Consider the following 72,089-nt stretch of genomic DNA (forward strand, 5'->3'; position numbering starts at 1 on the left):
TCATTGTCATTATAGTCGGGTTCATCGTCATCGGAGGTTCCGTAGTCATTAAGCCACTTGGCTCTGGCATCGAGCATTCTTTTCTCCAGGTAACTCAACGTGAGATACCACTTCCCTTTCCATGTGTATCGCTCATAGTTTGGCCTTCCATTTTTCTGAATATCCGAGTATTCATTCTTGAGTCCGACATAAGGGTCATCATTGGGAAGAGTGTAAATTAAAACATCAGCGTGTTTAGGTGGCGTGAGGTAATCTGAATACGTGTGACCTTCATTAAGGTGGTAACACTTCATGGTCAATCGTAACCTATAGATGTAAGCTGAAATAAACTCTCCTACCCTCATCCTTAGAAAATAAGGTCCTTGACATGGGGTTCTGGTGCATTTCCTGACGGTCATACGTGTCCTGGCCATCTAATAAAATATAAACAATTAATAAGTACCTTTAACGAGTACTTTCATACATGCAACATACCCATTCATACCCATACTACATCCTTAAATCATATTTTAATCCTAATTTCATTTCTCCTAAATATTTTATTCACTTGACTTCCTAAACAAATTTTAAGTTTAATCCTATTTGATTCACTTTCCATAATTAGTATATTTTAACTCTTTTAATCTTTCCATAGTTAATCTAACTCCGCTCTCATACCATTCTGTAACACCCCCGCTGACGCTAACCCTTCTTTATTCGATAAACCTCGGATTTTGGGGGAGGAAAATCCACGAGGGTTCGACTCGACGCTTGGCGCTACCGCCACACTTATCTCCTTGGAAATAAATGTAAGGCTAAATTAAAAACAAACTAAACTCAAATTCATTAATCCTTACAACCAAGTAAATCGTTCATTAAACATTACTAATTACTTGTTTGTTTCAGAGTTCCAGCGGAAGCTAATCATATGCTAAGTGGATGACAACTCTAAATGATCTCCCTGTTGTTCTCCCGATCAATCACCCACCTGCACAAGTACATTAAAAAGAGACAAGAGAGACAAGCTCCCAAAAATCAGAAAAACTGAGTAATTCCAACTCCATCCCGTAATATACTTAAGTTGAAAATACTTTGTAAAATAGTAGATTAATAGTTTTTTAAGTCATAGCACATATACACATATATATACGCTGAAGAATTATATCATTAATTCAATTAATCCAATTATTCAAGGAGAGGAAAGAGAACGCCAGTAAGCCGGGGTCAATCCCTATAACCACTTACTTCAACATTGTAGACCGGGGTCAATCCCTTGTGACCACCTACGGATATCATAATGGCTATAATAACAGAGTCCCTAGTGTGCACACCTCTTCTACTTGGATCGCAACAAGATAGAAGAAAGACAGTAACAGAATAATCAGCTTAGTAACCAGAGAACCTGTAGGGGCCGCTGAACCACTCATACAGGGCAACTTGTTCATCATTTCCCTCCGATATTTCACTTCACGTGATCAACATCTTTTAATTCAAGTCAATTCATCACATAAATTACGTACATAATTTACGTCATCTTGTTCAATCTAGTGTTGAACATATTCAATCCATCATAATTTCAATCCATTCATAGCGATTTCAATAACTCATTTCATATTCACAAGCATCACTTGAGTTCATTTTTCCCTTCAGATTCATAATCATTTCATTATCACAAGTTCTTACTAATTCCAACTTTCATAAAAATCTCAATATTAATAACAATAATAATATCATGATAATCATAATGATATATAGTAATAATAATAACAACAACAATAATAATAATAATCATAATACTATACTAATAATAATCATAAAATTATTAAAGGACATTAACCGATTTTAATAATGTTATAATAAACATCTTTGTCATATTGTACATCGTCTATGGTCATGATTCATAATCGAAATCCATAGTCGTTATCCATTTTGTCATTCGTATTCATAATCCGCATTAAGTCGATGCTTCATAATTATAGTCCATACTTATAAAATTTTATAAGCACATAATCACGTAATCAATTCATTTTACGCTAACGGGATCTATGCTTAGATGGACATCAGAGATTACCTCGTGATGCGTGCCCAATAAGTTATCATGAACGGATTATCACTCTTGATATTCCTCGTCTACGAAATCGGAGTCTACAATAAATGTTAACAAGATCTAAGTTAGTTCCTAAATAACCCCGTTTTTATGTATAAAACAATTTCAATAATTCAAAAAACTTAAAGAAATTCTTAATTAATTTAAGAGAGTTTATAAATCAAAGGTTATAGTTTTCAAATCGTTTATGAAATTATTAAGTACTCAAAGGTACTTCAACTTTATTTTATTAACTTGAGCAATTATTTTAAATATAGAAACTAACATTATTATACTCATTTTATTGAAGAAAAATTTTCAAGTAATAAAAGATTAAAGTGAAACTAAAACAATAAACATACTAACTTAAAAAGATAGGCTAATTTAGGAAAGTCAAAGGTTTTGGTTTTAAAAAGTAAACAAATAAAACTCAATAAACAAAAGAAACAGAAGAAAAAGGAGTTTTAAAAACTTTGATTGTCTCAAATTGAGAAACAGATGGGGAACGAAAGAGGAGGAGGGAGAAAAGAGAGGAGGCACGAAGCAGATGAGGTGAAGGCGAAAGGTGGTGCTGGTTTTTCGGTGGTTCGCCGGCGAAGCTCAGGCGCCGCAAAGGGCTCGGTTCGAGGTGGCTGGCGCTGGTGGCTGGGCTCGCTGCAGGGGACGCAGCAGAGGCGCCAAGAAGGGGAAGGAAAGGCCGGTAGTTGCAGGGTTGCGAATTGGTGGTTCGATTGTCTCCGGTGGTGTGGTGGTTCGAATGTGGGTTGGAGATCAGGTGGTGTGCGGTGGTTTCCGGTGGTAAAATAGAAACAGAGGAATTGTGTTTGGTTTCAATTTCATTTTTAATTTGCAAAACAAAAATCAGAATTTCAGGAAGGAGATAAAGGATTGAAGCAAACCTTTTTGAATTGTTTGCTTGAGTAATTTGATGAGTAAAACTCAGTATTTATAGGGAATATTTGGCCAGAAATGTAATGTGGTTGTGAGTTTAGCTTTTGAAAAATTTGCCCCTAATTCAATTATTTGCTGACAAAGTTGGGCTTTTTTTTGTGTTGCAATTCTTGGTTTATGTGTTGTGAATCAGAGGAAGAAGAAGGAGGAAGATGAAGGAAGAAAATCAGTTTTCTTCTTCTTTTTGTTTTGTTTTCATTTTTTTTTTTTTTTTTTGTGGCTAAAAGACATATGGGTTTGGACTTGGTATTTGGGCTTTGAATTGTTAAAAATGGATGGTCATCATGAATGGACAATTAGTATAAGGATACCCATAACAAATGTAAAAAGTTTAATTAATTTAGAAATAATGAAATGAATAATAATACAACAAAATGATTTATTTAAAACTTGTTAAATAAATCAAAACTAAATGAAATCATTATTTTAATAAACATAGTTATTAAATAAAATCGCATTATCATAAAATAAGTTTTGAGTGGAAATAATCTTAAACCTTAATAAATAATAGATTAACTTCTGAAAATTCGGGGTATTACAGGTGTAGGCGTCCAATCCATGGCAGACACTCTACCACAAGAAAAGGCGGCTTCCATGGACTCCGCACCACCAGCGTAGGCATCCATGGCATGCTCCTCTTCCTATGGTGGAGTGCCTGCCATTGACACCTACGCCGTGGTGGGGTGCCGACAGACACCTCTCTCTCTTTTTTTTTATATAAAAAAACCATATTACAGGTGGAAGATGGTGGTGGTGATGGGACGTGAAGATGCTGGTGGTGATGGGATGAAGAAATAAAAACTAACATTAATTTCAGTTTCACTCAAAGTTTTATGTTGAAATTTGATAGCCATTGTTGAAAGAGTTATGCTTGCTTGTGTTCTTATTGCCGCTCTCGGTCGTATTATGTTTGATTTTATTGTATGTTTTTTTACTCTATTTTTATGATTTTTTTTTGGTTTGTTGTTGATTTTCTTAAGCTTAGCTTGGTATTCATCTTCAACTCAATCAGCAATTACTGATGAACTAAGCCATTCTGTTGCCGATATGTTGATTACTTAGTAACACATGGTTTGGATGGGGTGTAATTAGGGTTGGCAAAAACTGACCCAACCTGATAACCCGACCTGAAACTGACCTGAAAATTCCGGGTTTGGGTTGAGATTTTCGACCTAGAAAAAAAAAAGGATCGACCCAACCTGACCTGAAAATATAATGGGTTGGGTTGAGGCTGATCTTTTGAACCTGAAAATAACCCGAAAGGACCTGATTTAAAAACAACTTATATTATGTTAGGTTAGCCCTTAATCAGTTAGGTTATAATATTGGGCCCCCCAACTCACTTCAACCTGAAAATTTCAGCTTTGAATGTTGAAACTTAAACATGTTACATGTACATTACCTTTCTGAATTAAGTTGGCAGTTTTTTGTTCATTGAATATTTAGATTTTTATTTTAGGTCATTTTGAGTTGGTTTCGGGTCAACACGAAAAATATAAGGTTGGGTTTGGATTGAGGTTTTCAACCTGAAATATAAATCAGGTCGGGTTTGGGTCAGGGGTAAGTGACCTGAAACTGACCAACCCGACTTGATTGCCAGCCCTAGGTGTAATGGTGGTGGGAGGGTGATGGCGGGAGTGGTGCAGCGGCGACGTCGGTAATGGTGTGGCGGTGGTGGTACGGAAGAAGAAGGAGAAGGAGAAATGTAATAGTCCATAATTTTCAGCAGTTTTAATTAAGGGTTAATTATATTTTATTCATTTTGATTATATCGTAACGTTGGTGTGATATTATTTTGGAAATTATTAAACACAATCATGTTAGTGTGGCTTTTATGAAATAGGGTATTGAGTAAATTATTTTAAGCTTAAAAAAAAAAAAAAAAAAAAAAAAAAGAGAACAATCTCTCAATCTCTCTTCGTGTCAAATTTCAAAGGATCCAAAACATCATCCTTCTCTCCGTGTCTTCATAATCAAAAGCCAAAACAAATTTCACACCAGATTTGCCAATTGTGATTTCAGTTTAATTGCCCCAAATTGAGATGAGATTAGAGAAACCCAAAGATAACCCCAATTTCCTTCTCACTCTCGCGTCCCTCGTATCTCACTCGACTTTCATTCCCTTCAGGTCTGCTTTGTGGAGGTCGGGCTTGATGATGCGGCTCTCCGTCGACAGTACTTTCGGTGGCGTTTTGCCGCCCTCCCGGCGCCACTGACGCTGCAAGTTGCGCGCGTTGCCGCATTCGTTCAGTCTCTCAGTTTTGTCTATAGTCTGCTTCAGTGCTTCGTGGTTGTTGCTGCCAGCCTGCCACAAGCTTATGTTCATGTTGTCACAGCTTCATCTGAGTTGTTGTGCGTATTGATGTTGTCGGTGTCGTGCTGGCATTCTGGTGGAGCTGTTCGCCACCGCTACCATTCCTCCTTGTTCGCTGTCGCTGCTGCAACTCTTCATCTCTCCTATGTTTTTGATAGCGTGTTGGTGCCATTATTATGGAGGTATAGTCAAAATTCTTAATTTGTTTCTATAGTTTTCAAGAATTGAAATTCGAAATATGGTTTCAGATTATTGTAAAATTAGTTTGTGAATCAATGTATCATGCTTTCACAATTGTTCTCTACTTTAATTTGAAGCATTTTTTAAAAAAAACCATAAATCAGAAACTTGTATTTTCGTTTTCAAGCTTTACAAAGTAGTCATGTAATTAATTATACAATTTCTTCATGACAAATTTTTTTATTCACAATATATCCTCATTTTTTTTAAAATTTACCATATATCCTGACTTTCGCGAAAATAAATCAGAATCCTCTTAATCACTAATAAACCCCAATTTTTTAAATTTCTAATACTAACCCTAATCTTAACCTCTAACCCTAACCTCTTAACAACCACTTAACCACTAGCAACTCCCCCACCCTCTCCTTTCACCCCAACAACTCCCCCACCCAAACCCAACCACCCCCTTGCTCGCAACCACCCCACCACCAGCAACCCCCCTCCCCTTCAAATCTCGTATTCCCCCCTCCACCTGATAAGTGCGTTTCTAATGCACTTTATATACTCCTTTTAGCTCATTTTGATCCTCTATCTTCTCTTTCTTCTTTCTTTCTTCTCTATTTTTCCTTCCATCTCATTCACTTGATCATAGTAATATTATGTTAAATTTTCATTCATTTATTATCGAATTTCTAGTACATTCACTTTCACCCTATTTTGCCATATTCTTAATATAGGTGAAACTACCTAAGAGGGCTATGAGTTGTAGAGTTGGCAAAAGAAAGCCATGAATATAGAGTACGCATTGAGAAATGGTGTGCTTGCACCATGTCCCATGTTCGTTCGTACAAAGGAGCACATAGTGCCATAAAATCTTGTATGGAGAACTTCAAATGGACCTAACTTTGAAACCACAAATCAGATGAAGGTAATTCTAATTGGAGGGGAAAACTCGTTTCAATATATTTCCAACAACTGGTCATAAGCTTAATTTGGATATAAAATGAAGAAGTTATGCTCGTTTTAAGTTAAATATCTGACCACATCAGAAAAAATGGTGCCCTCGCACCTGTTACTATGGTGCGCCCGCACCACTTAATTCCGTTAGAAAAGTTTGTAAGAATCGTGCCCATTAAAACAAGAGAATGTATTTTTATCGACTTACGCTTTATTCAATACACTAGAGAGTATTATTAGATGATAAAGGCCTCCCCATTGATGATTCATTTCCTGACGATCAATTGTTTGCTCTTTCTGTTAAATAGTTTCCTTGGTATGTTGATATGGCCAATTATTTGGCAAGTGGTACTGTTCCTCATGGTTATTCATCACAACAGAAGAAGATATTCTTTTATGAGATGAAGAAGTACTTTTGGGACGAACCTTTTCTTTACAAGGGATGTGCGGATGACGTCATTAGAAGGTGCATTCCAGAACCTGAGGTAGGCCTTATAATTTCTCATTGTCATGATTCTCCATGTGGAGGACATGCTAAAACTGCTAAAACTGCTGCAAAGATTCTTCAGTGTGGTTTTTATTGGCCAGCTCTATTCAAGGATGTTCATACCTATGTCTAGTCATGTGATCATTGTCAAAGGACTGGAATATCTCTAGGAGGAATGAAATGCCATTAAATAACATTTTCAGGTTGAATTGTTTGATGTATGGGGAGTTGATTCCATGGGTCCTTTCCCTTCATCTTATAGGAATCGGTACATTCTAGTTGCTGTGGATTATGTCTCAAAGTGGGTTGAGGCTATTGCTACTCTTACTAATGATGTTCGTGTGGTTCAAAAGCTCTTTAAGAAGACGATTTTCCCTTGATTTGGAGCGCCACGAGTACTGATTAGCGAGTGAAGGTACGCATTTTGTCGAAAAGAAGTTTGAAGCTATCTTGAAGAAATATGAAGTACATCATCGAGTGAGGCTCTCATAGCACCCACAAACTAGTGGCCAAGTGGAGATTTCTAATCGCGAGATCAAAATTATTTTAGAGAAGACGGTTGTGAGATCAAGGAATGATTAGTCTACAAAATTTGATGATACACTTTGGGCGTACAGAAGTGCATTCAAAACGCCCATCGGCAGAACTCCGTATAGGCTTGTATACAGAAAAGCATGCCATTTCCCCGTTGAATTAGAGCATCGTGTATTTTGGGAGATTAAGAATCTAAATTTTGATTTGCAAGCGGCAAGAGAGAAGAGATTATTACAACTAAATGAGTTAGAAGAACTTTGCCTCGAAGCTTATAAAAACTCATGGTTGTACAAAGAACGCACGAAAAGGTGGCATGACAAGCATATCATGAGGCGAGAATTTCATGAAGGAGAGTTGGCTTCATTCTTCAACTCTTGATTGAAGCTATTTCCTGACAAACTTCACTCAAGGTGGTCTGGTCCATTCAAAATCCTTAAGGTTTTTCCGTATGGTTCGGTTAAGATTTGGAGTGAAGCAACTTGCTCTTTTAAGATAACTGAACAACGTCTTAAGAACTACCGAGAAGGTGAACCCATTAAAGGAAAAGCGGTTTACATCCTTTCCGACCCTTATTCTGAGTGACGTGAAAAGGTGGTCAAGTTAGATGACCATAAACTAGCGCTTCTTGTGAGGCAACACAATCTTTTTCTTTCACTTTTCTTATTATTTATCCTTTTAACAAAAAAAAAAAAAAAAAAAAATAAAATAAATAACAAAGACCCAAAAATACATGTTCTTATACTATGTAGATATAGGACCTTAGTTTATATATTATTTTGTTCATTTAGTGGTTCATTAGGTTATATTCTTAGTTAGTTAGTTTAATATTGAGTACTTTTTCTTTTAGAGTCTAATCTCTTTAGTTTTGGTGTGTGTTTGTACAAGTGGAATTTGGCATTATATGACGCTATTCACGTAAAATCTATGGATTGGAGTTAGTCAACTATTCAACATTTCAAGTGTAATCCTCCAATCTGCAGGCAAGTGATAATTCTGGTGCGAACTGCCAACCCATTGCAGCAACTACCCGCCCACCTTGACCAACTGGCAATCAGCAAAACAATGAAAAGGAATAGCAGCCCACAAGGTCAGTGGGTACTGCCAACCCATCGCTCTTCGTTCCCGACTACCACACACCCATCTCGGTTCGGCCTGTAATCAATCAGACCCAACGAAGAAACGAAGGAGAATAAATGAACACAACCCTTTGCACTCTGCAATTCGTCCCTACCAGCAAAAAAAAAAGAGAGAACAAGAGATCAAAACGAAAACTTATTGAGATTGGAACTCCATTATTTTTGCCTATTGATGCTTGAATCTGGTATTTCATAGCTAACTCTATTCATCTCTCTCTCTCCTTCATGTTTTTTTTTTTTTTTTTTTTTTTTTTTTGTCATTGGACCTCAATTGTTGCTACTTCCTTCAATAATACCCACATAATTCCCATGTTCTTGGTTGTAAATTCGACTACTGAGTTCGAATTTTCACCAATAGTTGGTGTTCCTTGCGGTAATTCTTGCCTACATTCGTTGTTATTGACTATATTCTTGAATTAGACGAATTGCTGCGAATTTCATCAATCTTGACTCGACTCTTAACGATTTTCGTGAATAACTTGCTGCGAATTTAATGGTTTGTGGGTTTTGTGCTTGAATCCATTGTTGTCAACCCCTCTTCTTGCTTGCACTGTAGTTCGAACCCTCCATTTAGATTATTTTGCGGAAATTTTATTGCTGGACTATTTGGCTACAAAAAAATTGCGTGATTTCAGACTCTTCAGAGAGTATATGTGATTGGGTTGCCGACATTGGTTAGAATGCACTATTCTTGATTGGATGAATATTGCTAGCAGTTTTCTGGTTTGAATTGCTCGAGTAAACGAGTGCATAGGTTTTAATTGACAATATTGTGTGTGGGTCTGTTTTATTCATTGATCTACGCGACACTGGGACTCGGTCGTGCCTTAGTTATATTCTAATGGCGGGCACTCTAAATGCTCGACAAAAGAACGTGCCTACAAGTTCTTCTAAGGCCAAATCCATTCCTATGAAAAAGGGTCCTACCTCTCTAAGAGTAAGTCGTCTGCTTCGAAAGGTCGAAAGACAATTTCGTCCGCTACTAGGACAAAGAGAAAAGACGTCGAGATTAACTATTATGACATTGATTTTCATGGTGACGTGCAATTCAAAGCGAAATATGAAAAGTTGTTCAAAAGAGGGGTTCTCGCTACTAAATTTTGTGACATTGATGCCTTGACAGCTTTACATATAGAAGATGATGTCCGTTGGCTTTTCAACAATATCGGTTTGGGGAATTTTTATATGATAAAAACTCCGGTATGCACACGAGCGACACTCGAATTCCTTAGCTCCTTGAAAGTTCACATGTTTCCACATCCATCTAGTGGAATATCTTCAATTACTTTTCGGTTATTCAATAATGACCATACTTCGACTTTGGAGATGCTTAATAATGCGCTTGCTTTGCGAAGTGGCGGGGAAAGAGTTACTCCTCAACAATGGTCTGCAACAATGCTTTGGCGAATTATTAGTGGAGAGTCTAACTATGGCTCGAGTTGGAGCTCTATCAAGTCCACTCGCCACCCCGCTTTGCGCTATACTCTTAAGGTGCTTTCCAACAATATTTTTGGTCGTCAAGAAGAGAGTGAGGTTTGGCAAGATGAGCACTTCATGCTTCATCAGATGCTTTATGCTATACTATTGGCACGGGCGCCTTTCTTATCAACCAGCTACAACGTGTGGCCAACAATGTCAACACTGGAGGTAAAATTGTGCAAGGAGGGTTTATCACTTTCATAGCCGCTTATTTGGGCTATGTTGAACAACTTAAGCGCGATGGTTTTGTTGATGGGACTGATGTTGTTGAAGTCCCTTTTGGTTGGTTTAAGTAGAAGGATGGTACTACTCTTTGTTGTGTCCAGAATGATGAGGATGAATTTCCTCCTCTCGAGCAAATGACCTTGACGAATAAGCAAAATTGGTCCTTTGATTGTTCTTCGAGGAGGATTTCCGTACCATTGCCTATTGATCCGCTAATTGAACAATCTATTCCATCTAGCACATCTGAAGGTGCTAACCTTTCTTCTACACCGATTGAGCAAGCACTTGACAAACTTGAGCCACTTCAAACATCAGTGGATCAAATCATAAACGAGCAGAAGGACACAAAGCAACAATTGTCATCTATGTATGTGCTCTTGGAGAGTTTTAACACTTGGATGCAATCTGGAGGGTTCCCCAATCCTCCATCTTTCCCTCCTCAGTGAGATCTTGTGAGTACCTCTCCCTTTTCTTGTTGTGCCTTACTATTACACTGCGGACATTGCAACATTTAAGTGTGGGGGAGAGATTTATTGTACATAGTCATTTTGTTTATCTTTGTTCATTTTTTGGTAGTTTTTTTTTTAGTTTGATATTTTCAAGTCGAATGGCAATTCAAGTGAGAATTTCGAAAACTATTGTTTTAAATGTTTTGTTATGAATCAACTTGCACTGAATTGATGATATATTGCATGAAAGATAACATAAATCCCTCTTTGATTTGGGTTGTGGCTAGAATGGTCTCCTTTGATATTGACTCGACCGACAATAATAGCTTGAGCACCTTGGTAGGAATTTGAGCCATATTCGACTGTTGCACGTTATCTCAATCGTGTTCTTTTCATGTGTATTAGTTATCCTTCATGTAATTTGAATCTTGGATTTGCTCTTCAACTATTTGAGACTTTGTAATGCAATATGGACGAATGATTGATGTTCTTTATAGATGTTTAGAGATTCAACATCTTAGGGCCATAATAATTTTTTTCCTTTTTTACATTTACCCATAGAAGGAACCAATTTGAGCCTCATGATTCCCTTTTTGATAGCCTTACATTATATGCCCTAGAGCCTTTTTTTAGGCTTTGTCTTGAAGGTGGATTAATTTGTATGCTCTATGAGTGATTCGAAACAGAAAAGAGATATCGATTTCCTGAAAACAAAAGGAATTCGAAGAAAAAAAAAGGTGAATTTGAGGAAAAAAAAACAAAATGGGGAAGAATGAAAAAAAATATTAATATAATCCTCAAGTATGTGCATTATCTCCTCAATGTAAGTTTCAATGTTCATACAAGTTCCTTAGTTTATGTTTAAAAGAAATTGATTGTGAGAGAAGAAAAGGGCAAGCTTACATGGAATTGGCGGATATAAGGTTGGATTGAACCCGACATTTGGAATTTATTGTGCGATCAAGTTTTCTTTTCCATTTGAGCACCACATTCCCAAGTAACGTCATCTAACCCCATTTAACCAAGCCTACCCTTTTGTAAAACCCATGACTTTCGTGTTGCATCCTAACATTATAAGTGGAGAAAGTCAATTTGCAAATCTAAAGAAGACGATTACGTGAAGTTGATGTGCTTTATTGCATTTAGGATGAGTGATTCTTATTCTAACCTCATAAACATATGAGTGACTTATTTGTTTCGTTTTACACAACTAAAGTGAGAAGTTGTTATTGTACAACTGAGTCAAGTTTGAGGGAGATGTGTGGTAAGACTGGTTGATCGCTGAGTGTGCTAAGTCTTGTTTGCATGGTAAATTAGGTCGTGCTTGTTGGTTTGTAACGCATAAATGATTTCGAAAGAAAATGAATTTTGTTTTTCATGACCATCTTGTTTTGCTATTTGGTTTGGGAGTTCATCATTTGGCTTTGTAGGTATGCCTTCTGAAAACCTTCACTAGACCTTACTCGCCCACTAAGGTAGCCTAGAGGATTAAAGGGCTTGTTGCACGTGCTAAGTGCAATCGTGATTCCTCTAAACCCTTATCAGGATTGTACGAGACCTTACTTGTAGGAATCACGATTGCACTTAGCATGTGCAACAATCCCTTTACACCCCTAGGCTACCCTAGTGGACAAATAAGGTCTCGTGAAGGTTTTCCGGAGGCATACTTACAAAGTCAAATGATGATCTCCCAAACCAAATAATAAGACAAGGTAGTCATGAAAAACCAAATTCATTTTCTTTCGAAATCATTTATACGTTACAAACCAACAAGCACGACTTAATTTTCCATGCAAACAAGACTTAGCACCCTCAGCGATCAACCAATCTTACCACACATCTCCTCCAAACTTGACTCACTTGTACAATAACAACTTCTCACTTTAGTTGTGTAAAACCAAAGAAATAAGTCACTCATGTGTTTCTGAGGTTAGAATAAGAATCACTCATCCTAAATGCAATAAAGCACACCAACTTCATGTAACCGTCTTCTTCAGCTTTGCAAATTTACTTTCTCCACTTATAATGTTAGGGTGCAACACATAAGTCATGAATTCTATAAAAGTGTAGGATTGGTTAAATGGGGTTAGATGACGTTATTTGGGAATGTGGTGCTCAAAAATAAACGAAAACTTAATCCCACTATAGATTTCGAATGTCGGGTTTAATCCAACCTTATATCCGCCAAACTTCATATAAGCTTGCCCTTTTCTTATCTCACAATCAATTTATTTTAAACGTAAACTAAGGAACTTGTATGAACATGAAACTTACAGTGAGGAGATAATGCACATATTTGGGGGATTATATTTGTATTTGTTTTTTTTCATTCTTCCCCATTTTGTTTCTTTATCTCAAATTCATCTTTTTTTTTTCTTCCAATTCCTTTTGTTTTCAAGAAATTGATGTATCTTTTTTCTTTTCTGTTTCGAATCACTCATAGGGCATACAAATTAATCCACCTTCAAGACAAAGCCTAAAAAAAGGCTCTAGGGCATATAATGTAAGGCTATCAAAAAGGGAATCATGAGGCTCAAATTGGTTCCTTCTATGGGTAAATGTAAAAAAGGAAAAAAATTATTATGGCCCTAAGATGTTGAATCTCTAAACATCTATAAAGAACATCAATCGTTCGTCCATATTGCATTACAAAGTCTCAAATAGTCGCACAACAAATCCAAGATTCAAATTACATGAAGGATAACTAATACACATGAAAAGAACACGATTGAGATAACGTGCAACAGTCGAATATAGCTCAAATTCCATACCAAGGTACTCAAGCTATTATTGTCGGTCAACTCAATATCAAAGGAGACCATTCTAGCCACAAACCAAATCAAAGAGGGATTTATGCTATATTTCATGAAATATATCATCAATATAGTGCAAGTCGATTCATAACAAAACATTCAAAACAATAGTATTCAAAACTCTCACTTGAATTGCCATTCAACTTGGAAATATCAAACTAACCTAAAAAAAAGAATACCAAAAAGAAACAAAAAATGAACAAAAATAAACAAAAATAAACAAAATGACTATATACAATAAATCCCTCCCCCACACTTAAATGTTGCAATGTCCACAGTGTAATAGTAAGGCACAACAAGAAAGGGGAGAGGTACTCACAAGATCTCACTGAGAAGGGAAAGATGGAGGATTGGGGAACCCTCCAGATTGCATCCAAGTGTTAAAACTCTCCAAGAGCGCAGACATAGATGACAATTGCTACTTTGTGTGCTGCTCGTTTATGATTCCATCCACCGATGTTTGAAGTGGCTCAATTTTATCAAGTGCTTGCTCAATCGGTGTAGAAAAAAGGCTAGCACCTACAAATGTGCTAGATGGAATAGATTGTTCAATTAGCGGATCAATAGGCAATTGTACGAAAATCCTCCTCGAAGAACAATCAAAGGACCAATTTTGGGTATTCGTCAAGGTCATTTGCTTGGGAGGAGGAAATTCATCCTCATCATTATGGACACAACAAAGAGTAGTACCATCTTTCAACTTAAACCAACCAAAAGGGACTTCAACAACATTAGTCCCATAAACAAAACCATCGCGCTTAAGTTGTTCAACATAGCCCAAATAAGCGGCTATGAAAGTGATAAACCCTCCTTGCACATTTTTTTCTCCAGTGTTAACATTGTTGGCCACGCGTTGTAGTTGGCTGATAAGAAAGGCGCTAGTGTCAATAGTGTAGCATAAAGCATGTGATGAAGCATGAAGTGCTCATATTGCCAAACCTTACTCCCTTCTTGACGACCAAAAATAGTGTTGGAAAGCACCTTAAGAGTATAGCGCAAAGCGGGGTGGCGAGTGGACTTGATAGAGCTCGAACTCGAGTCATGGTTAGACTCTACACTAATAATTCGCCAAAGCGTTGTTGCAGACCATTGTTGAGGAGTAACTCTTTCCCGCCACTTCGCAAAGCAAGCGTATTGTTAAGCATCTCCAAAATCCAAAAATAGTCATTATTGAATAACCGAAAAGTGATTGAAGATATTCCACTAGATGGATGTGGAAACATGTGAACTTTCAAGGAGCTAAGGAATTCGAGTGTCGCTCGTGTTCATACTGGAGTTTTTATCATAAGAAAATTCCCCAAACCGATATTGTTGAAAAGCCAACGGACATCATCTTCTATATGTAAAGCTGTCAAGGCATCAATGTCACAAAATTTAGTAGCGAGAACCCCTCTTTTGAACAACTTTTCATATTTCGCTTTGAATTTAACGTCACCATGAAAATCAATGTCATAATAGTTAATCTCGGCGTCTTTTCTCTTTCTCCTAGTAGCGGACGAAATTGCCTTTCGACCCTTTCGAAGCAGACGACTTACTCTTAGAGGTAGGACCCTTTTTCATAGTAATGGATTTTGCCTTAGAAGAGCTTGTAGGCACGTTCTTTTGTCGAGCATTTAGAGGGCGCGTCATTAGAATATAACTAAGGCACGACCAAGTCTCAGTGTCACGCAGATCAATGAATAAAACAGTCCCGCACACAATATTGTCAATCAAAACCTATGCACTCGACTACTCGAGCAATTCAAACCAGAAAACAGCTAGCAATATTCATCCAACCAAGAATAGTGCATTCTAATCAATGTCAGCAACTCAATCACATATACTCTCTAAAGAGTCTGAAATCACGCAATTTTTTTGTAGCCAAATAGTCCAGCAATAAAAAAAACCCCAAATTCTTTGGTGTCAAATTTTTGCAAAATAATCTAAATGGAGCGTTCGAACTACGGTACAAGCAAGAAGAGGGGTTGACGACAATGGATTCAAGCACAAAAACCCCAAACCATCAAATTCGCAGCAAGTTATTCACGTAAATCGTTAAGTGTCGAGTCAAGATTGATGAAATTCGCAGCAATTCGTCTAAGTTCAAGAATCTAATTCTAGAGGGGAGTCAATAATAGCGAATGTAGCCAAGAATTACCGCAAGAAACACCAACTATTGCTGAAAATTCGAACTCAGTAGTTGAATAGTAAAACCAACTGTCCTTCATGAAACACCAAGCATAAAATGCTAGATTCCACTTGTACAAACACACACCAAACATTAGAAGAATTAAACTCTAAAAAGGAAAATATACTAGATTACTAAATCCTATGCCTAATACGTAAACTAACTAAATAAAATACGACTACAATATTAAACTAACTAAGAATATAATTTAAGGAACCTCTAAAAAAAAGGATAAATAATAGGAAAAGTGAAAGAGAAAGTTTGGGTTGCCTCCCAAGAAGCGCTAGTTTAAGGTAATCTAGCTTGACCATTTCACATCACGTTGAATAAGGGTCGGAAAGGGTGTAAACTGTCTTCCTTTCAATAGGTTCACCTTCTCGATAGTGCTTAAGACGTTGTCCATTTATCTTAAAAGACCAAGTTGCTCCATTCCAAATCTCAACCGAACCATACGGAAAAACCTTAAGGATTTTGAATGGATCAGACCACCTTGAGCGAAGTTTGCCAGAAAATAGTTTCAATCGAGAGTTGAATAGTAAAACCAACTGTCCTTCATGAAATTCTCGCCTCATGATATGCTTATCATGCCACCTTTCGTGCGTTCTTTTTACAACCTTGAGTTTTCTTAAGCTTCGAGGCGCAGTTCTTTAACTCATTTAGTTGTAATAATCTCTTCTCTCCTGCCACTTGCAAATCAAAATTTAGATTCTTAATCGCCCAAAATGCACGATGTTCTAATTCAACGGGGAGATGGCATGCTTTTCCATATACAAGCCTATACGGAGTTCTGCCGATGGGCGTTTGGAATGCAGTTCTGTATGCCCAAAGTGCATCATCAAGTTTTGCAGACCAATCCTTCCTTGATCTCGCAACAACGTTCTCTAAAATAATTTAGATCTCGTGATAAGAAATGTCCACTTGGCTACTAGTTTTTGGGTGATATGAGAGCCCCACTCGATGATGTACTCCATATTTCTTCAACATAACTTCAAACTTCTTTTCGACAAAATGTGTACCTCCATCGCTAATCAATACTCGTGGCACTCCAAATCTAGGGAAATTCTTCTTCTTACAGAACTTTTGAACCACACGAGCATCATTAGTAGGAGTAGCAACAACCTCAACCCACTTTGAGACATAATCCACAACAACTAGAGTGTACCGATTCCCATAAGATGAAGGGAAAGAACCCATGAAATCAACTACCCATACATCAAACAATTCAACCTTAAGAATGTTGTTTAGAGGCATTTCATTCCTCATAGAGATATTCCCAGTCCTTTGACAACGATCACAAGACTGGACATAGGTATGAACATCCTTGAATAGAGTTGGTGATAAGCGCATATATTCCTATATTTTTGTCCCCTAAAATTAGTCTTATAGTTGGCTTCTATGTGTTATTTTATAATATTTATTGACTTTTATTAATAAGTGACTTATTTATGTCCATATTATATTTTATTGAATAATTAGCTTAAATAGTGTGTTATTGTATTACAGGTATTTTACAAGTTCAATTTGCTAAAGGAAGACAACAAGACTAAAAGAAAGAAGAGAAGAAAAGAAAAGAAGAAAAAAAATATAATAAAAGTGAGCCCAAAGCTCACGTGACTTTTGTAAAAGAAAGAAGACAAAGGGGCAAACTCACCCCTTGACTCCTCCTTCCTCAACTGGTTATACACAGCAAACAAAAGAATAAGGAAAGTTGTTTTCACTTTCCGAATTCCACACAAACACCAAAGAGGAGATATGATTTTAATCCCCTCAAGATTTCCAAGATACAGATTGGTTATCAGATTTTCAGTTACGAAAATCTATCTTGTTTTTTCTATCTTCTACACAACTCGATATAAATTCACCAGTTCTCGTAGATGAAAAATACGCACACATACAAGAGAGTTCGGAGAGTGAAGAAAATAATCGGGTTCGCCCAAGATCGACAAGTTGATAGGAATTGAAGAATTATTGCGTTCGGAGGCGAATTGAGGGTAGCGGCTACATCAATTCGGGTCTACAATCATGAGTTTTCTCTCTCTTCTATTTTCAATTAATTGTTCTTGTGATTGAACTGGATTTTATCTGAATTTATTCATATTTTCAGTTTCTTATATTTCTATTATTTGAGTCTAATTGGTTAACGCTGAGTTGATTGATTTTAATTATTTAATTTAGTATTTATACAATTCATACTATTGTTGGTTGGTTATGAAATTTGATATCTTTACTTGTAATTGGACGCAATTAGTTGTTTAGATACTCAAATTGTGCTATATGACTATTAGGCGCTGCGTTTAATAGTTGGATAGGGAGGACGACTTGAGATTAATAAGAGTGAGCGGCTCATCTTAATATTCTTAAGTGTATGAATTGTGCTAATAAAACAAGTTTATTAGGGTTGGATTTGTCTTAGCAAGATTCTAGATTTTTAGTGAGTAAGACAAGAATTGATCGCGACGATAATTCACCAATCTAAATGCTAAATTAACTATTAAAGTGGTCTCATTCATAAAGGTTAAGAAGCTAAATTATGACTAAACATTCTATGATCGAATCGGGAATTAATAGAGTTTGTGTGTCGTCACTTGTAATTATTAGTTTAGTAGTAGTTTTAATTTTACTTCGTCTAAGTATTTGGTTACAACCGAAACCCCCCTAATCGTATATATGAATAGTGTAAGTGTAAATTCGTAATAAATAGTTTTTGTCATTAGTTGAATATTTGAGTTTAGGAATTATAAAATCTTCTCGTGGGATCGATCCTTCCTTACCTTTGTACTAGTTATAAACATTTTTTTAAGGTTAAAGTTAGGTATTATAAATTATTAATTTGTGTACGGTAAACGACACGTATCAAATTTTGGCGCCGTTGCCGGGGAGATTATGTTTTTAATTCCTACCATGTTAAAGTTTAACTTGGTGTTATAAGGGTTTTTTTTGTATAGCTGTTTTTTTTTTTTAGATTTTATCCATTTTTGTTATCTATGAGTTATGAACTATACAGCTTCACTTCTAAATGTATTTACAAGACAATGCGTAGTTATAGTGTTTTCACAGTTCTATGATTAATTCTGTGTCTTAGTTGTACTATTTTTGTCAATCTGCTATAGTCACAGGTTATACTTAAAACTCACAAAGTATAGTTCGACATGTAAGGACAGTAAATTTCACTTAGTAATAATCTGATTAGGTAGATCTTACATGTGAGTTTTAATGATCTTTATTTGTGTTAATACTTAATCTGTTTAGAGATAGGCTTTTCAATGTGTTAGATGGGTTATAATAAGTATCCCTTGTTTCTTTGCCAAATTTTTGCAAGGTATAATCTTGTTTACTCCTTTCTTGCTTATTTTTAAGCTAAATATCTTTCCATCTGGTAAGTGAATAGTTATGAGCTTATATTCAGTTGGGAAGCATTGTCTTATGCATTTTTTTAGCACTTCTATCTCTCGTACCTGATAGAGTTTCATTCCTTAAAAAAAAATAATTGAAATTGTAACTTACCAATTCTTACTTGACTGACTAGATTTGAGTGTGCAAGGGTGAAACGCATATGCTTAGTTTGTCATAATACCTGATCACTCTTCTTTTGTATGATATGATAGTTCAAATATGGAAATGATTTTAAGCATATTAAGAGTCTGTATGGCAGTGATTTTTCACACAGAATTATCTTTTTCAAGATATGTTCATATTATGCTTGCCATAACATAACTTTATCAATAAAATTTAGAAGTTTATACGACAAATTAGTTTTAAGAGGTATATACTATGTACAAATTCAGGTAGTCAGAATTTAAGAATCTGCTGAATTTAGCAGAGTGATATCTCATATGGTATTATGGACAGTGGACTTGACAACAGATTATTGACCTTATATGTGAGTTTTGCTGTGTTTTTATATTTTTAGGTTCTACTTAGAGAACGGCTTTCAGTGTGATTGTTGGGTTACAATAAGTATTGCTTGTTTTTGACCATATTTTTTTGCGAGCTATGAGTTTCTTTAACTCAACTTAGACTGAAATGTACTTTCTCAAAGTCGAGTCTTAGAGGGTCTCTGCATAAATTAGTGTTTAAGGATAAAATACAAGTAGGGGTGCTTAATGTGTCCACTAAATGAATACTATAATAATAGAAAAAAAAAAAAAGTTTCTTCTATACACTTACAGCTAGATTGAAGGTCTGCATATATGTCTACGGCAGGGCAATTTATCAATATCCATATTTTGGTGTACACAGTTCATTACTTTATTCAGCTGTTATTTAAATGGCCTTGATTAATACTACTTTTTTCTGCTGTTTTTGGTGAATTTTTTTGCATTACAAGATTTAATTGTTAGTTGCAAGCAAAAAGTTTTAACAAGATACAGGCGAGATTAGTCTTGATTTAATGAATGTATGTCCTGCTAGTTTCATTTTTTTAAAAAAAAAAAAAAAAAAAAAAAAAAAAAAAAAACAAAACAAAACGCATGCTGGTGGATTGGTTCTATTTTGCTAAGGTAAGGTACTGAGTTATTGACACACTTATATTTTTATGATCAATTTATACCACTACATGACTAGCATACTCGCATAGCACTGCATATTTGCTTTTCTTTTAAAAGTAAAAAATTGCTTCATGGTTCATAATTATAATTCGAATAATGATATGCAGACCATATGTTAAATATATTTTACTTCCTTAGTGTTCTACACTCATGATTCACTTTTAAGTGTGGGGGGAAGACATCCATTTCTGCTTATATGGTTTTAGCTATTATTCCTGGATATTTGGTGTTTATACATAAATTACAGAATTTCATGAACTTCACTCTTAAACTTTCTCTTTTCTATTTTCAGGTGCATGAGTTTGGATTTGGCAACCAAACTTAAGCGTATAAACCTGTTTATTAAAACTCTAAACGAAGCTAGCCCAGAGAAATTACTTTACATCTTTCAAGACAGACCACGTGAAGACTCAGAGATGGGTGATGAAAGAACCTTGAAGGAATTAGGAGCTCCTAAGCTAGATGATGAACCTCTCTGCATTGTTTTTCCAACCTTGGAAAGACCTTTGAAGCTGAACTCAGGTTTTCTTAATCTCCTTCCCAAATTTTATGGGAACGCAGGTGAGGATCCTCATAGACATTTAAAAGAATTTATAGTTGTTTGTTCAACCATGAAACCTGAAGGAATTGAACAAAATCAAGTAAGATTGCATGCTTTCCCATTTTCCCTACATGATTTAGCTAAAGATTGGTTGTATACTATGTCTTCTGGTTCCATTACGACTTGGGACGCCTTACAAAAAGCTTTTCTGGAAAAATTCTTTCCCGCAAGTCGTATTGGATCCATAAGAAAGGAAATATGTGGAATCGACAACATAATTCAGAAACACTTTATGAATATTGGGAACGTTTTAAAAAATTATGTGCTTCCTGTCCACAACATCAAATAACTGATCAACTGTTAATTCAATATTTTTATGAAGGATTGTTGCCTAACGATAGGGGTATGATTGATGCTGCTAGTGGTGGCGCATTAGTAGACAAGACACCAACTCAGGCTAGGAATTTAATTGCTAACATGGCCCAAAACACTCAACAACATAGCACTAGAAATGATGTTAAAAGGGTAAATGAAATTGACTTAAGTGGTGTTAAATCTCAATTGCAAGAAAATGCTCAACAAATTGCTACTTTGACCACTTTAGTGTCTAAAATTGTTGTTGGAAATGAGTCTAAAGCTAGAGTATGTGGTATATGTTCTGAGTTTTCTCATGCAACTGACGCTTGTCCTACTTTAAAAACTGAAGATGTTAATGCATTAGGAGGCTTTTTCCAATCAAAGAAAATATGATCCTTACTCACAGACGTATAATGAAGGTTGGAAAGATCACCCAAATCTTAGGTATGGAACTAGACCACAGTTTTCACAAACTAATCAACCTAGACAATTTGGTGTACAAAACCCTCCACCCCAATCTTCTGGCCCATCATTAGAAGATTTAGTGAAGCAATTAACTACTCAAATAGGTCAAGTTCACAACCATGGAGTCGAGTATCAAAAGAAAACTGATAATCACCTTCACCACATAGATACTCAAATAGGACAAATTTGTACTTCACTAAGTAACCTAGAAACTCAATTTTCAGGTAAACTACCATCTCAGCCGCTACCTAACCCAAAAGAAAATGCCAAGGCCGTAACCCTTAGGAGTGGGAAAGAGTTGAGTGAACCTAAGGCAAAGAGTCGCGAGATTGAAAGAGAGATAGAGGTTAAACCTGACGATGAACTTAATATAGGGGGAAATGGAGAGATTGAGAGTATGAAAGACAATGAAGGAAAGGGTAAGCTTAATTCAGAAATTGATGTTTCTCGTTTTAAAGATGTGCCCCCTTTCCCTTCCAGATTTGCTAAAGCTAAGAAAGCTACTCTTGACAATGAAATTCTTGAGACTTTTAGAAAAGTTGAAGTCAATATTCCTTTACTTGATGCTATTAAACAGGTTCCCCGTTATGCAAAGTTTCTTAAGGAACTTTGTACTAACAAAAGACAATTTCATCCTTCTGAAAAGGTAAGTATGGGAGAGAATATTTCAGCTGTAATTCAAAAGAAGCTTCCCCCAAAATGTAAAGATCCTGGCATGTTTTCTATTCCTTGCAAAATTGGTAATTCTAAATTTGAAAGATGCATGCTAGATTTAGGAGCTTCGATTAATGTGATGCCCAAATCTGTCTATGATACTTTAAATGTGGGATATTTGTCTAAAACTGATGTGGTTATTCAGTTAGCTGATAGGTCAAATGCATTTCCCATTGGAGTGTTAGAAGATGTACTGGTTCAAGTAAATGAATTAGTTTTTCCGGCTGATTTTTATGTTCTTGATATGGGTGATAGAACCGATAATGTTCCTTTATTGTTGGGAAGACCTTTCTTGAAAACTTCTAAGACTAAAATTGATGTTCATCAGGGTAATTTGACAATGGAATTTGATGGTGAAATAATTAAGTTCAATATATTCGATGCTATGAGATACCCAAATGATGTCAATAATGTTAGTTCTATTGATTCCTTTGATGCTTTTGATTGGATGGCTCAAGAAATTTTTGATCTGTGGTGTGAAAAATTGTTTGAGACTGATAATTTTACTGATAGCAAGGACACTGAAATGCCTGTTTCTTTAGTAGATATGTCTGAGTAGCAAGTCTTGATTCGCAAAATGATAAAAAAGATAATTTTGATCTTTCTATGCCAGTGTCTACACCTAAACTAATCCCTTCTATTGTTCAAGCACCTCAATTAGAATTGAAACCACTACCCTCGCATCTAAAATATGTTTATTTAGGTGAAAATGAAACTCTACCTGTGATTATCTCCAATGCTCTAAATCAATTTCAAGAAGATAAATTGGTAAATGTGCTAAAAGACCACAAGGAGGCTATAGGATGGACCTTAGCTGACATAAAAGGAATTAGTCCCACCTTATGCATGCATAGAATTTTTCTTGAAAAAGATGCTAAACCCACTAGAGAAACTCAACGTAGGTTAAACCCCTCCATGATGGAGGTAGTTAAAAAGGAAATCCTTAAGTGGTTAGATGCCGACGTGATTTATCCTATTTCTGATTCTCAGTGGGTGAGTCCTGTTCATGTGGTCCCTAAAAAGAGTGGAATAACTGTTGTTGAAAATACTAAAGGAGAGCTTGTTCCAACTAGAGTGTCAAATGGATGGAGGGTCTGCATTGACTATAGGAAGCTTAATCAAGCTACTAGAAAAGATCATTTCCCTTTGCCCTTTATTGATCAAATGTTAGAAAAACTTGCTGGTCAGTCATTCTTCTGCTTTCTTGATGGTTATTCTGGTTATACTCAAGTACCCATCGCTCCGGAAGATCACGATAAAACCACATTTACCTGCCCTTTTGGTACATTTGCATTCAGGAGAATGCCTTTCGGACTATGCAATGCCCCTGGAACTTTTCAGCGTTGTATGATGAGTATTTTCTCTGATTTGATTGAACAAGATATGGAAGTGTTTATGGACGATTTTACTGTTTTTGGTGATTCCTTTGATAGATGCCTCCAGGGTTTAGCTCGTGTTTTGCAAAGATGTGTTGAAACTCACCTTGTATTGAATTTTGAAAAATGTCATTTTATGGTAGAACAAGGTGTAGTACTTGGCATATTGTAAGTGCTAAAGGTTTAGAAGTTGATAAAGCTAAAATAGATGTTATTAGTTCCTTGCCATATCCTACATGTGTTCGTGAAGTTAGATCATTTTTAGGGCATGCTGGCTTCTATAGACGCTTTATTAAGAATTTTTCAAAAATTGCATCTCCCTTGTGTGTTTTGCTTGCTAAAGATGCCACTTTTGATTTTAACAAGGAATGTAAAAAGGCTTTTGATGAGTTAAAAGAAAGATTAACTAGTGCACCCGTGCTTCGACCACCTGATTGGACCTTACCCTTTGAAATCATGTGTGACGCTAGTGATAAGACTATCGGTGCCGTTTTAGGTCAAAAGAAAGATAAAGAATCCTATGTGATCCATTATGCTTCTAAATCACTTGATTCTGCTCAATGCAACTATACTGTAACTGAAAAAGAGATGTATGCTGTGATTTTTGCTTTAGAGAAGTTTAGACCTTATTTACTAGGCACACATGTTATTGTGTATTCTGACCATTCTGCTCTAAAATATCTCTTGAAAAAGAAAGAATCCAAACCTCGCTTACTTAGGTGGATGCTTTTGTTACAAGAATTTGACTTAGAAATTAGAGATAAGAAGGGTGTTGAAAATCTAGTTGCTGACCACCTTAGTAGAATTGTTCCTAGAGATGATTGGCCTTTAATGACTGAATTCTTTCCTGATGAACAACTTCTTTCAATGTATCATGTTGAAACTCCTTGGTATGCTGATATGGTTAACTATTTGGTCACTAGCACATTTCCCCCGACTCTATCTAGAGCTCAAAAAGAAAAGATTAAATCTGAGTCAAAGTATTACTTTTGGGATGACCCTTATTTGTGGAAATCATGCTCTGACCAAGTAATTAGGAGATGTGTAGACCAATCTGAATATGCTTCGATTCTTACATTCTGTCATAGTCTTGAAGTGGAGGACATTTTGGTCCTCAAAGGACTGCTCATAAGGTTCTGGAATGTGGTTTATATTGGCCTACACTTTATAAAGATGCTTATGTGTTCTGTAAGTCTTGTGAACGTTGCCAAAAGACTGGAAATGTATCTAAAAGGAACGAAATGCCCCAACATGGAATCATAGTATGTGAAATCTTTGATGTGTGGGGAATTGATTTTATGGGTCCCTTCCCCTCATCTTTTGGTAATCTTTATATTATTCTTGCTGTCGATTACGTTTCTAAATGGGTGGAAGCTCAAGCTACTATAACTGATGATGCAAGACAGTTGTTAAGTTTGTTAAGAGTCACATATTTAACAGATTTGGTATGCCAAAGGCCATAATTAGTGATAGGGGTACCCATTTTTGTAACAAAACATTTGGGACTCTCCTTGAAAGATATCATGTGACACATAGAGTAGCAACAGCCTATCATCCTCAGACGAACGGACAAGCTGAAGTGTCCAATAGGGAAATCAAATCAATTCTAGAAAAGATGGTAAACCCTAACAGGAAGGACTGGAGCCTTAGATTAGATGACGCATTGTGGGCATATAGGACAGCTTATAAGACACCTCTAAGAATGTCCCCTTACAGACTTGTTTACGGAAAAGGATGCCATCTACCTGTCGAAATCGAGCATAAGTCTTACTGGGCTGTAAGCAATGTAATATGGACTACGAACAAGCTGGACAGAGGAGGAAACTTAGTTTGCAAGAACTAGAAGAACTTAGATTAGCAGCTTACGAAAACACTCAGATTTATAAAGATAAGACTAAAGCCTTTCATGACAAGCGGATTATTCAAACTGATTTTCTCAGTGGGAAAGAAAGTCCTTTTATATAATGCTCGCTTAAAGTTGTTCCCTGGTAAGCTTAGGTCCAGATGGTTAGGTCCTTTTGTTATTACTGATATTTTTCCTCATGGTGCAGTGGAGATTAAAAGCTTGGAATCTGGAAAAGTGTTTAAAGTAAATGGCCACAGATTAAAACCATTTTATGAGTTTGAGCATGCAGGTTTAATTGAAGAGATCGAGCTTCATCGAGAATGATGCTTGCATAACGTCGAGCCAACGACATAAACTAAGGGCGCTACTTGGGAGGCAACCCAATCCTGCTACTATCACTTCCTCTTGTTATTTCATTTTATTTTCTTACTGTTCTCTCAGTTTTACACTCATCATTCATGCTTTTATGTTTATCATAGCTAGGAAATTTAGTCATATTCTAACTTGTTTTTGCTCCTTGTCCACCAGCACCATGCCACCTTCACATCTCATGAGTGATACTCTAGAAGTGGTGAAGCACTCAGAGGTTCCAACTAGATTTCTATTAGGAAGGCAGCACATTACAGCAACATATATGAACAAGGCAACCCGTTATGATCTCCATTATTATTTCTCTTTGTGAAGAAAGATACACATAACCAGCTAAGTTCTCTCATTCTTTAATTCAATTCTTTTTCATTGAGGACAATGCACATTCTAAGTGTGGGGGGAGATAAATGGTGACAAATTTCACTTTGGAGCTGGACATGTGGTAAATTGGCAAAATCATAGGTTGGATTGTGGCGTGTGCTGGCATTATATGATGTATAATTTTATAGGCTAAATACAGGTTCTGGTATCCATGACTTTAAATTGAAAAATAAATTGGGATATGTCTGTTTTAGGGGAGGTGCTGCCAAATTTTCTGTAGAACTTTTATTTTATTAAGTACTATATAAAAAAAAAAAAAAAAAGAAGAAATTGTGCTTTTGCTTGCATTAGTTATAGAACTTTAGTTGCATTTAATTTAGGATTAGGATTTCCACCTCTTAACTTCCTAAGGAATGGCGATTAGTAAGTTGATAAGAAACTCTAATCTAACTTGTTTTTGAAATAAATAATTTTTTTGAAAATAAAAGATTTTGGGAATGTTATATAATTGGAAACGGATAATAAACTTGAGAGATTTATAATACAATTGAAAAAAAATTATCTTGCTTCTCTTAAATAAGCTGGCTAGATAAATAGACCAAACCTTGTGAGCTTCTGAGCCTATTAGACTGACACATCTGCATCAGTCTCATTATTTTCTTTCTTGTGTGATAGTTCCTCAATGAAGTGTGGCTCTTGAACTTGACTTGGTATTCTTTGAGACTTTTGTGACAAATGCTATGAAGAAATGATTTAGGCGTTCTTTTCATTTTTTTTAGCCTCAGAGATTTTATTTCATATAATATTTCCTTTGTTTAGCCCTTCTGAGCCTTAAATCCCGTTTTTATTTGCTAACCATACATTACAAACTTGCGGCCTCCTACAGATTATACCCATGCTTGGCTAAGGGGAGTTATTATATATTGAGTTTGTATTGTAAGATTGGGATATATTGTTGAAAAAAAAAAAGAGAAAACAAGGGTTATGAAAACATTATTATTATTGAAAAATATCAAAGAAAATATATGTTTGAAAGTCATAGAACGATGAAAATGCTATGAAATATCCATATAAGTATTATAATGGCATTACATGTGAAGGATATGGTGAATAATATGAAAAGAAAAAAAAGTGGAGTTTGTTGTGAGTGGAACATCATAAGTCATGTATTTTTGCTCCCTTTAGCTCGGCTTATAATTAACTCCACATTCCTAAATATTATTCCTACCCTTTAGCCCTGGCCACGTTACAACCTTATGAAAGACCTTTTGATCTTTATGCATTATGTCACTTCAAAGTGGAGAATTGAGACGATAGTCAAGTTTAAAGAAATATACTTCATTTTGAGTCGACTCGGTTATAGGTTTGAGTGAATATTATTTAACCCCAGACACATGAGAGTTGAGTGTTTTATTTATTCCTGTGAGGGTCTATTTATTGAACTTGATACGCTACATTTGTGGATTCATGCTGGAAATTTTTGAGTTGCAAAAGATAACAATTAGTTCATGATTATTATGAGATTTGATAGTTCGATTGTTTAAACACCAAGAGTATGACATCTCCATTAACATTTTCTAAACGTTTTTCTGACTAACTTTAAAATGTTTTAGTTTCTTGTAGTGTGCTTATCTAATTTCGTTATTTCCGACAAAGAAAATTGAGGTGGTATATTAGGTCTTGCATTTAGTTTCTGTCATTAGAATATCCATGTTTGCTAGTTGGTTTGGGAAACTATGTTAATAAGGCTTTGTGGGTATGCCATCTGAAAATCCTCACGAGACCTTACTCGTCCACTAGGGTAGCCTAGGGGTTTAAAGGGCTTGTTGCACATGCTAAGTGCAATCGTGATTCCTACGACAGTGAGTTAGGTTTATTGCTTTCCTAGTATAGTTTTTACTTTTATTTTAGTAGTATTTTGATCGAGGGCGATCAAAAGCTAAGTATGGGGAATTTGATAAGCGCATATATTCTATATTTTTGTCCCCTAAAATTAGTCTTATAGTTGTCTTCTATGTGTTATTTTATAATATTTATTGACTTTTATTAATAAGTGACTATTTATGTCCATATTATATTTTATTGAATAATTAGCTTAAATAGTGTGTTATTTTAATATAGGTATTTTACAAGTTCAATTTGCTAAAGGAAGACAACAAGACTAAAAGAAAGAAGGAAGAAAGAAAAGAAGAAAAAAATATAATAAAAGTGAGCCCAAGCTCACGTGATTTTGTAAAGAAAGAAACAAAGGGGCAAACTCACTCTTGATCTCCTTCCTCAACTGTATACACAGCAAACAAAAGAAAAGAAAGTTGTTTCACTTTCCAATTCCACGCAAAAACAAAGAGGAGATATGATTTTATCCCTCAAATTTCAAGATACAGATTGTTATCAGATTTTCAGTTACGAAAATCTATCTTTTTTATTCTATCTTCTACACAACTCGATATAAATTCACCAGTTCTCGGAGATGAAAAAACGCACACATACAAGAGAGTTCGTGAGAGTGAAGAAAATAATCGGGTTCTCCAAGATCGACAAGTTGATAGGAATTGAAGAATTATTGCGTTCGGAGGCGAATTGAGGGTAGCGGCTACATCAATTCGGGTCTACATCATGAGTTTTCTCTCTCTTCTATTTTCAATTAGTTGTTCTTGTGATTGAACTGGATTTTATCTGAATTTATTCATATTTTCAGTTTCTTATATTTCTATTATTTGAGTCTAATTGGTTAACGCTGAGTTGATTGATTTAATTATTTAATTTAGTATTTATACAATTCATACTATTGTTGGTTGGTTATGAAATTTGATATCTTTACTTGTAATTGGACGCAATTAGTTGTTTAGATACTCAAATTGTGCTATATGACTATTAGGCGCTGCGTTTAATAGTTGGATAGGGAGGACACTTGAGATTAATAAGAGTGAGCGGCTCATCTTAATATTCTTAAGTGTATGAATTGTGCTAATAAAACAAGTTTATTAGGGTTGGATTTGTCTTAGCAAGATTCTAGATTTTTAGTGAGTAAGACAAGAATTGATCGCGACGATAATTCACCAATCTAAATGCTAAATTAACTATTAAAGTGGTCTCATTCATAAAGGTTAAGAAGCTAAATTATGACTAAACATTCTATGATCGAATCGGGAATTAATAGAGTTTGTGTGTCGTCACTTGTAATTATTAGTTTAGTAGTAGTTTTAATTTTACTTCGTCTAAGTATTTGGTTATAACCGAAACCCCCCTAATCGTATATATGTGAATAGTGTAAATAGTGTAAATTCGTATATAATATATGTTTTTGTCACTTAGTTGAATATTTGAGTTTAGGAATTATAATAATCTTCTCGTGGGATCGATCCTTCCTTACCTTTGTACTAGTTATAAACATTTTTTTTAAGGTTAAAGTTAGGTATTATAAATTATTAATTTGTGTACGGTAAACGACACGTATCAGTTGGCCAATAAAAACCACACTGAAGAATCTTTGCAGCAGCCTTAGCAGTTTTAGCATGTCCTCTACATGGAGAATCGTGACAATGAGAAATTATAAGGCTTACCTCAGGTTCTGGAATGCACCTTCTAATGACGCCATCCGCACATCCCTTGTAAAGAAAAGGGTAATCCCAAAAGTACTTCTTCGCCTCATAAAAGAATTTCTTCTTCTATTGTGATGAATAACCATGAGGAACAGTGCCACTAGCCAAATAATTTGGTATATCAGCATACCAAGGAAACTCCTTACCAGAAAGAGCAAACAATTGGTCGTGAGGAAATGAATTATCAATTGGGAGGCCTTTATCATCTTCGTCATCAAGGACAATTCGAGAAATGTGATCAACAACAACATTTTCTGCTCCCTTCTTGTCCTTTATTTCTAAGTCAAATTCTTGCAGCAAGAGAATCCGACGAATCAAACGAGGCTTTGCATCCTTTTTACTTATCAAATACTTCAATGTTGCGTGGTCCATATGAACTATCACCTTCGACCCAACCAGATAGGATCTAAACTTCTCCTTGTAATACACCACTGCCAATATCTCCTTCTCAGTCATAGCATATTTCATCTGGCCACATCTAGAGTCTTGCTTGTGTAGTAGATGGCATGGAGTTTGCTATCTTTTCATTGGCCCAATACTGCCACAATAGTATAATCACTGGCATTGCACATACTCTCAAATGGTAGATGCCAATCTGGTGGTTGTATTATAGGTGCAGATATGAGAGTTTGTTTAACTTGTTGAAAGCTTCAAGACAAGCATCAGTGAAAAGAAAGGGAACATCTTTGCCTAGGAGCTCAGTTAGAGGTTGAGCGATTTTAGAGAAATCCTTGATAAAACGGCAATAAAACCCCGCATGACCAAGAAAACTCCTCACCGCCTTCCCAAAAGTAGGGGGTGACAATCGCTCAATGACATCTAGCTTAGCTCTGGCGACTTCAACGCCCCTATAAGACACAACATGACCCAGAGAACTCCTTGTTGTACCATGAAATGACACTTTTCCCAGTTGAGAATAAGATTGACTTCTTGACATCTACGAAGCACCTTTTTCAAATTTTCAAGACAAACATCAATAGATATTTCATAGACAGATAAATCGTCCATAAAAAACTCCATACTATTCTCAATCAGACCTGAGAAAATGGCCATCATGCACCTTTGAGAGGTGGCATGAGCATTACATAAGTCAAATGGCACCCTTCGATATTCAAAGGTGTCATAGGAACAAGCACTAGTAGAATAATTGATTATTGCTGTAATTTTACCCATAGGCAGCAATATATGACGTAAAATTAAAAGGTAAAATATAAAATAAAGATATTGATGTGGTTTTGGCCCAAAACCGCAGCAATATGGCTTCAGCGGAAAATTTTTGAAAAAAAGTTGACTTGTTGACCAGACATATTGCTGCGGTTTTTTTGTAAAAACCGCAGCAATATATTAAAATAATATTTTAATATTCCCATGTATTTTGTAAGACTATTGATGTGGTTCCTTTGAACACCCGCAACAATATACTATTCCTGTTTATAAAAGAGGAGTGCGACCCGACCAATTTTAGGGTTTCTTTAAAATTCATTGGGAAAATATAAAAGAGGAGTGTGACCCAATCACAGCCGTTTTCATCCTTCTTTTTGACCGTTCCTCTTCCTCACTCTTGTCTTCCTCTCTCATCCTAATTTCTCATCCTTCCTCCTCTGGTTTGCAAACACGAAAGCTCCTCTGATTCACTGGCCAACCTTCTCCAAACACGAAAACTCCGTCGATTGACTCCTCGTTCGTTGGCTGTATTTCGCTCGAGTCCTTGTTCGTCGGTTGTGATTCGCTCGAGTCCTTGTTTGTCGCCCATGCTTCTCCTTCATCGACCATTCGAAGCTTTACAGTGAGTGTAGTGAGACAGTTGAACGGTGCTTCTCCATCATCAACCGTTCGAAGTTTCACGGCGAGGAGTAATGTGATGGCTTCGCCACCGGATGGGTTTGACCATTGGTGGTGTTTGTTTTCCTTTTTTTTTTTTCCAATTTTCAGATTTTTTTTTAATTTATTTTCTGCAGTTTGTTGTTTTGTTTATTTTTATTTTGATCTATTAGTGCTATTTGATCTTAATTTACATTTTAATTTTCTCATTGATGCCTTGGTTAAAATAATTAATTCATCCTGTTTCTTTTAGTTTTTTCATTTCAGTTTCTTAATTTTTTTAGTTTCTTGCGTTTTTAGTTTTAAGTTGCTTCTTAGTCTTTCCATTTCAGTTTTTAAATTTTTTAGTTTGTTTTTTCTCAGATTTAGTTTTTCTTTTGTATTGGGGGTTTGTAATAGTGAATTATTGTAGCTATGTAACATATTATATTGTACTATAACTACAAAAAATTTACGCCTCGAAAAAAATTCAATTTTTTTTTACCAGCCCAACGTCTATTGCTGCGGTTTTAGGAACCACAACAATAAACCTGTTTTTTTTTAATATTGAAAAAATACCTATTGCTGCAATTTTTGTCAGGAACCACAACAATAGCTTGACCTATTGTTGCGGTAAAAAACCGCAGCAATAGGTTAATTACCTATTGATGCGTCCTTAATTGTCGCGTGGCCAAAACCGCAGCAATAGGCCAGTTAATGACCGCAACAATAATAATTTATTCCAGTAGTGAAGCGAAAGTGGTCTTTTGTTGATCACTTGGATGGATTGGAATTCGGAAAAAGCATGAATATCCATCCAAGTAACAGAAAAACGAATACTTCGCCGACCTGTCCAACATCAGATCAATGAAAGGGAGAGGAAATTGATCTTTGCGAGTGGCTTTATTCAATTTTCTATAGTCTATACGCATGCGCTACCCTGACACAGTTCTAGTGGAACTTTCTTCTCCCTTATCATTCTTAACAACGGTCATACCTCCTTTATTTGGAACAACTTGTATTGGGCTAACACACTTACTATCAGATATAGGATAGATTATACCAGCATCAAGCAATTTGAGAATCTCTTTGCGAACTACCTCCATCATATTTGGATTAAGTTGTCTTTGAGGTTCAATAAAAGAAGCATGATCATCCTCAAGAATAATCTTATGCATACAAAATGAAGGGTTAATCCCTTGATATCATCAATGTTGTACCCTATAACATTTTTATATTTTCTCAAAATGGTGAGCAATTTTCAATTTGCATGTCATCAAGAATATCATTGACAAACTGGATAGGTCTTACTAGGACCCAAGTATGCATATTTGAAAAAAGGGGGTTTTTAATTCTACCTTAGGAGACATAGTACTCTCCTTAGTTTCCTCGTGTGTCAACACCTCCTTGATAGGCTCATCACTAGGTAATGAACATGATTCCTCTAAGAGCCTCTTGTACGCCTTAGTTTCCCGATACTCTTCATCGGCACCTCCCATGAGAACAGTTTGTCGTGAATCATCAAGTTGTAGACTAGAAGCTTTTACCTCAATCGCCTCATCTAGAGCATCCACCCTATAGATAGTCGATAATAATCATCACTAAGCACGTGCAATAAGCTCTTTAAACCCCTAGGCTACCCTAGTGGACGAGTAAGGTATCCTGAAGGTTTTCAGAAGCCATACCTACAAAGCCAAATGATGAATTCCCAAACCGTATAGCGAAACAAGATAATCATGAAAAATAAAATTCATTTTCTTTCGAAATAATTTATGCGTTACAAACCAACAAGCACGACTTAATTTTCCATGCAAACAAGACTTAGCAACCTCAGCGATCAACCAGTCTTACCACACATCTCCCCCAAACTTGACTTAGTTGTATAATAACAACTTCTCATTTTAGTTGTGTAAAACAAAACAAATAAGTCGCTCACGTGTTTAAGAGGTTACAATAAAAATCACTCATCCTAAATGCTTTAAATCACATCAACTTTACGTATCCGTGTTCTTTAGATTTGCAACTTGACTTTCTCCACTTGTAATGTCAAGATGCAATACAAAAGTCATGAGTTCTATAAAGGGTAGGCTTGGTAAAATGGGATTAGATGACGTTATTTGGGAATGTGGTGCTCAAAAATAAACGAAAACTTGATTCTACTATAGATTCCAAATGTCGGATTCAATCCAACCTTATATCCGCCAAACTCCATATAAGCTTGCCCTTTTCTTCTCTCACAATCAATTTCTTTTAAGCAGAAACTAAGGAACTTGTATGAACATTGAAACTTACATTGAGGAGATAATGCACATACATGCGAATTATATATTTTTTTCATTCTTCCCCATTTTGTTTCTTTTTCTCAAATTCATCTCTTTTTTTCCCTTCAAATTCCTTTTGTTTTCAAGAATCGATGTCTCTTTTTTCCTTTCTGTTTCGAATCACTCATAGGACATACAAATTAATCCACCTTCAAGACAAAACCTTAAAAAAGGCTCTAGGGTTATATAATGTAAGGCTATCAGAAAGGGAATCATGAGGCTCAATTTGGTTCATCCCAGGGGTAAATGTAGAATGGGAAAAAAAAATTATTGTGGCCCTAAGATGTTGAAGCTCTAAACATCTAGAAAGAACATCAAAAGGCTATCAGAAAGGGAATCATGAGGCTCAATTTGGTTCATCCCAGGGGTAAATGTAGAATGGGAAAAAAAAAATTATTGTGGCCCTAAGATGTTGAAGCTCTAAACATCTAGAAAGAACATCAATCATTCGTCCATATTGCATCACAAAGTCTCAAATAGTCGGAGAGCAAATCCAAGATTCAAATAACATGAAGGATAACTAACACACATGAAAAGAACACGACTCATATAATGTGCAACAGTCAAATATGGCTCAAATCCTTACCAAGGTGCTCAAGCTATTATTGTCGGTCGAGTCAATATCAAAGGAGACCATTCTAGCCACAAACCAAATCAAAGAGGGATTTATGGTATCTTTCATGCAATATGACATCAATTCAGTGCAAGTCGATTCATAACAAAACATTTAAGACAATGGTTTTCAAAATTGTCACTTGAATTGCCATTCGACTTGAAAATATCAAACTAATAAAAAACTACCAAAAAGAAACAAAAGTAAATAAAATGACTATATACAATGAATCCCTCCCCCACATTTAGATGTTGTAATGTCTATAGTGCAATAGTAAGGCGCAAGAAGAAAGGGGGGAGGTAGTCAAAAGATCTCACTGAGGAGGGAAAGATGGAGGATTGGGGAACCCTCCAGATTGCATCTAAGAGCTAAAAATCTCCAAAAGCGCAGACATAGATGACAATTGCTGCTTTATGTGCTTCTGCTCATTTACTCTTAGAAATAAGACCCTTTTTCATAGGAACGGATTTGACCTTAGAAGTAGAGCTTAGGCACGTTTTTTTGTCGAGCATTTAGAGTTCGCGCCATCACAAGATAGATAGGGCACTACCAAACCTCACTAACGTGTAGATTAATGAACAAAACAGAGCCCACACACAATATTGTCAATGAAAACCTATGCACTCGACTAATCGAGCAGTTCAAACCAGAAAACGACTAGCATAACTCATCCAACAAAGAACAGTTCATTCTAACCAATTTCAGCAATTCAGTCAGAAATACTCTCTAAAATTCCCAAATCGTGCAAAATTTTGGCAAAATAGTCCAGCAACAGAATTCGTCAGTGCAAATTTCCACTAACTAGTTCAAATGTAGGGTTCGAACTCTCGTGCAAGTAGGAATAGGGTTAACATCAATCAATTCAAGCAACAAAATCTCCAAACCATCAAATTTGCAGCAAGTTATTTTGGAAATTCGTCTAAGTATCGAGTCAAGATTTCAAGAATCTAATTCAAGAGAGGAGTGAAGAACAGGGAAGGTAATCTACCATTGCCATAAGGAACACCAACTATTACTGAAAATTCAAACACAGTAGTCGAATTTGCAACCAAGAACAGGGGAATTACGTTGGTATTATTGAAGCAAGGAGCAACAATGGAGGTCCAATGATTTAAAAAAACACGAAGGAGAGAGAAAGATGAGTGAACTTAGCTGTGAAATACCAGATTCAAGCATCAAGAGGAAAAAATCATGGAGTTCCAATCTCTTTAAGTTTTCGTTTCGATCTCGTGCTCTCTCGTTTTTTTTTTCTGCTGGTAGGGACGAATTGCAGAGGGGTTGCGTTCTTTTTTTTTTTCCCTTTGTTTCGTTGATGGGACTAGTTGCATTACAGCAAGAACCGCGATGGGTTGGCGGTAGTCGGGAACAAACCGCGATGGGTTGGTAGTTGTCGAGAACGAATTGCGATGGGTTGGCGGTAGTCGGGAACGAATAGCAATGGGTTGGCAATACCCACTGACCTTGTGGTTTCTGTTCCTTTTTATTGTTTTACTGATTGCGAGTTGGTCACGGTGGGAGGGTAGGTGTTGCGATGGGTTGGTAGTTCCCACCTGAGTCATCACTTGTCTGCAAATTGGAGGAGTGCACTTGAAATGTTGAATAGTTGACTAAGGGTGCGTTCTGTTCAACTTAAAAAATTAAGTTTCAGGTTCAATAAGTTCAGATAAGTTCAGATAAGTTGCAATAAGGTCTAATAAGTGCAATAAGTTCCAATAAGGTCTAATAAGGTCCAATAAGTTCCAATCAGGTGCAATAAGTTCCAATTAGGTCTAATAAGGTTCAATAAGTTCCAATCAGGTCTAATAAAGTCCAATAAGGTCCAAATAGTCAATGTTTAATAAACATTTGTATTATTGTCCACTATTTTGTTATTCATAATTTCATATCACTATTAGCGGATTATGTTATTATTAGAATTATAATTAAAGTACCACAATGATTATATATATTTACTTGTATTAGTCTCTATTATTTTTATTTATTTATTGTATTATGTCTATCATTTTATTATTTATTTGTATTATGTCTATTATTTTATTATTCATATTACTATTAGCTGATTATGTTATTATTAGAATTTTTTATTAAAGTACCACAATGTATAGTATTATACTTGTATTATTGTCTATTATTTGATTATTCATATTGCTATTGAATGATATTATAATCATGGTCAAATAATTAAGGTTAACAATAATAATAATAATAATTACAAATAATAATAATAATAATAATTACATAATAATAATTAAGGTTAACAATAATTATAATCATGGTCAAATAATTAAGGTTAACAATAATAATAATAATAATAATAATAATAATAATAATAATTACATAATAATAATTAAGGTTAACAATAATAATAATGATTATTAATTTTTTGATTTTCTACTAGTGTTTTATAAAATTAAAACAACACTATTAGATATATTAGTGATGAAAGTTATGTATAGGCAAATATATAAATAGTAATTTTTTTGTTAAATTAATTATCATAAGAGATAATTAATAATCATTATTTTTAAAGGACGAATTATAATAATTATTATTCCATAAAAAATTTGAGGGGTAGTATTTACGTTAGTGGTATTTATGTTATTCATGGTCAATGTTTTTGTCTAATAAGGTCAAATAAGTTTCAATCAGGTTCAATACGGTCTAATAAGTTTCAATCAGGTCCAATAAGGTCTAATAAGTTTCAATCAGGGTCAATAAGTTCCAATAAGGTCCAATAAGGTCAATCAGGTTCAATCAGGTCCAATAAGTTCCAATCAGGTTCAATCAGGTCCAATAAGTTGAATCAGGTGCAATCAGGTCCAATCAGGTTTAATAAGTTCCAATAAGTTCAGTTCAGGTTCAATAAGTTCAGTTCAGATAAGTTCCAATAAGTTCAGGTCCAATAAGTTGAATAGAACGCACCCTAACTCTAGTCCATAGATTTCACGTGAATAGCGCCATATAATGCTAGATTCCACCTGTACAAACACGCACCAAAACTGGAGAAATTATACTCTAAAAGAAAAAGTACTACAATATTAAACTAACTAACTAAGAATATAAACTAATGAACCACTTAAAAAAACACAAAACAATATATAAACTAAGGTCCTATATCTACATTGTATAAGAACATATATTTTTGGGTTTTTGTTATTTTTTTTTTTTTTTGTTGTTTTTTTTTGTTAAAAGGATAAATAATAAGAAAAGTGAAAGAGAAAGATTGGGTTGCCTCCCAAGAAGCGCTAGTTTAAGGTCATCTAGCTTGACCACCTTTTCACGTTACTCTGAATAAGGGTCGGAAAGGGTGTAAACCGCCTCCCTTCAATGGGTTCACCTTCTCGGTAGTGTTTAAGATGTTTTCCAGTTATCTTAAAAGAGCAAGTTTCTTCACTCCAAATCTCAACCGAACCATACGGAAAAACCTTAAGGATTTTGAATGGACCACACCACATCGAGCGAAGTTTGTCATGAAATAGCTTCAATCGAGAGTTGGACAATAAAACCAACTCTCCTTCATGAAATTCTCTCCTCATGATATGCTTGTCATACCACCTTTTGGTTCGTTCTTTGTACAACCTTGAGTTTTTATAAGTTTTCATAGTACTCTCCTTAGATTCTCCGTGTGTCAACACCTCCTTGATAGGCTTAACACTAGGTAATGAATACGATTCCTCTAAGAGTCTCTTGTGTTCCCTAGTTTCCCAATCCTCTTCATCAACACTTCCCATGAGGATAGTTTGTAGTGAATCATCAAGTTGTAGACTAGCAGCTTTTACCCCTATCGCCTCATCTAGAGCATTCACTATATAGATAGTATCTCCCATAGAAGGAGCTTCCATGGAGTTTGTGAAATTCTACTCCATCTTCTCGTTACCCACTTCAAAGGTAAACTTTCCATTCTTCATGTCAATGATGGCTCCAACAGTGGCCAGGAAAGGTCTCCCAAGAATGATAATGACTTGTGTATCTTCCTCCATCTCCATTACTACAACGTCGCATGGAATGAAAAACTTCCCAACACGGAGGGGAACATCTTCAAGGATACTAAGTGGATACTTTACAATTCTATCTTCAAATTGTAAGAAGATACATGTGGGTTTTGGTTCACCCATGTGAAACTTCTTGCAAATTGACAAGGGCATTAGACTAACACTTTCCCAAGATCACAAAACGCCTTTTTTCATTTCAATATCTCCAAGCTTCATAGGAATAGAGTAGCTACTCGATCCCTATTTTGGGAAGCTTATTCTGCAAAATAGCACTACTTCTGCTGTAAGTGAAACAGTTGCATTCTCTCGATCTTCTTGTTTTAGAGCATGTCTTTCGGAAATTTTGCATAAGAGAGCATATCAGAGATAACATCCAAGAATAGTATGTTTATGTGCAGCTTCTTCAGTATATCAAGGAACTTCTCATATTTCTTCTCTAATTTTGCATGGGACAACCTTTATGGGAATGGAACTGGTGGCGTGTATGGCCTAATGGGGGTAGGAGTAGGTTCCTTCTTCTCTTCTTCAACAATCTCTACCACTTTCTCAGTTTGAACCACCTCTTCCACAGTTCGTTTCGATAGCTCCTCCTAAGGATGATCTTGTAGCTCTTTTCCATTCCTCAAATTCACAGCATTGATATGACCTTAGATGGTTGTTCACTATTACCTGGAAAATGACCGGAGCTTTTGATAATTGGCCCACCTGATGTGCAAGTTGGCTTATTTGACTTTCCAAGAGCTTGTTCTGAGCTTGAATTTTTGAATTGGGTTATCAGTCTTCTCATTTTGCTTACCTTGTTGAGCCATGAAGTTAGTTTGTTGGGTTAAAAGGTTCCCATCATAATCTCCAAGTTGCTCTTCTGTTGAATTGAGGAGGTTGTGATTAACACCTTGATTGACATGATGATTGAATGGTGCTCTAGCTTGAAAACCTGGTGGTGCATTAAAGTTGTTGCGAGGTGGAGGAGGTGGATTGAGTTGTGCTTGAGTGTTCTTGTATGAGAATGCAGGATTATGCTTCCATTCCTCATTGTACGTGTTTAGAATAAGGATCATATGGCTGCTTTGGATTGGATTATAAAGAGCATTGGCTTGCTCAATTGTCATCCCATCATTGTTGATTTGACATTTAGTAGCAGCATGTCCTTGTACTCCACACATCTGACATGAGACCATCATAGATGAACCAGCTTGGACTCTATCAAACTTGTGAGATAGTGCATGCACGGTATTAGTCAAAGTGGTTAACGCATCAACATCACTTTACCTCCCTTCTTAGCACGAGCGACATTTGGATGGTAGTTGTCGTTGGCCACCATCTTCTCAATCAACTCTTTTGCTTCCATTGGTATCATAGTCATAAGGGAACCACCTGAAGCAGCATCAATGTAGATACGAAACTCATGTGTCAAACCATTGTAGAAAGTCTGTATCAACATCCATTCAGGAATCCCGTGATGAGGACATTGTCTTTGCAAACGTAGAAACCTTCTCCATGCTTCATATAAGATTCGTCGTCAGTTGCTAAAGGTTGCTAACTCGTTCCTCAGCTTCACGGTCTTTTCTTGCCCCAAAAACTTCACTTAGAATGCCTTGGCAAGTTTCTCCCATGTATCAAAAGATCCGACACCTTCATCTCTCAACCACTCCCTTGCCTTATCTCGAAGAGAGAAAGGAAAAAGGCGCAGTCGAATAGCATCCTCACTCACATTGTTGATTTTCACTATATCACATTTCTCTAAGAAACTGGCAATGTGGCTCACAAAGCATTCATTGGGTAACCCTGCAAATGAATCGTTGGAGATGAACTGGATGAATTGAGGCTTAAGTTCAAAATTTGCAGCATTGACGGTGGTCGAACAATGCTCGATAATGACCAGTTGTAGTATCTGGTACACCATACTCCCAAAGAGTTTTAGTTGCTTTTCACGCATTTCTTTATTCTTATTCTTATTTCGTCTCTTTGTACTTTCTTGCTTGCGTGCAATGACTTCAAGACCTAGAGGAATCAAATTCTGTGGACCTATACGCCGAGTTTGCATGCAACAAAGAAAGAACTAAAAACCAAAGATCAAATGAACAAGAAAATAATAGCCGAAGCAACAAACTAAAAAAAAGACTTAACAAAAATAAAATAAAAATTGACTAATTTAAACACTGTTAGTCACTGGACTAGGCGCAAAAATTTGAAATGCGTGTCATGTACCTAACAAAAATAACCTAACTATTCCTCCTAACTAATGTAGTCGGGGAAGTAAGGGTCGAATCCCAAGAGACTAATTGATTCAAAGTAGTTAAATTGACTCTAATTAATACTAAGCAAGTAATCAAAGTAAATGATGATGAACTAATCTAATTAACTAAAGCAAATGGAATTATTGAGAGTGAATCAAAAACTAAAGACATCTAGATTTAAGTATCCCCACTAACATTAATTAATGCCATAAACAATCTCTTTTCCCTTATTTAATTAATAGATAGCTTCCTTAACAATGAAAATAAAGGACTTTAAAATAGCATCCTAACATCCTAATCAATTCCGTCAAGTACTTTCGTGATGATTTCCTTTATCTTAAATTAGGGTTCTAGATTCTGTTATTAAGAGTCAACTTTCATTGTAAAGATAATCACATTCAATATATACTATTTCTAGTCATATATTGGTAACCAACCCTAAAATAAATGAATCATAAATTAATCAAGGTTTGGGAATTGAGAATTAAACATGTATCAATTTATGTTAGGGTTCAACCTAACCCTAGAATATGGAACTACTCATACATGATGATTGAATAAGCAAAATAATTAATAAGATAAAGCATGATTAATAATAATAACAATAGAATAGAGAAGAGAAAATAGTACTTGAATTAATTGATGAAATTTCTAACTTCAATGTTGAAAACCAAGACTTGAGGAAAATGAAGAATAACGTTCATGAGCCGTCAAGAACCTAGAAAACCCCCAAGTTTCCTCTCTTCTTTGATCTCACGTGATCTCTCCTTCTAAAATCCCCCTTCAATTTCTATCTAAAACCTATTTAAATGTTATCAAAATACAAGGAGTTCGACTAGGATTTGGATTCCTAAAATACTCTAAAACTAGGATTACGTAATATTGAAGTCGGACACCGCTATCACCTTGCGGTAAGCTTGAAAGGACCGCCAAAGGGTGGCGGTTTATGCTGTTTTTTTGTGCTTTCTTGCTATCAAAAGTCTTTTTGTTGCTTCTTAGGCATGGTAATTAATGAGTTACCAACATTATATTGCAATAGGTCTTCGAAAGCATCATAAAATAAGCTATCAATCAATCTGAATGATCCACAATCATCCAAGCTTTCGTGCAAATTCCAATCCACTCCAATAATCCTAGCAATAAACACCATAATCCTACTAAAACAAAACAAACACACCCGAGAAGAGCAATAGCGAACTATAAAGAATAGTAGCTCTAAAAGATTAAATATATGGGGAAAATATGATGGAAACACACAAATATATCACATAAAAATGAGTATATAAATGTGTTATCAATATTACTTTAGTTTTGTTTTAAATTTGAGATTCTAAGATTAAAGTTTGTGATTTCTACATATTCAAGGTACTTTTTATTCAATTAATTGCAAAGTTTCAGTTTTTATTTCTTCATATTCATTGTTATTCTTTGCTCATATTATTAAATCTATTATATTGTAGTTTCATCATTGCTTATTTTCATTAGATTAATTGTCCATTAATCATGTTTAGCCCTAAATTAGTTATAAATTTTATGTTTTTATGCTTAGAATCCATGATCAGTGAGTAGTCTCCTGTCTAGGGTTAGGGTGAAAGTATGGATTAGGGTTTACATGTATTGTTAATGTGATTGTGATGATCCAAAGATGATTATGCATTGATCTTGGTGTTTTGAAGCCTTAGGATAGATTATACTAATCACATTTATGCTTTGGTATTTTGGTTTTAAATGTTCTTAATCAAATTTTGAACTATTTTATCATCTCCATGAATCAACATAATTTCTAGGCCAAGATATTGGGTAGAAATTAAGGGGATCCTTTATTAGGGGTTTTCCAAATTCATTGAATTTCTTAATCAATTGACTAAAGACCATTCAAAAGAGGATTTAGTTAATTGATTAAGCGATTATTCTTGAGGACCATTTGCGAGAGGACTCGAGTATTTTAGAAGAAAACTAAACCTTGCATAGTCTTTGAATCACAATTGCATTAATGGTCTTTGTCCATTTTGATTCATACTAGTAACCTTAACTCTAGTGTCTTCCTTATTGATATTTTCATCTCGTGTTATTTGCTAGTTATTTGATAATAGTTAGTTTTAGTCATTACAAAAATCCTTCAACACCCTCAAAAATCCTTCAATTAGGTAACATAGACTTGTTAGACTTTGATTAATCCCAATTTCATTGTGAATCGACCCTTGACCTGCCTTTACTACGTTTTTAGTAATTGTTTGTTAGGTTCTGCAAATATTTTTTGAAAAGCGATTTTTGGTGCCTTACACACTAAAAATCTTTTTATCAAAATGGTGCCGTTGCCGGCGAAATTATGCTATTGATTGATTTTTTTTGTTTTGAATTGCTTAATTGATTTCTTTTTTTACTTTTCTTTATTGGTTCATTATTTTTATCTTCTTTTATTTTATGTCGTAAGTATTGTTGATATGAGTCTAGGAATTTGTATATATATATATATATATATATATATAATATATATTATATATATATATATATATATATATATATATATATATTGTTTTTTTCCCTTCTTTTAAGAGAATTCCTAAAAAATGGCAAACTTCTTTTTTCTGAATATAAGGATGAACTATTTTGGAATTATTATCAGAGATTTGACAAAACTCTTCTAACTAAGTATAGACTTGAGCTTTGGGAGATGTGTGAGGTGATGTATGAGGGTTTGAATATGCATATAAGAGAACTGGTGGAGTTTGTTTAATGGTGAGTTTCGATCCCAACACTTTGATGAAGCATGAAGTTTCTTTGGGTGGCTATCTAGAGACACTTATGAGTGGGATCATGGAAATACTACTTTATCAAATTTAGAAGATATCTCTAGTTGTGAACTACATGTCTATTTTTAAATTCTTAATTCACTAAAAGAAAATATGTCCTTATTAAAGAGGTGTGATTCTATGATGGACAACATTGACGAATCTAACAAAAGATGAATCGAAACATTGGGTCGAATTATCAATAATCTTGCATGACTATAACCAATGAAGATGATGATTGAGGTATGGATGAGAATATTATAGTAGAGGAATCATTTGTTGAGAAAGCTTACACTATATAGTCTAATGATGTTGAAGAAGTAGTTAATGAGACTTTTGTTTCTATTTATCCTCTTCATATTCCCTATTCAAGGAAACTCGACTTAGTTCCTTCCTTTCCCATCTTATTTTGTCTTTCCTTCCCTATCTTATTTTGTCTCCTCAAAGTTTCACCATTGAAAGAGCATGTGGCCTCCTTAAATCTTCACAAGACTCAAATCGAAGTCATCGAGGACATGATCGAGCTTAAAATTTGGAAGGACTATCAAAAGGAGAACTCATTGTTTTCTTCTTTATTTTGAATTTTATTGTTTGTTCTTCATACTTTCCAAGATTCTCTCTGAAATTTCATTATTTTCGGCACTCATCACTTGGTAAGCATATAGACGCATTGAAATTTGTGCATGCTCTTTGTTTATGTCATACGGCCTATTTACTCCATTGTGAAATGTGTGCTAATACTTATGACAAACAATTTAGATCTTTATCAAATTACTTGGTGGTAAGCTCTAGCTAACGATCCTAAAAGACACACCTTTTTGCAGGTATTCTGAGACCCTTCTCCTTATCTTACTTGGTTAGGATTTTTGCTTGATTTTGTGCCCTTACCTCCTCCCTTAATTACTTTCTCTTTGTTTGTCAACCTCGAGGGTAGAGTTTGTATTAAGCTTGGGGAAATTAGCATGTGTTCTCTCTATTTGAAATTTTTTTCCTCCTCTTTGTAATTATCTTCATATTAATATATTTGCATGTGCATTATGTTCATATTAGTGTATTTACATGCTAGGTTTACAAAAAAAAAAACTAACCAAAAGATTTTATATTTCTTTTCTTACTTTATTTTTATGCATTTAGATTAGTTGGCTGCATGCATTATATGTTGCTAAGAGTGTTCATGACTTGATCGGAATACCTTCTTTGCATTTGACTTGATGATTTTAGAAGCCTTGCTGTAACTATAGGTGATATTTGAGATCGACAACTTTAGATAGAGCATTTTTAAAATCAGATGAGTTAGTTGCTTGGATTGCCTTATCCTTTGTGCGATGAACCCCGAAGGAGAGTCACGAACCTCGTAAGACTCATTTACAACTCTAAGCGTTGATCGCCTAACTTGTGACTTGCATTTTAGCTCCTCAAGATTGCATATGATCGAACTAAATAGAAGAATGATTTAGGGCATTTTACTTTGCTACAATTAGGAGCTCAAAAGCCAAAAAGCTTTTTATACATGAGTAATTATCCGCTCCTCAATCCATCTGAGCCTTTCTATCCTTTTTTTTTTTTTTTTGGCAATTCAAAGTTATTATTGATAACCAAAAAAAGGGTACCTTTCTATCCTATTTTTGCTTAACCCTGATAATAATTCATGGCCAAACTAGCCTCAAAGTGGAGTACATGTCTAGTTTGTGTTGAGTTGAGTTATATTAATACTAAGTCTTTGGTTGAAAGTAAATTAATGTGCGTGTATAATTGCAAGAGTTAGTTGAAGACCATTACGAGAAAGGAAAGATAAAGGAAATAAAAGAATGATATTTTGTTTCATTTGAATTTTTATAGAAAACAACAAATTGGTGAAAAAAATATGTTCAAAAATTAAAAATAAAAGTGAAAAAGAAAAAAAAGTGATTATGTTTGAGATTTTAAATTGATTTGGTGTTAAGATTACCTTAGGGGAGTCTCTTCCCCAAATTTATATCCTCAAAAGTGATTATGTTTGAGATTTTAAATTAAAAAAGTGATTACTCTACTTTACCCTTTCTGTACCACATCCCCAAATTGATATCCTGACCACAAACTAGCCTCGTTACAACCTTGATGAAGTCCCTTTTGACTTTTAGATTAGTCTTGGCAATTCAGTAGTGGTGGGTGCGATTTTGTGCAAGTCATTATGAGGGTCATCAAAATGTGGTTGAGGCGAGCTATTATAGTTGAGCATCCCTACGGGGGATTCAAACTCGGGACTTTGAAGTGGAGAAGGGTGAGAAATCACTCCTAGAAAGCCTAATGTTTGAGAAGACTCGATTGATTGGTGGATTGGATCTCTTAAGTCACTCTTGTGATTCCTAATTATCTTTTTTTGTGTTTGATTGGTTATAAATTTCTTGTTTTTATCCTTAGAATCCATGACTAGTGGGTAGTCTCCTATCTAGGGTTAGGGTGAAAGTATGTATTAGGGTTTACATGTATTGTTAATGTGATTGTGATGATCTAAAGATGATTATGCATTAATCTTGGTATTTTGAAGCCTTGGGATAGTTATTGATTACATTTATGCTTTTGTATTTTGGTTTCAAACGTTCTTAATCGAATTCTGAACTCTTTTATCATCCCTTTGAATCAACTTAATTTCTAGGCCAAGATATTGGGTAGAAATTAAGGGGATCCTTTATTAGAAATTTTATGAATTTATTGAATCTCTTAATCAATTGACTAAAGACTATTCGAGAGAGGATTTAATTGATTGATTAAGAGATTATTCTTGAGGGCCATTCAATAGAGGACTCGTATATTTTAGAGGAAAACTAAACCTTGCATAATCGTCGCCTTTGAATCACAATTTCATTAATGGTCTTTGTCCATTTTGATTCATACTAGTAACCTTAACTCTAGTGTCTTCCTTATTGATATTTTCATCTCGTATTATATGCTAGTTATTTGATAATAGTTAGTTTTAGTCGTTACAAAAATCATCCGAAACCCCCAAAAATCCTTCAATCAGGTAACTTAGACTTGTTATTCTTTGATTAATCTCAATTCTTTTGTGGATCAACCCTTGACTTGCCTTTACTATGTTATTAATAATTGCTTGTTAGGTTTTACAAATATTATTTGAAAATCGATTTTTGGTGCCTTAACGACACATTAAAAATGTTTTATCCCCCTCCTCCCCCTAGAATCCCGTAGCCCCCCTCCTCCCCCACGCACCCATTTGAAGGGGTGGGGACGGCTACGAGATTCGAAAGGGTGGGAGCGGGGCGGGGGCAGGGTGATTGGGGGAGGAGTTGCGAGATTCGAAAGGGTGGGGAGGGGTGGGATGACTAGAGGTGGGGGCTGCTGGTGGGTGTTGGTACCTAAGGAGAGAGAATTAGGGTCGATTAGAGTTTTTAGGGGTTTTAAGGTTTAATTAGGGTCAATGACTAACGAAGTTAACCGTTGTTAGTCATTAAGGGCATTTTGATATATTTTCTCGAAAATCAAGGACATGTGGTGAATAAATTCTTTTTCAGGGGTATATGGTGAAAAATTGTTAATTCTAATAATTGAATTTGGTTTGCAATGCAAATAAATTAATTTTAGAATATATGAGGAAAGAACAGAGATATTGGAGACTTCAAGTAAGCTTGGGAAGATTGTCAAATAATTGGGTACAAGGACTAATATATAAGATCAATTGTCGTATTATTCTAATTGTGAATAAACAAGGTATAATAATTGAGTGAATGAATTATAAAATTTGTCCATGGGTTTAATTTATAAAAAGGAATTATCTTGGGGAAGTTTAATTAGATTATGTGTTACTTGAGAATAGTTACTGATGATAATTATTGTTTGTGGTAAATTATTGTGGAGTTCATGTACTGATAGGTATGCAAGGATGATGTACTAACGGAGCTATATGCGAAGTCGGGTAAAGGTTCACACATGCCCTTTCACCTTTGAAATAAGAATTGGTATTTCACATGATTATATGAATTTTATAGGCTGAGTTCGATATGCTTTTATATCTTAGAAACATAAATTGTTTTACAACAAGATTTTCAATTTGTGAACCTAGGGAGTATGAATTTGATATTTATTTTATGAAGTAGTGTAAATGCGTTTTTGCAAACATGTGTAAATGCGTTTTTGCAAAGATAGAAAAGTAATTTGCGTTTCACACTGGACTTGTGTCAGACGCAGGACTCTGTGTGGGTCACAAGTCCATGTATCAGGCACTCATTAGCGCACCTGACGAAATTTGGTCAGTGAGCGGGATGCACGCGGGGCGTTGAGCGCAGCCGCCGTGTCCTGTGCATATTCCAGTATATTCGTTTTTTATTCTACGCGTGCTTTGAAGATGTTGTTTTTATCCCTAAAAATCCAGGGACTGAATTTTACGGGATAAAAAAAAAATGATTTATGCTCAAAGTGTTTACTAAAGATAATAAAAGCATTTATGAAAATATTTATTAAAATAATAAATATTTAATTAGGCTTTTAAAATGGACTTAAAATGTGTTACGACTTCAATTCACAATTAATCATCATGGATAATAGTTGGGCTTTAGAATATAATTTCAAAACACAATATGACCTGATTATTCAGATTGCTCTTCTACTAGGTCGTGCATACTAATATCGCGGTATATTTCATCATTGGACCCTTAAATGAGGAGACACAATTATGTGTTTATAGTAATCCTATTTAAGATTAATAAATTTCTATAGATGTTGGACTCCTAATATGCATGAGACTATAGTGGACCTAAACTCTTAATATGGACGGAATTCTAATAGAATTAGAGTCCTATTACACGTGGACTTATATGGACTCTAGACTCCTAAGATGGTAAGAGCACTAATTACCTTAGACTTCTTAGTTGGGTTAACTTAATTAGACGAGGTTACGACTCCTAACACTTATGGAGTTAGATGAGATTAAGAATTCTATACAGGGGTGAAACTATGAATGATCCTAGACCTTTGGGCTAGATAGACTTCTTATGGATCGGAGTTAGAATTCCTTAATGGTTGACATTTTTACAGTATGATGGTCACTAAAAGGAGATTCTGATAGATGAGAGCGAACGCTAGGAAGGGATGGGAGATAGATAGATATTCAAGATGGTGATAGGATTTCCCAAAGGGATAGAGATAGAGTTATGAGATGTATTTTTAAAATAAAAAAGATAAGAGATAGGTAAGATAGAGAATTTTTTTAAAATGAGATAGGAACTAAGAAAAAAATGATGATAAGTTTTTGAAAAATATTGAGATTTCAAAAAAATGGAGAATAATGTAGGAAACAAAATGCATAATTGGTCATTATAACGCCAAATTGACAATATCAAAGGATGCACAGGATACGCGCCACACAATAGTGTGCACTACGCGCATCATGATGCATTTGACGCATTGCTCTCCGATGCATTTCGATAATTTTGGCGATATTTTTGTTAATTTGCAGTTTATTGAGACATAATTTTTTGGTGCAATAAATACCATTTTTTTGAAACGAGCAATAAGAATATAAATCAAAACTATGGCCAGGTCTAGTTTAGGCTGAAAAGGGTCCATGATTAAGAGATTTATCCCACGCTTCGCATCTTTGTTCAAAAAATGTTCGCGTGTAGGATGCACTCCAGTCTCTCTTCAGGAACAAGAGAGCAATATCATAGTTGGGTAGCTTTGCTTATGACTAAGATCCAACACTATCGCTCAGGAAGCCTGTTGGAGGGACAAAGCACAAAATCCCCTTTGGTAGCCTCACACACAGGATATGCGCTAATAAGAGAAGGACAATAACTTATAGTGTCTCTGAAAAATAGCCATACATATGCAAAAATGTATGTCATTTACAAGCATAATAAAGGAGTGAATCGTATTTTTCAAGTTTGACCAACTCATCAAAAATTGTTTTGAATCCTCCCTGGAATCGCCAAATTGTAGGCGTATTTTTATTGCCTACGCAGTGTGAGTGCATATTTAACTAACTCGTTGAAGGTTCTTATTGAAAAATATATTTTGAAGTCACGGACAGATCTTTAAAGGAATACTCATTGGAATACCCCGAATTTTCAACTTCTTTTATTATTTACTAATTATGTTTATTAGCTTAATTTTATCCTAAATATTTTCTGAAATGATCATGGTAAGATTATTTTCTAAAATATACTATAGACTAATTATTTTAAAAGTTATGTTATGATGGTAATGATTTACTTCAGTGGCGGAGCTACACGTGGTCCCTCTTGGTCACGTGACCAACTAATATTTTTGGAAAAAAAAAAACATTTGAGCGCTTCTTTCACGCACACACTGAAACCCTAACTCTTTCTCTCACTTTCTCCTTCTCGAATTGGCGAATCCCACGACTCACCGGTCGCCGACTCACCGGTCGCCGACTCGCCGGTCCAGTCATCTTCAATCCTTCGTCGTCCTCTCGCCTCGGCGGTTGATTCGTTCAGTCGTTCAGATCTGAAGAACTTCGTCAAATCGTCCTCGTTTTTCGACAATTCACTCGTTTAGATCTGAATATCATCCTCTGTTCTTTTATGTTTTCTTATAATTTAGAGATATTCTTGCTTTAATTTCGTAAAATTCTTTAGTTTGTATGCGTCAATTTCGTTTTATGTTTTCCTATAATTTCGTCAATTCTTTCATGTCTAATTCTCGAGATTCTATGTGTGAATTCCGTTTGTATGCATTTCGATTTCAGTTCGTTGTTCAATTTCATTCTCAAGTCTCTTCGTCGGGAGGACGGCAGGCGGCAGGGGGCTTTTGCATTCATTTCAGGTATTTCTTCTAGTTCGACCTTCTTAATCTTCACTTAATCATTTCTTCAATTATTCTTCATTGAATCATTGTTGGCTACTTGGCTTGTTGCTGAAAATTGATTTTTAAAATTGTTCAAATGTTCTAATGATTGGGTGTTGGATAATTGTTGGATGTTTCAAATATTTGCTGTTTATTTGCTCCATTTTTACAATATATTCCGGTCATGTTCAAATGTTCTATACTTCTATAGGTGTCTAATTTAATTAGTTTACTTTGTAAGATTTGAATTGCTGGAAAATTATCAATTTGAGATTTTTTTTGGTGGTATTCCGATAAAATTTATGGATCAGAAGAATTGTTAGGGTTAATTTGAGCTTAATTGGGGAAAGTTCTGATGGTTAATCTTCTTTATCTTTTCAATTGCTGGATGTTGTTGACGGTAAGACCTGCTAAAGTTTGTTTCCACGACCTGAATTATCATCTTCCACTGTATATAACCATTCACTGTATTGAATTTTAAGCAAGCGACACCGTACCGTACTAGATTATTCGAAGTATTAAATCTAACAGAGACGACCAATCTATAGAAATTATCTTAGGTTGTAAAGATTTTCCCAACCTTTCTGCTTCAGTGCCTATAAGTTTTTACCAAAATGAAAATACCAAATTGAGTAGGTTGAGAGATCTTGGTTTTCGAGGTTTATTATGTAGCTTGTGATGAGGATATCTTTTCTTGTCAGCAATCCCAGTTAAGGTTGTGTTCGTTTTCCACCCGACTATGATTTCGATTTCCCACGAGCCTCCTATATGGATACGTGTATCCGAACCCGAACCCGCACCCGTACTTGTACCGATATCCGTCTCTGTGCAACCTAGTCAGTAGTGACCAACTATTCATAAATTCTTGGATCCGCCACTGATTTACTTATAGTGTACTGTATAGTTTTCATATCTTCTTGACTTTGGAAAATCACCATGACCACATATTTCATCTTCATCCTCAAGCTTCATCTCCTTGATCTCCAATGCTTCTAGAAGACCTTGCTCCCCAAGTATTCTTCACCATTAAGTCTTCATTAGTTTAATGGAGTTTTTCTTCCTAAAATCACTATAAATAGTGGGTTAATTTCACCATTTTTCACCCACTTGAAAATTACAAACTATAACCACAACCTCCATTTACACCACATAATAAAAATCTGAATTTCCATTGATGTGTCTTATTCTTGTTGAATACCCATAAATGGCCCTAAATACCCACTCTCTTTCTCCTTTAATTTTAGGTTGTCGTACTGTATTTCCCCAATATGTTCTTCTTACAGTCAGAATCTGCATATACTTCCTGCATGAAAGTTGTATATCGTGAAAAGTTATTAAATTTAGACCCAAAAATCATCTGATTCGGAGTTCGAAGTAAATAGTTAGACCCTCTGTAAGTTTTATATTGTTTTAAAGTCCATTTTACTTCATAAAATAATCATACAACCTAATTATAGTTTAAAATAGATTATGACATAGTCTCTATTACTACACCTTAACTACATGAATGGTGTTTTAGTTAATAAGATTTTAGTTTCATACTCATATAGTTATAACTTAAGTTTATGTATTATAAAGTAATACTAAATAAGTACACTTGGATTTTTAAGTACAATGTTAGTAAGCTTAATCTATAATTATAGTCCCACTTTTTAGCCTAATGAAATGAGTATCACTTTTAAGTTGTTAATTAAGTAAGTCACTTATACATGGACACTAACTAGTAGGAAATATCACTAATACAAGTTAGAGTTTAACAACGAGTTAGATATCACTTTACTATTAAAAGTCTAATTAAAATATGAAAAAGTTCTACAATCATACCTTCAAGTCATTAGACATAAATTTCCATGAATCTTATAAGTAGTGGTTATTACTAATTAAATAGTTTTACATAAGTTAGTAATCAAGTTACTAAATTCAAGAATTATAGTTTAAGTAATAAATTGTGATAATAAGGTTTCATAACTCTTAATTTCATAAACACTCTAGTAATTCATAGGCACATGATGGAAATGGATCGTAGAGTTTAAACCTATATTAAAATTTAATAAGTCGTCTTTTATTAATCCTTGAATAGATTAGAAAGGAAAAGGGATATTACAAGCCTCTCCCGGCTATCAAGTATAATAATTGCGACTCGAGGTAACGTCTACTGCTAACACCCGCACTCCCCTTCCAACTACGTTTTATGACGCTTTTACATAATATTTTGATGATATATATTTATGGATTGCAGGATATGAAATGTTTTGCTAAATGATGCTCATGATGATAAATTGGTTTTCATGATGCTTAAGAGATGTTTTATGACATAAATATAAAAATAACGAAACATGATAAATGAATGTGAAAGACGATTCTTGGTAGTACTTTATGGGCACCGCAAGTGTCACCTTTGTTGTGACCGCCTTTCGGATATGGGCACCGCAAGTGTCACCTTTGTTGTGACCGCCTTTCAGATATGTATATGTTATGGGCACCGCAAGTGTCACCTTTGTTGTGAACACCTTTCGGATTAATGTTATGGGCACCGCAAGTGTCACCTTTGTTGTGGCCGCCTTTCGGTTTAATGATTATGATGTTGTACTTCCCAAGTCACCATTAAAAATGATGTAAGATTATAAAGGATAATATCTCAAAATGGTTGGTTTTCCAACATCAAGTTATATGTTTATGAAATGATGTTTGCGATATTCTCTTCTCCCTGTTTCAAATAAAATGAGTTGAAATGTAATTTACGTTGTTAGAATAGTATGTTACTGAGCCTCGGCTCACGACGTTTTGTTTTTCTGTTTTAGGTATGGCAAAGCATATGCAAGGGAGATATTATGGATTAAGTTGAAGTGTCTTTACATATATCTGGGATATTTAGAATAATATGTATTATGAGTGATCATTATTACTCTAGTTGAGAGTTTGTATATATTTAGAGACCATTTTAAGGCTATTATATTATTTATGGGCCCATAACCCACAACTTAAGTTCCCTTTTCGCTGCCAATCATGAGTAATTAAGGTTACGGATTTTCGGGGCGTTACACTTATAAACCTAATTGGATATTAGGTAATCTTAGGTACAACTTGGAATTATCAAATGTAGATTTCCCACATAACTTCATAATTGGTATTGAACCAAAAATTGAATTCCAGGATGAAGGTACAAACATGATTAGGAATCAAGTTCGCCTATTGCTCGCTAATACGATTCATAGCAAGCTGTATGCAATTAAACAACTAAGCAATCGATTTCAACACCCTAAAGAAGACTAGTCTCGGTTGGTTCATTAAGCACATAAAAGACTACCCTTTTAGTGACATATTATTAAGGAAAATTGTAATACCCCAAAATTTCAAAGCGGAATAGAAAGAAAAATAGTATTATATGACGATGGCGGAAACATCATCTTCTAGAAATGTCGTTACTACAAGAAATGCATTTTAATAACTAAGTGATAAAACCAACATAATTAAACAATATAAATATAAATTAAATTAATTAGATTAATATCCAAAAGAGAAAACTGGCTCTTAAACTAATTAAAAATATACGCCTAAAACATCTAACATTTTAATGCTCACACCTCAAACCGAGCCCAAACCAAAGAAGATTCCCATCAACATAACCTGTAAAATATATAACAAACATCCACAATCAGTGGGGAGTAACTAGCAGTTCTCAAGAACCAAAGAAATCAAAGTATATTCCAGACATAGATTAGTAAGAAAGGAAAGACTAAAGCCAAGTTACTACAATACGCATCCATATTCATAAGGCTCATAAGTAATACAAATGAAAAATAAATAACAAGTAAATAGGATGAAATAAATAAATTATCTCAAGAGTATTTAAATAGAAACAAAGTATATGTAAAACAAGCTATTGAGTCATGAACCGAACGCTAGTGAATCGCAATTCACTTCCTAAAGTTTGTCTGATCGTAACCTCCAGGTTAGTCTATGGGTTTACGCTCCCCATTGATGTGTCTAAGAATGGCAAAACTTCTGATGCAGGATAGAACACGTAGAACTCCATGACCTTTCGGACGACAACAATTAACCCACGTTTACCCATAGTTCGCAAACCAGGTAGTTGGCATGTTCTTCATCGGGGACTCCAACTATCCCGTCGGATGTTCTTATCTCTAAATAAAATCATAAATATTAGAAAGTATCATTCATCTCAATAATATTCATCAAAGGGATGCCACCGGGCCTTATACCCACAATTCATCAATAGTTATCTCTTCAAAATTCCTCAAATAGTAACTTACAAATTTACAACAAATAGTTTGAACATCACTAAGCACCAACAATGATAATAAAAGATTTTTTTACAGCACTAACAGGATTAACCAGAAATGAATAACATCATAAAAGATCACCAACTTCATCTAAAACATACGTACAAACACATACGAAAAATCATACAACACAAAATTGTGCGCTTGACGCATGAACTTGTTCTCAGTGCCAACTTATGCGTCTAGCGCACGGACCATCCTGCATTTGACGCATCAGTGTGTGTCTAACACCACTACCAATTAACACCAAAGCTCATTAAATAAGCAAAACGTACACGATTAGCTATTCAAAGACTAAACGTAAATATAATTATACTCAATTATAACCACAGTAACTCACCAAACATCCGCTTCCAAGAATGTAAAAGGTCTTAATTTATTTTTGATGATCCAACCCTTTAATAATAAAAAAGAATATCCTCAAACCCTTAACAAAAACACGATAAAAATTATTAAACTAATAAAAGCGATCAGTAAAATATCATAGAAGGTATCATACAACCATTATAACTCTACTGACATAGTACAAATTTTATTTCTAATTTTCGGACTCCAAAAGTAATTTTATATATTAATTTACTGATTAGTCAAATAAGCCTATATAATACTTAAAAATAGTAATAGACGCCCAAAATTACCTAAAATTCACATAATATGAATATACCCATAGTGATACAGATTATGTAAATAAATATATTTTTCGACCTAAAAATATAATATTTATGATTTAAATACTAACAAACACGAAAATGCAAAAATAGAGAATTTAATTATTTAAACTCGTAAACAGTACACAAAAATTATTCTAAGACATGAAAAACATAGTAAACAGATAAGATGCTTCATCAAAATATTTTCAGCAATTATAAAAAACTTTGACTAATTACTTTATAAATTAGCCATAAACACACGAATTTCCAATTAAATTAATGAAATAGGAAAAACTCATATAAAATTTATTTTATTCACATAACATACTCACAGAATAAATAATGAAGACTCATAAAAATTTTCATCAACAATATCATATGAAAAGTATTTAAAATCAATTCCTAACATGATAATTTGATATCGAAATATACCCTAATCTCTATCGTTCTATGATAACTACTAGTTACCTAGCATGTAGGGAGGAGAGATGAGTCTAAGGAGATTCGAAAAATATGTGTGCAATCCAAGTCCTCCACGAAGATAATTGTAGCAACAAATCACTAGGCGTTTTCTTCTTGGACATTGAAAAATCTTATTTTCTGCTGTTCTGTTCCGACCATGAATCCCGATGAACGAAAGATCAAATTCACAATTGCTCCAATAAAAGTGCAGAACAAGATGTCTTTAAAGCACAGTCCAAATTTCAGGACGATCCAACGGTTAGATCTCCGGGTATGGTCATTTTCATGAAGGTGTGAAGAACAAGATGAATTTTTTCTCTTCTTTTTCTCTTCCTTTCCTCTCTTTCTTTTCTTGAAAATGGCGTGGGCTAAATGAGAATGATGCTGAATTTGTCTGATTAAAATTAGAATTAATTGGCAAGGAAAAATGAAGGGTTTAAGAGAGTGTTAATGATAGATTAATGAGGGTTACAAAGAAATCAAAGGTTTACTTAACATGCACCAAACTCTTCATCCACCCCTCCACATTCGCTGATTTTTGACCAGCATGACAAGCCACACGTGATGTACTATTTCATTACTCAAGTCGTTCCAACAATGTTACAAAAATACTATGCGATAAAACCGCATCCTAAACGCCTAAATAAATAACGAAACTAATATTACCTTTTAAAATAAATAGCTAACCTTTAAAAATAAATAAATATATACATATATAGACAACATATGAAAATATATACACAAATTTACAACATGTTCCAAAATAATTCAAATAATAATTACTTTATTTTTACGATGATCATTCTAATGTAAACAAACGCCAAAAACAAATGGTGAAAATTACAAGGTGTTACAAAAATCATATGAATAGGATCCTTAAGCAATTGTCCAATTATTTAATAGGTGTTAGAACATTTATTAGGTCTTGTATTTAAAAATAATAACATGTAAAGTGATGAAAGTAGCAAATCATCAAAATATGAATAAAAATCGAGTGGATCTCATAAATTTTAAGAAATGATGCTTTTGAAATGAGCAATGAAAATGAGGGATGGATCAGTGGAAATGGAAATGGGACATGAGAAAAGGAGATAAAAGATTAAGAATGGGTATGATTATTGGACTAGTATAGTCTTGACCATGATGGAGACACGAACCTAACTATATGCAAATGCAGACCTGGACTGGATTGGACTGGACTATGCAAGCAGACTAGACTGGATGATTGGGCTTTTATGCTAGACTTGATGGATTTACTTTATGGACTTATGGGTGATTGCCTTCACCAGACTCGATGATTTGGGATTTTATGTATCTAAGATGGACTAGCTTCGCTAGACTCAAAGGTTTTGGGCCATTATGGACTTAAGGTGAACTAGCTTCGCTAGACTTCAATAGCTATTAGATGTACGGTGGGAGTAGCTTCGCTAAACTCGGAGGGTTCCTTTTATAGTATTAGGGGTGACTAGGTCTAAAGGGTACTGTTATGATCTTAAGGATAACTAACTTCACTAGGTCACAAGGTGTCGTTATGGTCTTAATTTAAGGGTGACTAGCTTAGCTAAATCAAAGGGTATCGTTATGGTCTTAAAGGTGACTAGCTTAGCTAAGTCAAAGAGTGTCATTATTGTCTTATGGGTGACTAGCTTAGCTAAGTGAAGGCATGCCATTATGGTCTTAAGTGTGACTAGCTTAACTAAGTCAAAGGGTGTCGTTATGGTCTTAAGGGTGACTAGCTTAGCTAAGTCAAGGGGTGCCGTTATAGTCTTAAGGGTGACTAGCTTACCTAAGTCAAAGGGTGTAGTTATGGTCTTAAGGGTGACTACATTAGCTAAGTCAAAGGGTACCCTTATGGTCTTAAGAGTGACTTTAGCTAAGTCAAAGGGTGTCGTTATGGTATGAAGGATGACTAGCTTAGCTAAGTCAAAGGGTGTCGTTGTGGTCTTAAGGGTGACTAGCTTCGCAAATAATTGGTGTCGTTATGGTCTTAAGGGTGACTAGTTTCGCTAAGTCAAAGGGTGTACGTTGTTATGGTGTTAAGAATAAGTAGCTTCACTAAGTCAAATGGTATCGTTACGGTTTTAAAGGGATGCTAGCTTTGCTAGGCTTAATGGTTTGGACTTCGTTCTATATAGGTTTGGAAATGGAATCGATTACACTTAGGAAATGAGTTGGGCCTTATATGGACCTAATTTTGAACTTAATCCTATATTGGTTTGAAGTTAGACTTGCAAATGCACATGACCCCGAACTTAAGCATGTGGGTTATAGACCCACTAATATAATAAAAGCCTAAAATTAGTCTCTTAAATACACAAATGCTCAAGTATAATAATAATGATAACCCATAATACAAAATATCCTATATATTAACTTATATAGAGTCACTTCAATATAATCCCTTATAACAATGCTCTCGTAACTATTCTGCTCGCACCTAAAACAGAAAAACAAAACGTCATGAGCCGAAGCTCAGTAACATACTACTCTAATGTCGTAATTTCATTACAATACATTTTAGTTGCAAACAGGGAGGAGAGAATAAGCACTAGTACAGAATAGACGATTTGCGTCCCCTGATTTGCATCGCACAGACACGAAAACGACGCACAACATGGCCCATTTGCGTCGCACCTGCTTTACATGCGTTGCAAAAGCCAAATGTGTGTCGGATACCCTGACTCATGCGACGCAAATCGGCTTTAATTTACATTAAAAAAAAAAATTGACATTAAAAATATTTTTGGAACAATGTGCGTTGCACATACGGAGCATGCGACGCACATTGCTCATGTGCGTCGCACCTACATAGCATGCGACGCACATCAAACATATAACTAGCACCTACATCGCACGGCACGCACGCGACACACATTAAAATGCCTCAAACCCTAAAATTTCTCTCTCCCTCACACACACACTCTCTCTCATTCTGACGTCTCTCTCTCTCCCTTTGGCTTCCCTCAAACCCTAAAAAAACTCAGTTTCACAGCAACTTGAATATCTTTGGCGTCTCTCTCTCCCTTTGACGTGCCATACCAAAAAATCTATATCTAACTTCCTGCGAAAAACCTCAAAAAATCTATATCTAACTTGAATAACGAAATTCGCAGCAACAATTTTCTGTGAAATTCGTCACCGAAACAACGAAGAGCCGCCCTCTCACCCTCACCCTCACCCTCTCATTCTCCCACTCTTAACCGCCGTTTGCAGATTTGTGTTTGATTCTCTGGCAAACAACGAAGAACCACAACGTGCGTCTCCGGCGAACAACCGCAACGAACACGAAGATTTGTGTTTGATTCTCCGGCGAACAACGAAGAACCGCAACGTGCGTTTCCGGCGAACAACGAAGAACCGCAACGAACACTCCTTCTCTCTCACTTTGACTGGTTCATTTTTTTTCCTTTTAGTTTTTTAGATCTAATTTTATGTTTTAATTGTCAGATCTGAAGATTATGTTTTTCATTTGCAGATTTGTGTTTGATTCTTCTCGAAATCTTCTTCGTCAGAAAACGAGATTTGAAGAAGAACAAGGTTTTAGGCGATTTGTATTTTTTTAAAATATATTTAGTGAAATTTCTGTCTATTAGATTTGGTTTTTTTTAGGTTTAGTATTTTAGATTTGAAGAAGAACATGTATTTTTGTTTTTTAGGCGATTTGTATTTTTTTTAAAATATATTTAGTGAAGTTTTTTTTTTTGAGTATTATCACTTGTTTCCTCGAATGCAGTACTAAAGCATTATGCTTTGGTACTGCTTTTTTTATTTTGTACAGTACCTTATTTGCGTCGCACATGGCGTATAGTGCGACGCAGATGCCTGATTTGCGTCGCACTCCGTGCTATGTGCGACGCAAATTCCCCCTATATCCTGCCTGTAGTGTGTAGGTTGTTGGGCTTGAAAGACCAATTTGCGTCGCCCCGTATACAACGTGCGACGCAAATAGCTAAAACATCTGCGTCGTTTTCGCATACGACGCAGATTAGTTATACGTTATTTGCGTCGAGGGCTTTGGCGTCGCACCATAGTCCGACGCAAATAGGCGCCTCACATCCGACGCAAATTGCCTTTTCTGTACTAGTCAAGGTAAAAAAAAACATTTCATAAACATTTGATTAACATAAAATAATAATTATCATGTTATCATGATCATCATCATAATTATTTTATTGGTAACTTGGCGAGTATAACATATAGGGACATCTCCCATCATCATCATCATAATCATAGGGCAATAGCCACCAGGACATCGTCCCTAACCAGAAGATGGCATAAAACCATGCATAATGCGGTGCCACCAGGGACAATTGCCCCTGACCAGAAGGTGGCGTTTACGCCATAGAATAGAACGTTACGTGCACGACCAACATAACATCATACTGCCAAGAACAATCTTTCACTTTTGTTTATCATGTTCCGTTTCTTTTTATTTATACATTATACTTCACAATCATCATGGAAATCATATTATTTAATCTCCTGCAATTCATCATAAATTACGTAACGTCATGAAATATCATGTTTATAAAAAGATTTCATATCGCGCAATCCATAAAAGCATACATTTAACATAAACATTATATAAAGATCACAATAAAACATATATTTAGAAAGGGAATGCGGGTGTTAGCAGTATTCGTTACCTTAATTCCTGCTTAGTAACTTTGATATTCGGGGGAGGCTGTAGTATCCTTTATCCCTTTTAATCAAGTCAAGAATGGTGATGTTAACATATGTTTAGTTTATTAACCATTGGGCATTATTATTAACTAGATTTTGTCGTTTAAAAAAAACTAAGTTTAGTAGTTAGATTAAGTCCAAGTCAGGTAAACTTTAGTTATTAAAGTCCATAGTCATAATATCATAATGTAGTTTGGAGAATAACGTCATATTGGTTCTCTAAACACTATAACTATTCTTTACTCTTTTTTTTTTTTTTGAGGGGAAAGCTAGCTAACATTAATCCAAGGACAAATTGTCCATCAAAATATAGGGAGCCACCTCCGGGGGATAGTGGTTCTCCCAGATTTGTTCAACACCAAAAGGAGTTAGCTTAGCTAAGTGGTGGGCAACAGCATTCCCATCACGTTTTACATGAGACCATACAATGGAAGTAAAACAAACACAAGAAGAAAGAATGTTATGAAGGATAATATCCAGATCAGCAAGATAGATAGCATGTTTGGAGAGGCGATTAATAACCACCTGGCAATCAGATTCCACAATAACCTCCTGCAGAGAATAACGTTTCCCCAATCGAATAGCCATCTCAATGGCCTTGGCTTCGGCAATTTCCGCTGACCAATGAGAACGCACTCTGCGAATTGCTGCGAATAAAACACTCCCACCCGAATCACGCGCAACAACACTCAATCCAACCCAACCTTCAATCGCTAAAGAAGCATCCACATTAAGCTTTATGAGCCCTGGTGGAGGAGCTACCCAGATGCGTGGGCTGGCAATGGTGATAGGGGCTCGAAGAGGGTAAATTTTTTTATTGTACGCACCATTCTCTTCCACTAGTCTGTTCACGCGCTCAAGGAGGATAGCAGGGGGAGTAATCTTGTCATTAAAAACAAGAAAATTCCGATCACTCTACAACACCCAAGAAAGAAATGCACCCTTGATTCGAACTCCCATTTCCAGATCATGCATATGAATGAGGGCCTCACTCATTGGTCCAGCAACAGCAAAGTGGCGAAAACTCTCACAGCCACTGTCACACCAAATATCACGTAAGAGAGGGCAGCCAAAAATGGCGTGCGCTTGTGACTCAACTTCACCACAGCCACGTGGACACAAATCCTCGTCACTCAAGTGGCGGTATTTAAGTAATTCACGAGCCGGGAGGGTTTTAGTACATAAACGCCAAAGAAAATGTTTAACTTTTGGGCTTACCTCCATACTCCAAATATCAACCCAAGCTTGGTGGAAGTTGTCAAGATTGCCACCTTTCCCAAGCATGTAAGCCATTTTAACCGAGTAAGATGCATCCTTTGTAAACGCCCAAGTCCACTCATCTTTTAAAGGTAGAGAGCTAAGGGGAGTTCCTAGAATACAACGAATATCTCTCTCATTAAAATGACTCTCAATGAGGGGAACCTTCCAATCCATCGTCTCAAAATCAATAAGTTCACTAACCATGTTCAGGTCACCATGTCGTTCACTAGTGAGAAACCGGCCCAGCTCATCTAGAACCCAAGGCGCCTCCCATATATTGATTTGAGAACCATTACCCACGCGCCACACCAACCCTTCTTTTACTAATGCCTTCGAACTCCATATACTACTCCATGAATAGCTGTTTGACACTCCAAGCGGAGCGTCAAGGAAATCACACTTGGAATAATATTTCGCCTTCATCACTCTAGCAAATAGCGACCCTGGTTCACGGATAAGACGCCAGGCTTGCCTCCCCAACATAGCATCATTGAAAACTCTAAGGTCTTTGAACCCCATACCACCAAAACATTTCAGAGTGCACATTGCATCCCAACTCCTCCAGTGAATCTTGCGAGAAGTATCGGAACTTCCCCACCAAAACTTAGCCATAGCAGAATGAATTTTGTTAATGATAGCACAAGGTAGTTTATACACCCCCATAAGGTAGGTAGGAATGGCTTGAATTACTGACTTTAGCAAGACTTCTTTACCAGCTCTAGATAAGAGTTTCTCCTTCCAACCTTGGAGTTTCTTCCAAATTCTATCCATAAGGGAATCAAAAATAACTTTCTTTGATCTGCCAGAGATAGAGGGGATACCAAGATATTTCTCATGTCTGTCAACCTGCCGCATATGTAAAATGTTTGTCAAGTCTTCTCTCTGCGTAGTACTAACACCTCTACTAAAGGACACCTCCGATTTTTCATAATTAATTTTCTGCCCGGATGCTAATTCATAGTGGTTGAGAATATCAACAATAATAGCACATTCCTGACGGGAGGCTCTGGTAAAGAGTAGACTATCATCAGCAAAGAAAAGGTGAGAAATCACTGGTCCATTGCGACTGGCTTTTGCACCATGCAACTGTTTCTCCTGGACCTTCTTCTGTATCATTTTAGAGAACGCATCAGCAATCAAAATAAAAAGATACGGAGAGAGAGGATCACCTTGGCGGAGGCCACGGGCAGGAGTAACGGAGCCACAGACACCACCATTGATAATGAAGGAGTAAGTAACAGATGAAACACATGACATCACCAAATTCACCCATCGCCCATCAAAGCCCATAGTGAGCAGTAACTTCCTCAGGAAGCCCCATTCGACTCTGTCATACGCCTTGCTCATATCTAGTTTCATAGCAATAGTACCCCTGCGACTCCTGTTTCGATGCTTCATGGAATGGAAAATTTCCATAGCAATAAGAGCATTATCAGTAATCAGACGTCCAGGGACAAAAGCACTCTGATTTTCAGACACCAGACTAGGGAGATAATCTTTCAACCTGACAACAAGAGCCTTCGACACCAACTTGTACAAGACATTACAGAGGGCTATAGGGCGGAACTCAGCAGCATGAGTAGGGGTCTTAACTTTCGGAATCAGAGCTATGTTGGTATGATTAACACAGCTTGGGGAGCGGGACCCATGCAGAATACTACTCACAAATTCAGTAACATCATCACCGATGATATGCCAGAACTTCTGATAGAAAATAGCATGCATACCATCAGGCCCGGGAGCCTTAGAGGGGTGCATTTGAGACAGCGCAGCAAAGATTTCCTCCTTTGAAAAAGGCCTCAATAGCCATTGATTACATTCCTCCGAAACCACAGGGTCAATAAATCGCAACACATCATTAAACTGCATATCAGAGGGGTTAGTAGAGGTGAAAATAGATGAGAAATAATCAGTAAAAATGTTTTCAACATCATTAATATCATCACACCAAGTCCCAGAAACGTCAAATAATCCTTTTACATAGTTGCGTTTTTTCCTCTGTGAAGCTTTATGATGAAAATAGTTCGTGTTCCTGTCCCCATCTCTAACCTCTGATACTCTAGATCTTAAGAACCAATGAGCTTCATTTTTAGCATGGAGGTCATCCAATTGCTTCTCAATAGCTATGCGAGCTTGACAAGTGTCAGCCGAAATGGATTGTTGCTGCACCTTGTTTAACTCCTTTTCTGCACGTGAAATTTGCTTCCCAAGATTACCAATATGTTGAGCTCCCCATCGCTTCAGAAATTGGGCCATTGAAGCCAGCCGGCCCGGAACAGTGACCCCAGCAGAATCGGCCCACGCAGCTTGGACCGTGGCTTCACAGGTTGGGTCAAGAAGCCAGCTGGTTTCAAAAAAGAACCTCCGCTGTTTACTCGTAGGCCTACGCTGATTGCTGGGCCTAAGACAAATCGCCAGATGGTCCGATTTGTAGCGGATAGAATGATCAACACAAGATGTTGGATATAAATCAACCCAAGAGGACGTGCACACAAATCTGTCCAGCCTTTCACGGATACATGTTGATGGCGTATTACCCCGTTCCCAAGTGTACCATAACCCATTATAACCAAGGTCCCGCAGAGACAAATCATCCATAACCTCTCTGAAGTTGTTCATTTCGCGACGAACTCTATCCGCACCTCCCTCTTTCTCTACATAACTTAGAATCTCATTAAAATCGCCGCCTAGGAGAATAGGGCGGGTTGATTCCCTGCAAAGATGACGCATGAGGGTCCAAGTGTGATGCTTTTCCTCCTCCTTTGCCCAACCATAAATCCCAACAAATCTCCATTTTTTCACACCGTCATCAACATCTCCACAAATATGATGCTGGGAAAAAGAGACAAGAGAAAATAGAACCTCCTCCCTCCAGTAAATGCACAAACCACCCGCTTTGCGTATACTTGAAACACCAAAAGCATTCGAAAAACCCAACCGAGTCTTCAATGCCTCTACATCAGATTTATTAACCATAGTCTCCGACAAAAACAAAATGTCGGGGGCAAAAGAGCTGCTCCATCTCTGGAGTTGACGAACTGACCAAGGGTTGCCCATCCCTCGACAGTTCCAGCACAGAATATTCATAATGCTTGGCGGGGTTGGTCAACGCCAACCTCCGCCGGAACAACAGGAGTAGCAACATCAGATAAGCTTAGCCTGGGACGCTTCATAGCTTCATCATCATACACACCCACTGTTACAGTATCATCTGATGGTCTTTTATTGTCCATATAAACTGGGTCCATGTCCATATTCTGAGAACCCCCTTTATCATCCATAGGACCACGTGCCAATCTTTTCCAAGCTTTCTTTTTGGGACCTTTTATCTCTTTAACACTAGAGAAAATAAATGCTTCAGTGTGTGAAACTGTAGGTGCCTGCACATAATTAATTTGAGAGGGGACCACATGTTGGGGAATTTCCGTACCACTATCACTAGAGAAATTAAGAATTGTGAGAGAGGGGACAACTGTACCACTCACTTGCTTAGCACCACCATCTGACACATTTTTTGGAACAATGGGATCCTCACCACCACCCATATTTAAGGAGTCATCAACTTCATTAAATGCCAACAACTCACGTGGGCCCTTGGGATCAAAATGAGGTTCCTTTCCAGAAGAATATAAATTCTCCAACATCACCTGCTTTGGAGCATTCTTATCCTCAAACAATATCTTCTTACAGTTTTTAAATTTAAGCTCTTCTTCAACCTCTTTTTTTCTTCCTTTTCTGGGTGTGGCCTTGAGCCCTAAATGCCATCCCAGTCGCTCACACCTTTCTTCATCAGTAACAGAGTGACAATCTTTTTCAGAATGTCCCATAATACCACAGGCTAAACAAAAAAATGGCAATCTTTCATAAGCGAAATCAATCTGCATTTCCTTCCCCTTTTTATCTCTCAACTTTCTGTAGCGTCTTAGAGGATTGGTAACATCAAGCATAACTTTTACTCTTCGATATCTACCCACACCCAACACATCTTCTTCAATTTCAAGTATTTCCCCCAAATTACCAATTAAAACTTTAACTACATCATTTGAACGCATATTAAAGGGAAGGTTTTTGAGACGGATCCAGAACGGGGAGTGATGGAGAATTACCTAGTCAGGTTGTTCGTCGCCCTCCGCCTCTTTTAGCAATACAAGCATATTATCGAAACACCAAGGTCGCCCCTCCATTACCTTTGCCATGTCACGCCAATGGTAAAACTGAAAAGCATACAGATTCGGTTTCAGGGTCCGGATCACAAGTCCATGCTGTGGTGCCCAGACGGTGGTTATAGTTCGCTTGAACGCATCAACATTATACGAACGTTCAGTTAATAAACGCCCTATTAACAGAAGTGAAATATGGTTTTCATTGCTAGGGTTTAGAGAGTCAAAATCAATAATCTGGTCCTCTTCTTCGTCAATACGAAGATTAGCAACGAAGTCGGAAATCTCCTCGGCCATGGGCTGAGGAGGGTGGCCGCCGCAGCGGAGATAGACCAGGTGGTAGGGTTGCTCTAGAATAGGGTTAGAGAGAGAGTCCTGTCTTTCGAGGGAGTTTTTTTGCCACTTTATAACTATTCTTTACTTATTAAAGTGACTTAGTTAATAACCTCATATTATTATCGTTTTAACCATGTGATTAGACATTAGAAGTATGAGTATTAGTGAGCCATGATCAATAATATTAAGTGACTATATGTAAGTTAGAGCTTATACACTTAAATATTTAACTAAGGTCGTCATTAGTTTTAATTATTTAGTCCATAAATCATATTAAGTTTATAATATCAACATAGAGAGTATATTAGTAAACATAGCAATTCTTTTTATTTTTAGGTAAAAACCTCAACATTAACGTAACATTCACAAGTAATTACAAAATCATACCATTTATATCTTTAGGCCCAAAGATTAACTTAAATATCTAAGCATATAACTAAGCCCCACATTAGGACGTAATCGACGCACCTACTGTTTCAACTGATGAAGCATGACATGGAGCGGCTGCAGCATGGAGGGTCGGGTATGCGTGTCTTCGTGAGCTGCGACATGAATGCGGCAACTCATAGATAGAGTTGGGAGCGGCTGCGACATTGACGGCGTGGTGCAGTAGCTATAATGAGGGAGGAGAAACGAGTGAGAGAGGAAACAGAGGAGTGCGAGAGAGCAAAAAAAGAGTGTGCTGAGCAAGGGTGGGTCGTTGGTGGTCGGTGATGTTCAGTGGCTGGAAGGTGGCTGAGTAGCGTCTTGTCGTGGTGTTCGATGGCAAGACAGGTGGTGGTGGCATCGTGGAGTAGGATGGCAATGGGTCCTGGACCCGACCCAGACCCGCTAGGACCCAACCCATTTATAAGAGTCTGGGTCTAGAACTTTCAGACCCAATGGGTCCGGGTCGGGTCTGGGTCCCGAAGAGCATGGGTCGAGTCTGGGTCCGGGTCCACATATGCTAGACCCGGACCATCCCCGCGGATCCATTTACATATTAGAATTTCTTTTTTTTTAGCTAAACTCTAAAATTTTATGAGTTACGACTTTGTGAACTGCCACTAAGACATGTAACTTTATAAGTTGTAACATTTTAATATTTTATGAGTTAATTCTTAAAATTTTATTTAGAGAATGCTTTAACCATGGATACAAGAACCTATATATATTCGGGCGAAATTTTTTAATTATATATATTCAAAAATGTGATGAAAACTTAAAACTAAAAAGGACCCATTTAGGACCCAGTAAGGACCCACGGACCCGCTAGACCCAATAGATTTGAGTCTGGGTATGAAAAATGTAGACCCAACGGATCTGGGGCGGGTCTGGGTCTGTGAAAAATAAACGGGTCTGGATTTGGGTCCCGATGGACCCGACTCAGACCTGCCCCATTGTCATCCCTAGTCGTGGTGGTGCGACGCAGGTGGGTTGAAGAGATAGTGTGGTGTAACGAGGATAGGTGGTAGTGTGTGGTTGGGTAATGCTGCCACTGTAGTGACGACTGTGGCGCAGGTGATATTTGGTGGTGTCGTGGTGGCGCACAGAGTGCCTAGTAGGTGATGATGTTGTGGTCGTGGCGTTAGTGTTTGGCAGCTTGCCAAAACAGAGGATGAAGATGGTAAAATGGAAGAGAAAGATAGTAGAAATTATTGGCTAGGCTAAGTACTCTGTTTTGATTTTTGGTTGTGGGTTGTGGCTAAATGGAACAATCAACCGGTATTTATAGAAATTATTGGAAGCTATGCTCGTACTGTACATTAATCAGTTAATCATTTGAAAAATATGAACTTAAGTCAAGATACAAAAATGGAGGAAGATTGAGAATTCAAAATTTGAGGCCTTTTTTCCTGATTTTGTGAGATATTGTATAACAAGCTTTATTGACTAATGAAAAAGACTTCTGACACGAGTGTTGTAATATGGAGTTAAAGTGTTTGATTTCATGAGTGAGCACTTCTTAAAGATTTGCCACAGAAGAAAAATGGAGGAAGGAAGAAGATGTAGGTTAGAGCTCTAGGGGTACTCGAACTTGGATGGACCTAATATGAATGCAAAATGGACTCTAATACATATGGGCTTAAACTGAATGCAAGTGAATTGGATTGAGGTGTTTGAACTGCGCTTAGAATTTTCGAAATTCATTTTTAAAAGGAACCCCTTGTTTTATCTTTTGTCAGGAAAAGGTGATGGATTAATTTTGAATTTTTTTTTTCAATATGTGGTAAGTATTAGCAACTGTTTTCGAAAAAGGTAGAATAGACGCGGGTGCAGAATTGATTTTGGAATATGTAAGTTTTTGAAATTGGTTGAATATGATTGGGTAGAATTGATAGAAAAGATTAATTGAACAACAGGGAGAAAGTGAGTAGGGGTAGACATACTTGACAATCTAACTATACAATGACCAGTTTAGATGTACTTTTTAGGACAGACTCGACCTTGTATGAAAAGAATGATTGGTTTTTTTAATTAGGTGATGCTTTTTCTTAGATCATGTACTACGTGAATGCAGACAGACAAACATAGGACTGAACGTAGGATCATCCATTATGACGACTAAATCGAGGAAAAGCATGCGATGCACAAACTGTGTGCTGCGCGCAGCGCATAGTCGTGCGTCTGGCGCATGATTGGTGCGCCAGGCGCAACTTAATGCGTATTACTCCCAAACACATTTTGGGAAATTTAGGCGACGTATTGGCCGATCGACGATTTTCTTATTGTTCGTTAGTCTAACGCCCCGACTTCTAAGCATCACTATTATGTTAATTAATTACAAGGATTAGCAGCAGAAGACCTTCCTAGCTTAGTCGGTGCGTCACTGTCGTACTCTCCACATAGGAAAGTACAAGGCAACATTCTTTCATATAACCAAACCTCTATAATAGTTATTGCAATTCTAGATATATATATAAATAGCTTAAGCATAGCTAATGTTACGTAATTTAGTGATCATAAACTTGGATTACATAACTGTCATAGTCGCATGAATTAAAGTAATTTGATCCTCACTGCTACGTACGTCATCCCATCTTCGTATGCATACCTAAAACAGAAAAACACATCATGGGCCGAGGCTCGGTAACATACTACTCTAACAACGTAAATTCATTTCAATTCATTTTATTTGCAAACAGGGAGAAGATAATATAGTAAAACCATTTCATAAACATACACTTCGAATTAGGAATTTAAAAGTCATTTTCATTCATATAATCTCCATTATCACATTTCATTATCAGAAAACTTCCTTTGGTTACTTGGCGAGTACAACAGAAGGCATAGCCACCGAGGACGTAAGTCCCCCATCGAAAGGTGACATATAACGTCATAGATCATAACAAAAGGCAAAGTCACCGAGGACATTCATCCCCCATTAGAAGGTGGCATATAATGCCCGAGATCGTAATAGAAGGCAAAGCCACCGAGGATATGCATCCCCCATCAGAAGGTGATATATAATGCTAGACATCATAACAGAAGGCAAAGCCACCGAGGACATCGTCCCCCATCAGAAGGTGGCATATAATGCCATAATCATAACAGAAGGCAAAGCCACCAAGGATATATATTCATCCCCCATCAGAAGGTGGCATATAATGCCAGACATCATAACATAAGGCAAAGCCACCGAGGATCACTAGGGGAAAAAAAAGAAAGGGCTGCGCAGGAAGGGCTGCGCTTTTCCTAAAAGCGCAGCCCTACTAGTGAAGGGCTGCGCTTTTTTAAAAAAGCGCAGCCCTACATAGCAGAAGGGCTGGGCTTTTGAAGAAAAGCGCAGCCCTTCACTTAGTAGGGCTGCGCTTTTAGGAAAAGCGCAGCCCTTCTGTAGGTAAGAAGGGCTGCGCTTTTGCCCTTCTTCTATGTAGGGTTGCGCTTTTGAAGAAAAGCACAGCCCTTCCTAAAAAAATTTGAAATAAAAAAGTTCGCGGGCTTCAAATATTAAGCGGGATTCGTCAAATATATTATCCCTCATTCTCTCTCCTCTCTCACGTCCCTCATCCCTTTTCCTCCTTCTCTCACGTCCCTCCTCCCTTTCCTCCTTCTCACTCATCCTATCTTCTCTCTCAAAAACTCCCAGAAATGTTGCGACAAAAACCATGAAATGATTTGCACTAATCATGCCGACGGAGTCCGATTGCCTGTTGTGATACCTTTTCGGAAGCGGAACGGGCCAACGAGTCAAACTCACGGCCACGCCGTGATGTTTAGGCTTTTTAAGCCATCCGAGTTCGTTTAAGCCTCCAAATAGGCATTTGAAGTATTTCCGAATTTTTTTTTCCTTAATTATGTATTAGGGTTTTGTTTTATGTATTTAAACATTATTAGGTTAATGTTTGGATGTAGTTCTTGTATTTTCAGATCTATAATTTCTTATTCTTTGTTTTGATGAATGTTCTTGTATACTTCTCTTTGTTTTGATTTATGTTCTTGTATACTTCTCTTTGTTTTGATTAATGTTCTTGTATTTTCATCTTCGTTTTGGTTAATGTTCTTGTATTTTCATCTTTGTTTTCATTAATGTTCTTGTATTTTCAGATCTATAATTTCTTCTCTTCTGTATATTAGTTTTTGTTCCTTTTTTTCATTTTCGTTTCGTTCTTTTTTTTGTTTTGAGTATTTTCATTTTCGTTTCGTTTCTCTTCTCTTCTGTATAATTTCAGAAAATGTGAGATTATGAGTAAAAAAATGTCAAAAAAATTTTTTTTTTTTTGGTAGGAAGGGCTGCGCTTTTTAGACAGCCCTTCGTTGTGAAGGGCTGCGCTTTTCTCGCGCAGCCCCACTTAAAAAGTGAAGGGCTGCTATTGAAAGGGATGCTGTCAAAAAGCGCAGCCCTACAGGCCTTTTTCAGCGCAACCCTTCTTCATTTTTCCACTAGTGGATATTCATCCCCCATCAGAAGGTGGCATATAATGCCAGACATTATAACAGAAGGCAAAGCCACCGAGGATATTACATCAGAAGGTGGCATATAATGCCAGACATAATAACAGAAGGCAAAGCCACCAAGGATATTCATCTCCCATCAGAAAGTGGCATGTAATGCCATAATGCGGATGCCACCGAGGACGTTATCCCCCATCAAAAGGTGGTGTTGCCGCCAGATAACAGAATGACACGTGCGTTGCCCAGAGAACATAGTACTGCCATTCACCATCTTTCACTTTCATTTATCATGTTTCGTTTCTTTTGATTGATTTTCAGAAATCATAGTAAAGTCATTGCATAACGTCATCAAATCATTTGCATAGCCAAACATGTCATATCCCGCACACCATATAAACATAGCATAAACATTATATAAAAGCACCATAAAACGTAGTTGGAAGGGGAGTGCGGGTCTTAGCAGTAGACGTTACATGGAATCCTGCTTAACAACCTTAATCATAGGGGAAGGCTTGTAATATCTCTTCCTTTTTAACCTCTGCTTATTCGAGTAAACATGAGAACAGAGGGGAACCGAAGGCTGGGAGGCGATTGGGCCCCGGCATCATGCGGCGAGGTGAAGGTGGAGGAAGCTGCGTCGGGTGGTGGAAGAACAGAGGAGGTTCGGTGGTGCGCGCAGCAGACCAAGCAGAGGAGAGAGAGAACGAATTGGGCAAGAGGGAGGAAAAGTTGACCGAGAAAAAGAAATGAGGGCGAGGAGGAAGGGATGCGACGGACGGAGAAGGGAATACGGGCTGGGTTGGCGCCGCGGTGGGTGAAGCACAGGAGGTCGTTGACGGAAGGTGGTGGTGTTGCGGTGGCTAAACGAAAACAGAGGTGTAAGAGAGAGGGTTGCGAAAAACAGGGGG

General features: G+C 36.3%; 1 protein-coding gene and 2 long non-coding RNA genes across 6 annotated transcripts; 2 read left to right on the plus strand and 1 right to left on the minus strand.

Annotated features, from left to right (window-relative positions):
- The first annotated feature begins 4,903 nt into the window (after positions 1-4,903).
- LOC104891357 (uncharacterized) lies at positions 4,904-17,994 on the plus strand. 3 transcript variants are annotated; one of them, XR_008968975.1, is made up of 4 exons: positions 4,904-5,512; positions 6,251-6,441; positions 6,779-6,955; positions 17,264-17,994. It is a non-coding gene; the product is annotated as an uncharacterized LOC104891357 (long non-coding RNA). The 3 variants fall into 3 exon arrangements; XR_008968977.1 differs by having other exon boundaries at positions 6,851-6,955; XR_008968976.1 differs by lacking the exon at positions 6,251-6,441.
- Positions 17,995-20,723: 2,729 nt separating this feature from the next.
- LOC130591074 (uncharacterized) lies at positions 20,724-22,958 on the plus strand. Its single transcript, XM_057393978.1, has 3 exons — positions 20,724-20,868; positions 21,231-21,490; positions 21,570-22,958. Exons 1-3 carry the CDS (start codon positions 20,724-20,726, stop codon positions 22,941-22,943), a joined length of 1,779 nt encoding a protein of 592 aa, XP_057249961.1. The 3' UTR covers positions 22,944-22,958.
- Positions 22,959-31,807: 8,849 nt separating this feature from the next.
- Positions 31,808-36,174, minus strand: LOC125496897 (uncharacterized). Of its 2 annotated transcripts, none has more exons than XR_008968978.1 (2): positions 35,796-36,174; positions 31,808-33,273 (listed from the first exon to the last, which is right to left on the minus strand). It is a non-coding gene; the product is annotated as an uncharacterized LOC125496897 (long non-coding RNA). The 2 variants fall into 2 exon arrangements; XR_007273292.2 differs by having other exon boundaries at positions 31,808-33,383.
- Between the last annotated feature and the right edge of the window lie 35,915 nt (positions 36,175-72,089).

This window comes from Beta vulgaris, chromosome 4 (genome assembly GCF_026745355.1).
Source record: "Beta vulgaris subsp. vulgaris cultivar EL10 chromosome 4, EL10.2, whole genome shotgun sequence".
Taxonomy (NCBI): domain Eukaryota; kingdom Viridiplantae; phylum Streptophyta; class Magnoliopsida; order Caryophyllales; family Amaranthaceae; genus Beta; species Beta vulgaris.

Bases quoted from the DNA above. Each gene is read 5' to 3' on its own strand.
- LOC130591074 (XM_057393978.1), top strand. From the start codon at position 20,724: ATGGGTGATGAAAGAACCTTGAAGGAATTAGGAGCTCCTAAGCTAGAT. The intron at 20,869-21,230 runs GTGAGGATCCTC...ATTTTTATGAAG, and splicing joins CAAATTTTATGGGAACGCAG to GATTGTTGCCTAACGATAGG. The intron at 21,491-21,569 runs GTATGTGGTATA...TTAATGCATTAG, and splicing joins GAAATGAGTCTAAAGCTAGA to GAGGCTTTTTCCAATCAAAG.